The following is a 65,355-nucleotide window of genomic DNA, read 5'->3' as shown; positions in this document are numbered from 1 at the left end:
GTTCTTGTGACTTCCCCATGGGTGCTCTTTACTCAAGGCCTTATCTAGATTGAATGGGGAGGAGCCATGGGTTTTCTGGAGCACTTCAAGCGTCTACTTTTAACATGCAGACACGGGATTACGGGTACTTTCTATGTTCCCTTTTACATCAGAATTTTTAAAAATTAGTAAAGTCTCATATAATAAATAATAATTGGGAAAAAAAAAAAAAAAAAAAGCCTTGCCGGGTGCGGTGACTGACGCCTGTAATCCCAGCACTTTGGGAGTCCGAGGCGGGACGATCCTTTGAGCCCAGGAGTTCCACACCAGCCTGGCAAGATAGAACCCCATCTCTACTACTACTACTACTACTACTACTACTAATAACAACAATAAAGAATTAGCCTTACGTGGCGTGCGCCAGGTACTCCGGAAGCTGAGGCATGAGGATCCCTTCAGCCCAGGGTTTGAGGCTGCATTGAGTGGTGATCGCCCCACTGAACTCCAGCTTGAGTGACAGAGCGAGATGCTCAAAAGAAAAGCTTCTTTAGAAATCACATCCTCTTTCAGCTACCACCCTGTTTTTCCTCTACTCCCTTTCATAGCCAAATTTTCAGAAAATTTTAGCCTGGTTTTTAATTGCTGCTTGCATGTCACAAATCTAATCAGAGTTCTGTTGATTCTACCTCCTATCTTTGAAAACTAGTCACCTATCTATGTTCGTACCCTAGTGCAAGCCATGATCATCTCTCTCTTGACAATAACCTCCTATTCTTCTTACATTCTCTTTTGCCCTCCAGTCTCCATAGAGCAACAAAAATGATGTTCTAAAAACCCAAATCGGATCATTTAACTCCTTTCTTGAAAATCAACTTTATTGACTTAGGATAAAGTTCAATATCAGCATCATGGTTTATATATCGTTCTTATGGGGATCTGGCCCCTACATTGATTCTCTCACCTACCCTGGATTCCTTATGCTATGATCATACAAGTTTGTTTCCACTTCCATAAAGATTTTTATCACTTTACCAACTTAGCACATTCTGCCTGAGATATTTCTCTAGCATACCTTAATCCTACTAATCTCTTCTTTTGCATTTCAGCTTAAACTCACTCTCAGAGAAGCCTTTCCTGACCCTCACTGAATAGTTTAGGCCTTCTAGATAAATGCTTTCATTGTGCCCTGTAATTTTCTTTGTAGAATTTATCATAATTATAATTATTTACTTGATATTTATTTTCTTTGCTAGATGGAAACTCTAAGGTTTTTGTCTTTCTTATTCAATGATTGATTCCCAGCACCCAGCTCACTGCCTGGGATATAGCAAGCATTGATACACTTGTTGCCTAGTTGAATGAATGAAAGAGTGGCCATATTAAGAGTATAAAACATGATAAAAACAAACATTTTACAGTGAGAACAGACCTTTTTATTAATATATTGAGATAAACTACAGAGACTGAAAGACAAAAATTCATATTTCATTCAGAACATTCATTAAAAATCAAATGCATTTACTTTGCGTTCTCACAGAAAATTTTATTTAAGTCTGATATAACATTAAATATTTTACAAATCAGACATTTCATTTTAAAATCTAATTTATAATCCTGAATGCATTATAGACAAAGTAAGCTCTCCTTTACTAGTTTCATTTAACTTATACAAGGCTTCCATTATAATTCCATCAAACCTTAAAAATTACCTGCAGCTTTTAAAAATACATAAAGTAAATGGAAAGAAAGTCTTATGCAGCAATCCAAAAACCAAAACCAGAAATTGGCAAGAAGCATTTCTTAATACAGATAAACTGCAAAATATCATTTATGTGTGTTTCTTTCTTCTCACTGGTTTAATCATCCTATTCAAAATAATTCTTTTTGAAACTAATAATTACAATACTCCAATGTCACTGAAAATCTCTGATTTTAATTGTGTACTTAAATGGCAAAGTAGAATATCAGATTGAAATGTACAGTCTTGTGCTGAAGTGAATGAGGCTTGCCATGCCAGGTGTCATCTGCTATGCAGTTACAAGACATCTTGGCAACTAGTCATCCCAGTTTTTACTAACTTACTAAACAAGGACATTTCAAGAAATACTTCTTAACCCTATATATTTCCAGATGGCTGGATATAGAAAGATATAATTATGTTTGAAGCATGGACCTTATAATAGGAATCTCTGCATTAAAATATGAAAAAGAGCAACAGAAAGAAGTCACACCAATGAAATTGTGTTGACTGATTTTCAAAGTTAGAAATAAAAATATCCACTGCTAATGGAAGCCCTGCACTGTGCAAACATAGTGTGGTATATATTAAACAATCACACATTTGAGGTATTAGCTGGAAAAAAATATATATATACACCTGTACATAGACACATCCACAGAATATTCACAAATCTATTGGCCCCAACACCAGCAGATAGTCATATTAAATAAAAAAAATCACATACCAACAGGAAAAAGTTACACATAGGGAATTTACAAAAAATGTGGTACTATAATCCTTAATATAAGGAGTATGTTTTGAATTAATGTTTTGAGGAAAAGTGTTTCCATTTATATGAAAGTTATCTATTTAATAGTAATAAAACCAAAAAGGAAGCTGAATTCTAGGACTGTTTTGCCTGCCAAATTATTGAAGGGATGAACAAGAATTCCTTGAAAAGCCTCATTCTATCCTTTTTCTTTGTAACTAGAAATTAGAATTTAAAATGTTGGAAATTATTGCCAGATTACTTTCTTTTCATTGGTTTATAGGGTATTTTATGGATTTTAACTAGGCAATAGTCCAATGTGGTCAACAGACATGGTTTTTCAGCTGTTGAATGAAAATTAAAATAGGTATTGTTGATTTTCATTAGTTTTTCTGTTCAGATAAGAAAAAAGATTATGAATTCCCTTTCAGTTTGCTTCACTCAGTATGAAGATGGCTAGTAGTAATAGGATAGTACTGAACCCAAGCTTCACATGGGGAAGCTCAACAAATGTACAAATTCTCCTCTTTTAACCATTTGGTCCTTGGACATAAAACTTGCTTAACTGGCAAGATGGCTCACTTGGTCCTCAAGCCAACATCAAGAAATATTTAGCTGTCTTAACACAGGTGGGAGTTTTTTTTTTTAATGAAATACATAGGAATCCATTAAGTAACATCAGCATGTCGTATGTGTTAAATAGCTTCGTTTAAAAATATTACAGATCAACAGAAGGGAAATCAAAAACTTAATCATTTTTCTCAGTAACTACTTTACATACTAGTGTAATTAAAGATTTAACTGGAAGAAAAATTAAGCATAAAAGTATAATTAAAGTGAAAAGCTGGTATTCCACATTCCTGTTCCTATGAACACCTGAGCTGACACAAAAGCTGAGTAGTTTAATGCACTGGCATATATATGCCTTAAGGACTGTACTTTTCTCTACCAAATCTTTATAAATCATAAACAAGCATGTAATGATTATGAAACAAATATTTAGGCGTTCAAATGTAATGTTTACAAAATATATTATATTCACTTATTAGATGAATCCAACTTGACATTTTTCATTGTTGAGAATTCAGTTCACATTTAATCAAACTACATTCTGAAATTTACAAATGACTAAATGACTAGCACCAGTCTATTTGGGAACTAAGGAATCAAAAGAAGAGGAGAAGGGTACTATTGTCATTTCCCCCAAACCCTCACAAGGACAATAATGTTTGTGTGCATATGCATTGGTGTATTTGTGTGTGTTTATGTAAAAAGGGGTAAAAATGTAAAGCATTAATAAATATAACTGCTGCTAAACTGTTAGAATACCAGTTACAGGAGCTAATAAAGCACTATTCAAAGATTGAGGACTTTTAGGTGGCCATTAGAATGAGCCAATGAAATTGCAAAGTTCATGTAGTTAAAAATAAGATGGCAAAATGTTGGGATTTTTATTATAAAAAAGCAGCAAACATGAAAATATTTCATCTCAAGATATCTAAACTCTTCTTACTTTGTATGATTAACTCCAAATTATAAGACACTTGTTGAGCTTTTACACCATGATATAGATGACATTAAGGACTGAATCTTTACTTGCATATTTCATATGTGGCTTAAACTGTCAGGCACTCAGTCTGTCATTTCTCACTGCAGAAAATTTTATCAAACACATTTTCCCTAGCATTTTATGAAATTTAATGGAATGCAGCAATGCAACTGAAATATAATACTGTCCAAAAGCCAGGTATGACTTTATAATATACACTTTATGGTACCACTTAACTTTGTATAATAACTTCACCTATCTCCTTAAAGCTGGGATTAAGGGAAAAAGAATCAGTCAACAAGAAGGTAAGTTCACAGAATTATCAGCCATAATAGTGTAAATTTGCCATTAAAATTAGAAAAATAGATGAAATATTTTTCATTCAAGTTTTCATAAATTTTCTGATACATATGAACTTTCAAAGTTAATTAAAATGCTATGAACTTAGTTTTTTTAAAAAAACTTACTCTACAGGCTCAACAAAATATTTAAAATTGTATTTTCTCTTAAGCACTGTTTTTTTTTTTTTTAAGGTAACATTTCTAAGAGCAAGTTGGTTAAGCTGTCTAGTTTTCCTATGACAGTATGTTGTTTAGTTTAACCTACTAATTCGATCAGGCATTTCTATTGATTCACCTGGAAAAGGGGATACAACAGAACATTTTTAAGAGCTCATTTTAGCAGTTTTATTCAACAGATGCCATAAATTAACTACATTCAGAAAAAAAATTTAAACAAAGAACAAAGCCACCCTATCTAGCATTCTCTCACTCACAAAGAAGTACCAAAGATATGTTTATGTTCCACTAACCAAGTATGAAGCAAAATCATTAAAATATTACAACTGCTAACCACAGAAGACTAGAAATCAAATAGTTTCATATCCAGTATACAGGCACCAAAAACTTCAATTTCCAGCTGTTTTCTTTTTTCTAATTCATATTATGGATTTACTTACAAGGAGCTTATTCTTATAGGATTAATTCAATTACTCAATGGTGAATAGATTTTAGCTCAGAATTTTTAAAGGATGACTTGCTTTAAGTTACTGTTCTACCTGCTGCTCTATTTCTGCTCACACTTGCATATGGCCAAACAGATCATGCTCTGATCAGGTAAGTATACTGTAATCTACTTTTATGTTTAGGAGTTGGCATAGGGTTAAAAGGCACAAAGCTATATTTTAGTACTCATATTTCTTATTACTTATTTGTAGAAGAACTTCTTTGGATCCTGCTTAAATGATCACCAAGAAACTGCAAATTTCTATGGGGGAAAATGTGAGTCCTCTTCATAAATTTTAGCAGTCTTCAAGGACATATACATCAAAATTTGGTGGCCTTTTACGTATTAGAATTGTAAATGACATAACTGCACTTTACTGTTCAACACCCTTTTAGTTTAATATTTATAGCCATTTCCTCATATTTTCTTTAAAATCTATCAGTATAGCATTTCATTTCTATGCATGTATATGTATAGTAATTCATAAAACTAAATAGCAAACTGATATTCTACACCAGTTCATTTATCTCAATATATATTTTGGAATATAACGGCAATATTAAAAATATCAATTCCCTCTAAGCTGATAATACTATAAGATTTTACACAAAGTTAAAGTTTTTTTCTTTTTGGAAAAGTTTCATTGTTTAAAGTCCACACATTTGACACCTTGATAAGGAAAATGTAAATGTGTCATATAACATTTATTCCATCAATTTAAACTGAAGTGTCTCATGGAGCTAAACACTAAAGGAATTTAAATAAAAAAGCAGTAACCTGTATGTACACAAAATGATCATTCCATAAATATTTACATGACAAGGGAAAAAATGGAGAATCACTAAAACTGGAAGTTGCTACAGGTGTGATAATCCTTTCTCAAGACATTTTAGTTAGGAATCATGTAAGCTTTTAAAATGAAAATAATTGTAGAAGCGTAACTAAAATATTCCATTTTAGTTTTCAATTACTATTTAAAGGAGCCAGTAGGTCATAAACAGTCCAAGATTTCAGGAACCAACTATTCAGTTTAGTTTTCAGTATCAAATCTTTTTCTTCATCTCTCATGATGAAACTAAACTTACTTACAGAAAAAATAAAGAGTACGCTAAAAGGTATAAATAAAAATTCCAGTTCATCCTCCTTTATAAAGACTGGTAAGCCGCTCTAATTCTTTACAGTTGTCCATGCTCAAGGCATCTGCCTTCCTTCGGAGTCGATCATCACGGTACACTTTTGCTGCATACTGCATATCTGTTTCTGTTAAGAAAGAAAAATATTTTGCTAATTGAATAAAATTTTTGTCACCTAGTTGCTTAAGCTCAAGTGATGCTTTACAGGAGCCCTTCGATATATTTTGATTAACTGACTTAAAAAAATGCAAGTACAACTCCTAAAAGCTGTTTTAGTAGGAAAAAAAAAATTTTAATGAAAACTTTATCTGAAGTCTAGCAGGTAAAACAAACACAGAAAAGAAATAAGGATAGAATCCTGTCAATTCATGTTGGAATCCTTTCTCTCTACTCCTGTTCCCCAGTGGTTTAAAAACTATTCCTCTGAAGCATCATCCTGGCCTCTTTTCCTAAAAATATTATATGCTTTTAAATACTGCCAGTGGTTATTTTTGCTGTGGCCTTCTGTTAAGATTTCAGATTATTCCAAGACTTAAGTATTTAATACAAAAATTTTAAATCTTGTTCTGAGTTTACTTAAAAAATACATATAATAATGTTACTGAAGGAACATAGATTAAAAAAATGCTTGTTATACGATCATAATATTGCTATTCAGCAAATAAGTACTTCTGAGGCTTCCTTCAGTGTGTAGACAGCACAGCTACTAATGATATACAGACTACAAATCAAAATTCTTCAAGGAGTATTCCTTGTTTTTTCCTGTTACTCTCAGTCATTTCACTGTTTATTAATACCTGTAAAGACCAGGAGCACTTAAAGAAGATTTAACAAAAAAAGAAATCAGTTACTTTCTGGAACACAATGGTCAAAGTAGAAGACATCTGGTTTATATGGATTAGTCAAGATCACATTAAAAATATACTCACAGTTAAGAGAGCATTCCATTTGTAAAAATCTCCAGAAATAATCTTTACTAAATCAACTGGACTAGGATTAACAACTCAATCAATATTATACTATGCCTTTTATTTACACATAATGCACTTATATCTATTTACAGATGATTCTTCCCAAAGGAGAAATTTGAGACTTAGATAAACCAAAGTTCACACTGCTAACTAATGGCAGAGTCTAGATTCCAATCCAACTCTCCAATGCCTAGCCTAATATTCGTTCAATTATTTAAAGTACTGCTTGGGCTGGATAGTTTTTTTGTTGTGGGGGGCCTGTCCTGTGCATTGTAGGATGTTTAGCAGCATCCCTGACCTTAACCCACTAGATGCCAGTAGCAATCCCTTTCCATTCCCATCCCATGATGACACACAAAACTATCTCCAGACATTACCAAACATCTCTAGAGATGGGTAGGGTGGAGGGAGGGTAGCAACTCATTCCCAGCTGAAAATCTAAAAGTCACTAGTCTAATGTAACCTTCTCCACACTGAAGACAGACTGATTTCACAAACTCATTGAGTTAGAAGTCAAGGAGGTCACATCTCTAACTGCCACTATATAGAGGAAAAAACCAAGACCAGAGAGGTTAAGGACTCTCTTGGAAGTTACATTTTATCAACTCTTCCCTAGCAAGGGGGAGATGATGATAATCGCCGACATTTTCTGAGCATTTACTATGTGTGAAGTATTTTATTGCCTGATTTAATTTTCACAACAAACCCCATAAAGCTGGTTATTTCTGAGAAGACTTTGGAGCACAGGGCCTGGATTCGAGAGACAAATTGTCTGGTTTTGAATCACAAACAACCTCTATGACCTTGGGCAAGTTAGTAATCTCTCTTTGCTTCAGTTTCTTCATGTGTAAAATGAGTATAGTAACCTCACAGGGTTGTTGTGGAGATTAAATGAGTTAATACTTATAACATGCTTGGGACAGTGACTGAAACAGTAGGCATTATATAAGTGATAGCTATTATTTCCTCCGCCCACTCATCATCACCCATTTTACACATGAAATAAACTCATAGAGGTTACAATTCGTCAGCTAAAATCGTCAGCTAAAAATTTCAGAGCTAGGATTCAACTTTACTCTGTTTAATTCCAAAGTCAGTTCTCCTTACACTACACTATATGGTCTACATTATTATTCATAACAATGGTCACAAAAACAAGAACCACAACACTCAGTTCACGTGCAACATCTCAGCAGATTCTTATGGTCAATCTTTATAGATGGAACTGTTCCTTAAATTAACAAAACTGAGGCTGGAAAAGCCTAAGCAAATTAAGTGTTCCGAAGAGCCTCTCTGTGAACAAAGTAAAGAAAAATGAAATGTCAACAAAACTCATTGTACATTAAATTCTAAATACTAAAGCTAAATTAACAAAGAGTTTCAAACTTAACCCTGAAAACAGGATGCATCTTAAAATTGATGACACAGTTTATCTCCCAGGATTTTTTTTCTTTCTTGGTGGTACATAAAAGAATGATGTGTCTTACGATGGATATTATCAGTACAATAAAATTTGGTATTCCTTATTCAACCAAATATTTATCGATAACAACAATACACAAGTACCATCTTACTATGTGTGAATTCCTGTGTTAGGCCACATGTAAAATCTCATTTAAGTACTGTGCCCCAATTACGTGCCAGGGAATTCCAGAACATTCCTTGAATAGGGAAATCTACATTAATCAGTTCCAAAGACTGTGAATAAGTTTTAAAATGTTAAACCCATGACAAACTTACTTTGTTGTCTTTCTTTCCAGCAATTATTTCGAATATTAGTCACATAATCTTCTTCCACACTCTTTTCTACCTTTTGTAATAACATTCCTTTATATTCATTTTTAAAGTCCTTGTTGACATAATAAACAACACCCAAGTTTTCTGTCTGCATTTTAATAGTTTGCCCTGTTCCACTGTAAAAGAGATGCAGCAACATTATTTTAATTAAAATTGGACATTCCAATATGCTACTATAAACCAAGCGAACAAAAACAATTAACAATCATTGAAAAGTTAATATTGGTAATACAGGTTGAGCATCCCTAATCCGAAAATCTGAAATCCAAAATGCTCTAAAACTAAGACTTTCTGAGCATCGACAAGATGGCACAAGTGAAAAATTCCAAAGCTGACCTCATATGATGGGTCACCTTTTAATCAAAACACAGCATCATAGGTGGAAACTAAAAGCCTGTAGTTGTTTGTTGTTGCTATTGTTTAACAGCTAACACAGGTATTCCGGTGATGCTACTATGCTGGTTAGTTAACCCTGAACACATTATTTTTTCACTGTTAAATATTTATATGTGAATTAGAGTAAGAAAATGATTGCTTATCAGTAGCATATAAATTCAGAATCAGGAATGATGCCAAACAACCACAGGTTGTCCACATGGGTGGCTGAGATTGTGATACCTTTGCTTTCTGACAGTTTAATGTATACAAACTTTGTTTCATGTACAAAGTTACTAAAAATATTGTATAAAATTACCTTCAACCTATGTGTATAGGGTATATATAAAACATAAATTTCATTTTTAGACTTGGGTACCATTCTCAAGACATCTGATAAAATATACGCAAATATTACAAAATCTGAAAAAATCCAAAATCCAAAACACTTCTGGTCCCAAGCATTTTGGATAAGAAATACTCAACCTGTAATTTATTTACGTTCTGTCAAATTGCCCAAAAGAATGATTTCATGTCACAAAGTAACCACAGTTTTAAATACACTATGCTTTTATAAAGTTATCTCAATTTTTCATTAATAAAAATCTTATTTGGAATAAAGTAATTCTTATTTTTAGACCAATGTGATTGTAATACTGTAAAATCACTGCCAATATGATTTTTATTATTTTTTCTTTATCTGCTTTTTATTTGTTCATGCTGCTATTAACAGCCAATATGATGTTATAGTTTCCTTTATGTTCACTGTTTTAAAGTTGTCTAGAATGGATGCTGTATTAAATTTCCTTTATGTCCTGACCTCTTATATATAAAGTATATGGTGAAAAAAATACACCATAAAAAAGTAATATTTGCTTTTATTTAATCAATATTTTGCAAAATGAAGAGTAAAGTCATTTTCCCCTTAATGATATAAAACTATGTAAGATCAATCATTGCTCTTTTTGTCTTTAAAGTAGTTTTGTCCTTTAGAGTATTTTTTGCCTTTAATGGCAACACATTACCTACCACATTAAATTGTTATCAAGTTCAAATATAGCATTTCTGTCCTTATCCACAGTAGGAGAATAGAAATGTAAATTAACAACATAAGACAAATTTATTACTTAAAGTAACTAATTTAAAAATTAGATAGAAATTTAAAATCTGGTACACTTGCAGTAATAGATTTGGCACTTCAAAGTTTACACGAGCACAAGCTCTTTAAAGGAAGCTAGGTCAGAAATAGCAACAATTCATTTTTGTAAAACTTCACTTAGCTACTTACGATCTGGGATATAAGGAATAAGGAGGATTAGAGACCATCAACTGGCTTAATAATGACACGAGGATCAATACAATTATGGGCATCAGCTGGATAAACACAGAAAAACCTCCCTATAAAAAATCATCAAAGAATAACAAATTGTAATATAACTGTAGTTGTTAATAATCCGACAGTTGTCATACATTTTGAGGCAGAAAGAGCATTTGAGATCATGTAGTTCAGTGCTTTCAAATCTGCTAACAATACCAATGGGGTGATTCTTAAATATAACTGCCCAGGCACATCACCAGGAGATTCTGATTTTTAAAACACTGATAAAATGTGATTTCATTTTATAGATGAGGAAGTCCTCATTTCTTTCTCTCTCTCTTTCCCGACTCCCTCCCCCGACACACACAGAGACTCTATCAATATGCTGCAGGCTGTAAAACCATGTTTTACCTTGGATTTGAGGGTAGAAGATGGGAGCTGATGAGTGGCAAAGCTGGGGGCCAGGCCTTTTAATTTCTAGTCTAGTGCTCTTTCCATTTACCTTTCCACTTCATGTAATTAAACTGCTATAGGCAATTAGGTATAACTGCATTAGAACAAGGAAAGTTACCTCCAATTCAAGTTTTTCAGTATTCTAAATTCTTCAGGACCAACAATAACAAGTTGCCTTCACAACATGCACAATGCAGGTGTACCTTCATTAGAATCACAGAATAACAAATCTAAAGGGGTCATACTATCCAACCACCCAGGGCTGACCTCTCCTCCTATTCCTACAATATCCCTAAGGATTTTCTAGTCTCTACCAAACACCTCTAGTAAGAGAAAAACTCAATATTTCCTACAACAACTTGCCCTCTTTCCAGACAACTCTAATTGCTTTTCCTGAGCTGAAATTTGCCATTTTGTGATTTCTAGTCATAAACGTACATCTCCTCTTTCCTCTTCTCTTTCATGTCCACTATGTCGATGCTGATGTTGTTGGCTATAACCAGCTCTTCCATTTGAAAAAGAATGTACACTACCTAAAAGATTAAAAGCAGAGTTAAATTAGGGAGAGCAATTATGATCAGAAAAAGTATATTTTCTTTTACATTTTTCTTTAATTATTAAAAATTAGTAAAATAATGCATGTTTATTTTCAGTAGTAAATACTTATTGCCCTCTCCTCTTGTGAGTGAAGGGTGGATAGAAATAGGAATGATTCTTCCCAATCTGCTTCCTTTACAGGTAGAAGTTCCTTCTTTATGAAAACTTGACTAAGAGCTTCTCCACACACATAGAGGTTTTTATAAACCTCTTTTGTTTATGACTAGTTGTTTTTATAAATGTTGTATTATTACTTTGAAACTTTGCTTTTTGCATTTATCAATGAATCATAAACATCTCTAGAAATCAAAAGATAGTATTCAAATTCATTGTTTAAAAATAGCTCTATAATATATCTTGGTATAGATGGACCACAATTTATTCCAACATTCTCTTGCTGATCAACATTCAAGTTGTTTTCATATAAGATGAGCAATCAGAAATGGCTACCATTGACAAACTATGTTAAAACTAGCAAAATAACTGCAAATCAAATATCAGAAGAAAATTTACTATTGCCTGAAAGATTTCTGATTGTTTCTAGTATATTTCCAGTCTAAATTATTAGTTTTAATAATTTTTCTGTAATTATATATTCTAACATGTCAAAACACAGGTTATATTTTCAGTCATTAATTTGCATTTATATATCCTCTTTCCTTCAAGGATGCTTTGCAAAATGTCCTATCAATGACCACAACCTTGCCGGGCATGGTGGCTCCCCTCTGTAATCTCAGCACAGGATTTGGGAGGCTAAGGTGGGAGGATCACTTGAGGCCAGGAGTTCAAGACTAGCCTGGACAACACAGCAAGACCCTGTCTCTACAAAAGTTTTAAAAAACTTAGCCAGACATGGTGGTACATGCCTGTAGTACCAGCAACTTGGGAGGCTGAGGTGGGAGGATTGGTGGAACCTAGGATTTTGAGGCTGCACTGAGCTATGATCATCCCAGTGTATTCCAGCCTGGGCAACAGAGCAAGACCCTGTTTCTATTAAAAAATAAAAAGAAATGACCACAACCTTTCTCAATAATATTCAGAGAGGGCCACCAGGTCCAATTACATTGCTACATTCATGAAGATTCTCCTAATGTTGAATGGGATTTACTTCAGCGCCTGAAGTAAATTTTGTAAACAAGACTAAAGCTATAATTTTAAGTACCTTAGAGGAGCTACATTCAAGGAAAATAGATTTCCACACTAACAACTCACAGTACAGTAAGTCCTCACTTAATGTCATCCAGAGGTCCTTGGAAACTGCAGCTTCAAGTAAACATGATGTACTATATGCCTTAGCAATTTAACTCTCGTTTATATCAATTAGCCTGTGGTAAAATTAGTTGTTATACAGAACATTGTTTCACTTACAGTCACAGTTTCCAAAAACCTTATGTTAAGTGACCACTTACTGTAAATGTAAGTGGCGTTTAATACTATTTATGTTGGTAGTATAAAATCTATCTATTTAGTGGTATCACTACAATATTTCACTTTGATAGTCTAGTTAAAGTTAGCTATTTCTATTTTAATGTAACCTTAAAAATCCACTTACTTTGAGTATAACCTATGAATCAGACTTTCTACTGTTTAAATGGAAATAGAGATGAGTACCTCTACATAAATCCAAATTAGTCAACTATAATATTATTGATAAAAGACGTACAAAGATTTCTAGAGAAGCAATGTCAAATAGTCATCTGGGTTTAAGTAAAGAAAACCATTCATAATTGTAATAGTACTTACCTAAGACACAGACATTACATTTCATGCTTACATTCCCTTTCAGCTTTATATAAAATACAGAATATCTGTACTCTTCATTTTTTTTTTAATTAAAATATGTTCTAGGAAAAAGGCAGGCTATTATAAAAGTAATCACCCTAACATTTTTCTCCTGCTTTCATGAAAGACCATCACAGGATCATAACACTACAAGAAATGTAGGAGAAAAGATAGATACATCTCTAAATAATGTAACTGGAGGTAAGACTCTGTAGCTTCATAAAATATAGTATCTATAATTACATTAAAATACCTGAAGGAAATCCACCCCCAAAAAATATATTAAACAAGTCTTCTGGAGTTATATCAGCTTCACAACCTCTATGGAAATTAAATCTGCCATTGTTTTGGTGGTTACATGCTTGTTCTTCATTGCCCGTGAGGTCATACTGTTTTCGCTTTTCTGGATTACTTAAAACAGCATAAGCATTTCCAATCTCTGAAAAAGTAATGGGTAAAAGTTGGTAAGCAAAGTTTTTATATTATAAAAGTCTACCCCACATGAAAACTAATGTCGTGCTGAAAAAAAAAAAAAGACTACCTGAAACTAATTCAGAAAATTGTTAAAAATATGTTCTTTTAAAGCTATACATTGTGTACAATTACACATATTATCTCTCAATACAACTTTTTATACCAGACAAGTATCTCTACTGCCTTGAAAACAAAGGAATATCCATCTTCCTTTTTTAATATTGTGCTCCATCTCCTAAAATCCTGCCTCTTAAGCCATTTTTCAAGTGGTTTAAACAAATAACAATAGCAGTAGCTACCATTTATTGAGTACCTAAGAACTGCCAGGCTCTGCACCCAATACCTTATTACATTGTCCATTATTATCCCCACCTTACAAATGAGGGCCCTGAAATTCAAGAACTCAAATTCTTCTTAGCACAATAAGTACACTCTCTTTATGCAGCCTATACCAAAAATCGTTTTTTGCACCGTGGAGCCTGCATGAGCTATTCTTTCATTCTATCATCCCGCACAACTTATCCCCTAAAACAGTAAACTCTATTAAGACAGGGACTGTGTTTATGTTTTCATGGCCGTATCCTCAAGGTCCAGCATAAAGTCTGAATTAGTTTTTAAATAAATACAGACAGTCCTCGGTTTTTGTTTCACTTTGCTACCTTCATAACATTTATTTATAAAAAATAATTCTATTTCCCATCTCACAGTCCCAAATCCAAGAGGTAATGGTACACTGGTTACCAGAATTTACTTAAAACAGCATAAGCATTTCCAGTCCCTGAAAAAGAAATGAGTAAAAGTTGGCAAGCAAAGTTTTTATATTATAAAAGGCTGCCTCACACAAAAACTAATGTCATGCTGAAAAAAAAGACTACCTGAAACTAATCCAGAAAATTGTTAAAGTTTACAAATTTACCAATTTACAAGTTGTAATGCTTTGAATCTAAAACTAGGAACTACCCTATTCTTATTATTCTGACATTTCTAATAATCACTTCATAAATACATCTTGCTTCTTAAACTAGATTGTAAGCCTCTTGCAATACAATATTTTGCAATATTTTAAAAATAGTTTTGGATCCCATGTGGTGGCTGCCATAGATACTGTACAAGCAAACAGATGCTCATTAGGTAGTTGTTTTTGGATGATTACACATTATCCTGAAATTAATTGTATACAATATTATGGATATTTTCTTCTAATCGAGCTTCTTAAAACTGGGATTCAGAGATTGCTTTCAGGTGGTATGTGTACCCTGCTGTATGAAAAATTAGGTGGATGGTCCATCTATTTGAGGAGTACTTTCTTCAGATTCTCAAAGAATCTGTGACTCAGAAATGTAGCCATCATTTTATGAATTATTTCAAAGGGAAAGCACAGTCAAAGATAGAAACAATGTACTTACAAACAACACCAAGGTATTAACTCATACCTAAAAAAAGAAGCATTATCTATCAGTCTCCTAAAATTGTAGTTTTAGTAACAATATCAATTTTAGGATTTAACATCTATAAACTAAAAGGGCTATCCCATGTTATGTAACAATGCTACTTTAATAGTTTTAATACTTTAAAACTATTAATATATAGGCAACTCAATTCTATTTTAAGGCTTCCTTTTTTAGAAAAAGTAATTTCTAAACATTAAGATATTTAGATGGTATTTGAGAAATACTGTCATAATCTAAAATTGTACACATAAGACAATTTATATATTGTGGCCAGAGTAATTTTCTATTCATTTACTTTGTGATATTATACCCATATAATCAAGATTTTTTGCAGTTCCTTATTATCTAAATAATTATATCCAAAATTTATTTTGGTATTCAGAAGTTTTACAAAATGCATTTCTATCTCATTTTCACTTATCTGACCAAAAGGTACCTTCCACTTCATTTATTTTTCTTTAAACTTTTAATACACAGATCCGCTATGCCTTTTGCCTAATTTTTCCCAATAGTAATATTTTGCAAAATTATCTTACAATATCACAAACAGGATATTGATACTGATATAGTCAGGATAGAGAACATTTCTAATACCACCCTCATGCTGATCTTTCATAACCACATCCAACTCCTCCTCCTTCCCTTCCCAACCCCTGACAACCATTCATCTATTCTCCATTTTGACAGTTTTGTCATTTCAAGAATATTGTATTAATGAATTAACACAGTACATAAATGGGATTATATTATATGATATATAAATTGATTGAAACCTTTTGGGATTGGCTTTGTAAATCATAACACTCTGGAGATCCAGGTTGTCATATTTGCCAACAGTTCATTTCTTTTTATCAGTGAGTAGTAGTCCATGGTTAAGGATGTACCACTGTTTGTTTAACCATTTACCACTGAATAACATCTAGTTTTTCTCTAGTTTTTGGCTATTACAAATAAAACTGCTATATACATTCATGTACAGGATTATGTGTAAACATAAATCTTCATTTCTCTGGAATAAATCCCCAGGAGTGCATTGTTGGGTTGTATAGTAGCTGCATATATTTTTGAGAAACTGCCCAACTATTGTGCAGAATGGCTGTGTCATTACGTATCCCATCAACAATGAGTGATCCATTCTCTGCATCCATACCAGCATTTGGTATTGTCATTATTTTTCAGCTGATAAATGTGTAGTGATATCCCATTTTGGTTTTACTTTGCATTTCTCTAATGACTAATGAATGACAGTGAAAATCTTTCACTGTGCTTATCTGCCCTCTGTATATCATCTTCAATGGGATATCTCTTCATTTTCTTGACCATTCTAATGGGATTGTCTGTTATTTTACTTTTGAGTGTTGGGAGTTCTTTATGTTTAATATATTCAAGATACCTGTCCTTTGTCAAATATGTGCCTGGCAAATCTTTTTTCCCATCCTGGAGCTTCTTTTCATCCTTGTAATAGGGCAGAGCAAACTTTAAAAATCTTAAAGTACAACTTAACAACTTTTCCTTTTATGTACTGTGCTTTTGGGGTTAAGTCTTAAAAAATCATTGCCTCGCCCTAGATCCTAAAGATTTACTCCCATGATTGTTGATTAAGTGTTATGTTTTATATTTACATTCATGATCTATTTTGAGTTCATTTTGTGTATAAGGGATGATACTTTTTGTCGGGGTTAATTTTTTGGCCTATGGGTGTCCAGTTGCCTCAAAACCAACTGTTGAAAAGGCTGTCTTTCCTCCATCGAATTGCTTTTGCATCTTTGTCAAAAACCAGTTGGCTATATTAGTATCAGTCTGTTTCTGGGTTTCCTATCTTGTTCTACTGATCTATGTGTATATTTCTCTGCCAATACCACACAGTTTTGTTTACTATTGATATAGTAAATCCTGAAATCAGGAACACTGATTACTCCAACTACATTCTTTTAATAAAAATAAATGTTTTTAAATATTCAGGTTCTTTCTTCCCCTCATATGAATTTTAGAATAAAACTTGTTTCTATCTACAAAACAAATCCTGCTAGGATTTTGACAGGAATTGTGTTAAACCTGTATATCAATTTGTGATGACTTGACATCTTTTTTTTTTTTTTTTTTTTGAGACAGAGTTTTGCTTTTGTTGCCCAGGCTGGAGTACAATGGCACGATCTTGGCTCACTGCAACCTCCGCCTCCCAGGTTCAAGTGATTCTCCTACCTCAGCCTTCTGGACTTACAGGCATGTGCCACCACACCTGGCTAATTCTGTACTTTTAGTAGAGACAGGGTATCTCTGTGTTGGTCAGGCTGGTCTAGAACTCCCAATCTCAGGTGATCTGCCCACCTCGGCCTCCCAAAGTGCTGGGATTACAGGTGTGAGCCACCTCGCCCAGCTGACTTGACATCTTTACTATGTTGAATCTTCCCATCCATGAACGTGATATTTCAGTCCATTTATTTAGCTATTTTCTGATTTCTTTAATAAATATTGTATAGCTTTCAGTATATAAATTTGATACAAGTTTTATTAAATTTACATCTAGTATTTTTTTGTATGTATGGTTGTAAATGCTAATGTATTAATTTTAGTGTCTAAATGTTCATTGCCAGTAAATAGAAATGCAATTAATTTTTTATATATTTATATTGTGTCCTGCAATCTTACGGGATTCACTTTGTAGTTACAGTTTTTTTCTGTAGATTCCTTGGATTTCTACATAGATAATCATGTCATTTGCATATAAGTAGTTTTAGCTCTTCTTTTCCAACCTGTATGCCTTTTATTTCCTTTTTCTCTCTTTAACACAGTGGTTACTACTTCCTGCACTTTGTCGAATAAGAGTGGTAAAGAGACATTCTTGCTTTATTCTTGATCATAAGGGAAAAGCATTCAGTCTTTCACCATTTAATGTTAGCTTACAGGAGTTCTGTAGTTGCTCTTCATCAAGTTGAGGCAGTTCCCTTCTATTGCTATTTTTTCTGACAGTTTTTATCATGAATGGGTGGTGAAATGTATCAAATGCTTTTATTCCACTGATTAATATAATCGTGGGATTTTTTTTCCTTTAGTCTATTAATGTGGTGGATTACACTTATTGATCTTCAAATAGTGAATTGAGTTTGCTACCTTCAAATAAACTTCTATTGTTTGGGGTATATTATTCTTTTTATATACTGCAAAATTCTGGTATTTTGTTAAGGATGTTTGGGTTTATTCCACAAAGTATACTGGTCTGTAGTTTTTTTTTGTTTTGTTTTTGTTTTTTTGTAATGTCTTTGGTTTTGATATAAGCAAGGTAAAACATTTCTTAACATTAACTGGAAAATGTCTCTTCCTCTTCTATTTTCTGGAAGAGATTCTGTAGAATTAGTTTTAATTCTTCCTTAAAAAGTTTGATAGACTTCTTCAATAAGAGGATCTGAAGGCCGGGCACGGTGGCTCACGCTTGTAATCCCAGCACTCTGGGAGGCCGAGGCGGGTGGATCATGAGGTCAGGAGATCGAGACCATCCTGGCTAACATGGTGAAACCCCGTCTCTACTAAAAAATACAAAAAATTAGCGGGGTGTGGTGGTGGGCACCTGTAGTCCCAGCTTCTTGGGAGGCTGAGGCAGGAGAATGGTGTGAACCTGGGAACCAGAGCTTGCAGTGAGCCAAGATCGCGCCACAGCACTCCAGCCTGGGCAACAGAGCAAGACTCCGTCTCAAAAAAAAAAAAAGTGGGGGGGCGGGAATCTGAGTCTGGATATTTCTTTTTTGGGAATTTTGTAATTACAACTTTAATTCACTGAACAGTTCTTAGTCCATTTTGTGTTGCTATAGAAGAATACCTGAGACTAGCTTACGGTTCTATAGGCTGAGAAGTTTGTGGGCATGGCCTTGGCTTCTGGTGAGGGCTTTTGTGCTACATCACATGGTGGAGAAAATCAAAGTGGAAGCAGACAGGTGCAAAGAGGGGAAACCCTGAGGGGTGTCCTGGCTTTATAACAACCCACTCACTCAGGAAATAATCAATTCCTGCGAGAACTAATCTAGCCTCAAAAGAGCAAGAACTTACTACTGTGAGAACAGCACCAAGACATTCATGAGGGATCTGCCCCCATAACAAAAACACTTCCCACTAGGCTACACCTCCCAACACTGCCACACTGGGGATCAAATTTCAATATACCCAAACCACAGCAATTTCTATAAGGCTATTCACATTACCTATATCAGACTGAGTTGTGATCATTTGTATTTTTCAACTAATTGAACCATCTTATCTAATTTGTAAACTTACGTGTATGGAATTGTTCATAGTATTCTTATTATCCTTTTGATGTCTGCAGTGATATCCTTGTCTCTGACACCATTTCTGACAATGGTTATTTCTGTCTTCTCTCTTTTTTTGGTCAGTCTTTCAATTTTATTGATTTTTTTCAGAGAACCAGCTCTGTTTCATTGATATTCACTATTGCTACTCTTTTCAATTCTGATTTCTACTCTTATAATTTCCTTCTTTTGCTTGCTTTGAGTTTATTTTGCTATTCTTTTTCTAGATTTGTAAGGTAGAAGCACAGATAACTGATTTGAGACTGTTCCTCTTTTCTAACATATGCATTTCATGTTACAAGTTTCCTCTCAGCATTCCTTCAGCTGGTCTTCTCAAATTTTGATTGTTGTATTTTCATTTTTAGTTATATATATATATATATATATATACACATACACACACACACACACACATATATATATATACACACACATATATATATATATTTTTTGAGATGGAGTCTTGCTCTGTTGCCCAGGTTGGAGTGCAGTAGCGCAATCTCGGCTCACTGTGAGCTCTGCCTCCTGGGTTCATGCCATTCTCCTGCTTCAGCCTCCTGAGTAGCTGGGACCACAGGTGCCGGCCACCACACCCGGCTTTTTGTATTTTTGGTAGAGACAGGGCTTCACCGTGTTAGCCAGAATGGTCTCGATCTCCTGACCTTGTGATCCACCCGCCTCAGCCTCCCAAAGTGCTGGGATTACAGGCGTGAGCCACTGTGCCCGGCCAAGTTAGTTCAATATATTTTTTAAAATTTGTTTTGATATTTCCTGTTTGACCCGTGGATACTTTAGAAGTATGTGTTCAGTTTCCAAGGATTGGACGTTTTCCTATTACCTTTGTGTTACTGATTTCCACTTTGATTCCATTGTGGTTGGTGAACATACTTGTATGATTTCAATATTTTAAATTAGTGGAGGTTTATCTTATGACTCAGGATATGGTCTATCTTCCTGTGTGTTCTGTGGGCACTTGAAAAGAATTTGCAGTCCGCTGTTGTTGAGCGGCATGTATAAATGTTGATTAGATCTTGTTGGGTGATGGTGGTGTTTAGTTCTTCTATATTCTTGTTGATTTTCTGTTTAATTGTTCTATCAGTTATGAGAGAGAGGTATCAGAGTCTCCAACTATAACTGTGACTTTGTCTATTTCTTCCTCCAGTTCTATTAGTTTTTGCTTTACATATTTTGCAGCTGTCTTTCAGTGCATATACATTTATGTCTTAAAGGACTGACCCTTTTATCATGTACATGTTCATAATGTACTACTCTGGCAATGTTTTTACTCTAAAGTCTACTTGCTCTAATATTAATATAGCAACTCCTGTTTTCTTTTGACTAATATTTGCATGATATAGTTTTTCAATCTTATTTTTATTCTGGACATAGTGTTATCAAATAATTTTCTTGTAGACAACATACAGCAAAATCATGTTTTGTTTTTAAAACAAGGTCTCGCTCTGTTACCCCAGCTGGAGTGCAGTGGCACAATCACAGGTCACTGCAGCCCCAACCCCCCAGGCTCAAGTGATTCTCCTGCCTCAGCCTCCTAAGTAGCTGGGATAACAGACACGTGCTACCACATCCAGCTGATTTTTTAATTTTTTGTAGAGATGGGGGTCTCACTGTTGGCTAGGTTGATCTTGAACTCATGGGCTCAACTGATCCTCCCACCTTCGCCTCCCAAAGTGCTAGGAATATATAGGCGTGAGCCACTTCACCTAGTGAAATCATGCTTTTAAAACGCATTATACCAAAAGACTTTTAATTGGCATAGACAGGTCACTTACATGTAATGTAATTACTGATAAGTTAGGGTTTAAGCCTGCTATTTTATTTTTTATTTTCTGTCCTTTCATTCCTGTTTTCTTTTTCCTGACATCCTGTGAGTTAGTTACTTGAACATTTTTTAGAATTCCATTTTGACTTATCTATAGTCTGTTCGGAGTATATATCTTTGTGTAACTTTTTAGTGGTTGCTCTAGGCATTATATATACATTATATACACATAATTTATATGTATTATATATACATAATATATACATAATTTATAATCCTCTGGTGTCATCATTTTGTTAGTTTGAATTAAGTACAGAATCCTTACCTCCCTTTACTTCCCTTTATCTTTCCCTATTTAAAACATAATTGCCAGCCAGGCGCGGTGGCTCATGCCTGTAATCCCAGTACTTTGGGAGGCTGAGACGGGTGGATCACGTGATTGAGAGATCGAGACCATCCTGGTCAACATGGTGAAACCCCGTCTCTACTAAAAATATAAAAAAAAAATTAGCTGGGTGTGGTGGCGCAAGCCTGTAATCCCAGCTACTCAGGAGGCTGAGGCAGGAAAATCGCTTGAACCCGGGAGACGGAGGTTGTAGTGAGCAGAGATTGTGCCACTGCACTCCAGCCTGGGTGACAGAGAGAGATTACATCTCAAAAAAACAAACAAAAAAATAATTGCCTTATATATTTTCTTTACATACATCTAAAACCTTATCAATGTTGTAATTTTTGCTTCAAATATCAAACTCAAGAGAAGCAAAAGTATACTGTATTTAACCATATTTTTGCTTACCATGTGTCTTAGTCCATTCAGATTGCTATAACAAAATATCATAAATTGGATAGTTTATAACCAAATCTATTTCTCACAGCTACAGAGGCTGAGGCTTAGATCAAGACACTGGCAGCCTCAGTGTCTTGGTGAGGGCCTGCTTTCTGGTTCATAAATGGTTCCTTCTAACTGTGTCTTCACAAGGTAGAATCCCACCTCCCAAAGGCCTCACCTCCTAATACCATCACATTTGTGACTAGGTTTCAACATACAAACTTTGGGGCACCACAAATAATACCAGAGTACCGTGTTCTTTCTTTCCTCTTGATATTTCAAGATTCTTTCTTTTATTGTGTCCTTTTGTTTAAAGAACTTCCTTTAGCTATTCTCTTAGGTTGTATTTGCTCATGACAAATTTTCCCATTTTTCCTTCATCTGACAAATGTCTGGATTTCCCCTTCATTCCTGAAAGATATTTTTGCTGAGTATAGGATTCTAGGTTGACAGTTCCTTTTCCTTCAGCACTTGAAATATGTGCCACTTCTTTCTGGCCTCTGTGGTTTCTGATGTGAAATCTGCTGTCACTTAAATTGCTTTCCCCCCTATAGGTAAAGCATCATTTCTCTTTTGCTGTTTTCAAGCCTTTGTCTTTAGTTTTCAAAAGTTTGACAATTATGTGTCTTGGTATGGCTTTCTTTGGGTTTATCAGTTTGGGGTTCATTCAGCTGGAATCTATAGGCTTCTATCTTTTGCCAAATTTGGGAAGTTTTCAACCTTTAATTTTCTGAGTACCTTTTCAGCTCTGCCTTCTTTCTCCCTTTCTTCTAGGACACTAATCACCTAAATATTAGATCTTGTGCTATAGTCCCACCAGTCTCTGAGGCTATGTCCTTTTTCATTTGAGCTTATTTTCTATGTTCAAATTGGATAACATCTATTTTTCTATTTTCTAGCTCGCCAATTATTTCCTCTATCTGTCCATTCTGCTGTTTATTCCACTTACTGATAGTTTTTATTTTTGAGTTGTAAAATTTCTATTTTGTTCTTTATACTTTAATAGCTTTGCTCAGACTTTCTATTGCTTTGCAAAGATTATTTTGTTTTAAGCTTATTTGTAGTTGCTCATTGAAACATATGATGACCCATTGAAACATTTATATGATCATAAACATTCTATAGTTTTGAGATATTCCTGGTTCTTAGACTGACAAGTAATTTTCAACTGAAACTTCATAATATGGGGTATTATCTTATGAGAGTCTGGATCTTATTTATATATTTTGTTTTTATTGTATTCCTCTGACTCCACTTCAGCAGAAAAGGGGGAATACCATCTCATTGTTCCTAAGCGGGAGTGGAAGTCCAGGTTTTTTCCCTTGGCCTTTGAAGACACTCAAGGGGAAGGGACCCATTGGATAGATACAGAAGTTCCCTTATGGGAATATCAGACCTCCACTTATATCTCGCTGGCTAGGAGGAGAAGAGATGCTTCATTACTGTTCTCCATTTAACTTCACTGACACCATAAGGAAATGACTTTGTTACCTCTGGGTGGTGATTAAAGTCCTGACTGTACATTAGGCTACCTCTGATACTACCCCAGCAGGGAGAATGAGCACCCTTTCACTGCTAGGTGGAGGTGAAAGTTCACATGATCCCCACTGACACTGTGAGGGAAGCCTTTCTTACTACCCAGCATAAATGAAAGTTTAAGCTATCTAGTTAACCTTCTCTGTTACCATCCCAGGAGGGAGCTTAGAGCATCTCATTACAGCATAGAGGGGGTGGTAGTCTAGGCTCTCTACTCAGCCTTTGCTAGTGTGGGTCAGAGTGGGGCAACAGTTTTTCCTGTGGTGTTTGCAGTAGAGTGGCTACTGTTTTTCTGTCTTTCTAGGCTATCCCTTTCCTGATCATTTGGCTAGATAAGGCAGGCTTTTCTTGGGGCTTTTCTGTCTATACTTATTGGTGTTTTTGTGTTACCTACTCCTCCAGCATCTAATCTGGGATATATATGGGGTAAAAAAAGAATACGTAGGCCACGCACGGTGGCTCATGCTGGTAATCCCAGCACTTTGGGAGGCTGAGGTGGGTGCATCACAAGGTCAGGAGTTCAAGACCAGCCTGGCCAAGATAGTGAAAACCCCATCTCTAGTAAAAATAAAAAAAAAATTAGCCAGGTGTAGTGGCAGGCGCCTGTAATCCCAGCTACTCAGAAAGCTGAGGCAGAGACTTACTTGAAGCCAAGAGGCAGAGGTTGCAGTGAGCCAAGACTGTGTCACTGCATTCCAGCCTGGGCGACACAGAAAGACTCCGTCAAAAACAAACAAACAAACAAACAAAAAAACCTAAGCAACTAACTGCTGTGTTGTTCTTTGAATCCTGAGGTCCCTACCTAGTTGGTCTACCTTTTTTCTCTCCACCTTTCAGAGTCTTCCTTTGTTTGTTTTCTTTATTTTATATATTAATGTTTGGGGTTTTCAGTTGTACTCATTGGGAGAAATAGGGAAAAGTATATCTGTCCTATCTTCCTGAAAGTGGAAGTCCTCATGGAATTTTAGATCACCCACCTCATTCTCGCTGCCAAGCTTTTGCTATCCCCTCTCTTCTCTAACCATAGACATCATGCTAACTCTTAAGAAAATTCTTAATTTTAACCTTAATTCTAACTATTATGAAGGCTTCTCCAACTACTCTGCTCACAATGAGACTTCATCTTTCTAACCTTTCTTTGGACATCTGTAGTCTGTTTTAGTATTTAAATATAGTTGGTCTTCTGTGAGATCCTGGGTAAATCTGAGTCTCAATTTTCTTATTCTTGAAATGAGGATGACACTGGTCTCTTAACTACTTCATGAGATTTTTTAATAAGCATTAAATTTAAAAATGGGAATGAAAAACTGTAAGATGTTTCTTAAATGTGAGGCATTACTATACCACAAAAGTTCTGTGTAAGGTTTATCTCCCCTTTATGAATTATAAATTCTTTGGGGAAGAAGATATCTCAGATTCTCTCATTGTACTTCTCTACAAGAACTAACCCAAATGGCAGAATTAAACTCTTTGTACTTAGAGATATACTCTAGATGTTCATATTGAACTACCAGAACTAATACAAGCAACAACTCCCATTCCACTATTACTTGTCAAGAAAACACATAAACAACTAATATATGCTCTATTACTACATTCATGTGTATGTCAATAGACACAGGTATTATTCAAATAGTCTCTGAAATACTTGGGAATCTTTGAAGATAATGTAGAATGGGTATGTTTTGAAGACGTCTACATCAGAAAAAAGGAAAGGGACTCATTTCATTAAAATGTGTTTTAAAATATGTTTACATGTATTTTGCAAGTCACTTTACATGTAAATAAAATACTCCCCACTTGGGAAACTTATAATCCTAACTGGAAAGGCAAAATAGCTACATGAACGTATGAGTTCATTCTCCTTGAGAACAATCTTTTTTATTTTTAAAGCTTTACAAAACACACAAATGAAACATCTCTTCATTTAATTACTAATTACCTCTTCATTTTCTATTCTTGAAGGAAATAAAAGCAAGTAGTTTCCATTTTCTGAAAAAAGTGTTTTAGTAATTACAGAGCAATCAATCCATACTTTAGCTTTTATAAAAAAGACAACAGTATTGTCTTTGCTCAGAGATACATGGCTTAGTATTCCAAAAACAGACTGGTTGGTTAAAAATAAAATAAGATGATACAGAAGACAATGAGAAGATCCTGTATGCTAAATGAATGAAACCTGCCATTTCTGTGTGATGATGCTATCTGTAATATTTTCTAATTAACTACTGTTACTAGCCAAGCATTTGTGGATTACAACTTGAGTTTTCTATGTAGTTTCCACTCAGTGAAAAATAGGCTCATCAGCCAATTCCCTATTCTGATCCTCTTTGGGACTAATAAACTGGCATTCTGATTTACAGGTAATCTCTTTGTGTACTGAACAATGTGATCCTCTCCTCTTGATATAAATCATCTCCTGGCATGTTGGTAAGTATTAAGTCTCTAGTTTTGCAAAGCAGAGCACTAAACTCTGAAATGTACCACACAAAAGTATAACCAGCTTTGTAAAACCCCACTGAGTGTCTAGCTGGCTTCCTTAGGTGACATCTATGCTGCTAACCTATTCAAAACACTACAGAGGCTGTAGAAATATGTTACATACATTTAGTGTTATTCCAAGATGCTAATATGACTTCAATACAGAAGTTGAAGAAATAGTTTAATGTTCTTAGCATTAATGAAGAATTAACACTGAAATCACTTAGCAGATCACAATCATATGAATAATCCACTGCCAAAATATTTTAAACGTTTTTAAAACTCAAAAAACTTTAAATTAAATTTGTGGAACTCATAAATCTAAACTCACTTTTAGCTTTTGGGGGAATATATGATAATAAATTAGCTATTTAAAGATTTCAGTTACATTTTCTGGTAACTCTGTGACTGCATACATTAGGCTCAAGCTATAACACAAATTAAACAAATATTTATTCTACTTGACAATTCCATCAGAAATTTCCCAACTTTCTGTACTATTGAATTATAAATTAACCTAAGTGCTATTATCTGTGTTATTTTTAAAAATGAAAGCTTTACTTTTGTTTAATAAAGGTGTGTATTTGGAGGAAAGAAAATAATGGCACTATTTTCTGGACACATTCTTCAGGTAATGAACTGATGGAAATGTAATTTGCAAGTTAGTGTTTTCGAGTAAAGCTTTTCCTGTACTTTCAACATGCCACTTTTACTTTAAGGAAACAAACTGAGACGTCTCTCCCTGTCACAGTGGTAATTTACTGTCACCAGCACCCCTTTGGCAGTGGCTTTTACTAGAATATATTATTAATTCCCAAATGTATTTTCCTTGGCAACTTCCTTCAAGAAACAAAACTGTTTTGGAAACAATCTTATCAGTATTTTCATGAAGGACCAATTGATTCTTCTATCTTTTTGGAAGATGTTTAAAATGAGTATCTACTTCCAGTGATTCTAAGACCCCACCATTGTACTGTAAACATTATACACTGGCTTTATGAATGCCAAATTCACAAGAATGAACAATCACAAATTTAGCCATTTAACTATGAATTAGAAATAAATTATTACAAATAAATTGTATTTAACAAAATATAAAATGACAAAATCACTTCCCTGAAATTTATTAAATTGGCAAAAAATTTAAAGACTATTGGGATGGAAAACAAAAAATAAATAGTAGGCAAGAGGAATGATATTTTTAAAAAGAAAAAATGACATTAGCTAAAACTACATATATAAAATGAAAAAACTGGGCAAAGTTTAATAGAAATAAAAGAACTCTGAGGAGATTTTTCTTAAATATCCAAGTTCCAGTCTATTGTACCTTAAAAACTCACAAAAACTATATTTTGCTTTTAGTTCATTTAGAACCAGATGGCAATACGCTAGAAGCTCATGCATAATCATCACCCTACTTGTTCCTGGTAAACAAGAAAGCATGCATACGTGCCTAGAAAAGTTACTTAAGACTGTATCAGAACTGGAATATTGCTTTTGTGAAGCCAAACTGCATTCGTTTGATTTCGGGTATGACCAGTTAATACTGAAGTTTTAAAGGATTTTCCAGACCCTTGCTTGTGCTGGTCTCTAAATGCACCAGTCCAAAAGCAGAATTTAATATTCTGAAACACTATAAAGTGAATTTTAAAGAAAGCTTAGTAAAATTGCTTTAAAAGGTTTACTTTACTTTTAAAAGCATCTGTTGCTCCAGGTGCATGGTTTTTGTCTGGATGAAACTTCAAAGCAAGCTTTCTATAAGCTTTTTTCAAATCTTCATCACCAGCATCTTTTGTAACTCCAAGTACTTCATAGTAATTTTTACATTTGTTTATGCTGTGAACAAGAAAGTGTGTTATAATGTAAATTTCAAGGAAGACGGTCATGTAATATCTCTAATTTTTTAATTTATTAGAATGGTATAAAGAACTATCTGTGGACTCTTTCTCAAAATCTAATGATGGCTTATCTCTTTAAGGATTAGTTTACTTCATTCTCTTTTTCGACCACAGACCATTCCTCCAACCTCTTCCCTAGTCTAAGAAGAGTAAACCATGAAAATGTCCTTAGTGTAAGGTATCACAAGTACAGAGAAGTAAAGCAAAGCCCATAATAATAATGGATGAAAGTCAGAACATATATTGTAACTAAAATGAGACAATATGAACAATTTTTTACTACTCATAGTGGATAAAGTAATTCCAAAACTCTTCAAAAGCGTGTCACAGCTAAGAATGAACATGCATTACATTCCAAAAATTTTGTTCTTGCATAATGTAGATCTAACCAACTATCAAATCAATAGTTTAGTATATGCAAAACAATTGCAGTATTCTATGATTTAAATGTCAAATTAAGTTAGCCTATTTATTTATTTATTTATTTTTGGTATAGATGGGGTCTTGCTATGTTGGGGCTGAGGCTAGTCTCGAACTTCTGGCCTCAAATGATCCTCCCATCTCAGGCTTCCAAAGTGCTGGGATTACAGGCATAAACCACTGCACCCAGCCAGCCCTGTTATGCCAAAGATAATTTATCTGTGTCACTCTCTGAAAAAGATAACATCTCATGATAAAATATAACATGGTACTCAAAAAATGTTATCCCTGATTTTCATTGTGATAAGCACATTTCTAAAGATTATATACATACAGTTTGTACCTTAAATATTTAACAGATTTAAGCCTGGAGTATTTAAAGTACATTAGGATTAGAAAAGAAATACTCTGAATGGAACAGAGAACATTAAGTACAAGTGGATGCCAACCTTCTTCCACAATCTAGTAATTTACTTTCACAAAACCACAGTACCTTTTCAAAATTTTTGGAGAGTACTTTGCAACTTTAGATGTGTTCCATGTGTGGGTGGCTTGATAACAGAGGTAGACAGAGGTAGTGACTGGCGAAATGATCTAGGGTATAAGTGGACACTGGCAGCAAAAGAACTGCAAAGACTGATTCAAAGTTTTCAAAGAAAAGAGACAAGATTGATTTTTTTTTTTTTAACTATTAAACCTATTAGATATCACAGTGCTGGGCACACAATAGGGTCTCAGTAAATATTTTCGAAGTAAATGAGCCTTAGCTTTCTTTACATAATGAAGGCATCTATCATTTGTTATATGAAATTGGAGGTTAAAAGGGCAAGCAATATAAAATTATACAAATTTACAGAAATTAAAATTGGATTTTTCTACTTTAGAGACTTAAAAAACATTAACATGTGTCAATTTTATTTCAAAAACATGACATTTCCTTTATTTAGTCAATAATATTTATTGAATACCTACTATGCCCAGTGTTCTAGGTATTTGACATGTATCTGTAAACAAAAAAAGAGAATGATCCCCACCTGTGTGGAGACTCATTCTCCTAGAAATGTTTAGAAACTATGTGATAGAAATAAAGGAAATGGGGGGCATTTATAAAACACCTACTGTGTGTTAGGTACAGGTCCACGATCCCATATCAATGTTCTAATATCCATAAAGCTCTGAAAAATCAAAGTCATTCTATAACTAATTTTACTGCATAAAAAACTGAACTGGACTTAGATTTTGCCTCTAGGCAAAAATCTGACCTGAAAAGATGTGAAGCTACTACAGAATCTTCATTTATCCCATTTAAGTGTGAATACCGGTATGTTTTGCTGCAATATATTACTATTTGTTATGGACTGCTGCCCTAGAGTCTAAGATGTATAATATATAATACACTGTCATTCCTTGGTATCCACAGGGGATTAGTTCCAGGATCCTCCCTCCTTGAATACCAAAATCTATGGATGCTCAAATCCCTGATATAAAATGGTGTAGTATTTACATATAACCTTTATGCATCTTCCCATGTACTTTAAATCATCTCTAGGTTATAAATAATACCTAAGACAATGTAAATGCTATGTAAACAGCTGTTACACTTTATTGGTTGTTTAATTTGTATTATTTTTTATTGTTGTATTGTTATTTTTCACCAAATACTTTCAATTCACAGTTAGTTGAATCCACAGATGCAGAACCCATAGATGGAGAGCCGACTATATTAGTACCTCTCTAAAATACGAAGAATTCTGAATTCCAAATTGCATTTGGTCACAAAGATTTCACATAAAGAATTATAGAATTTAATTATACTGATTATTTTACACAAATTATCTCATTTACTCCTCATTTGGTAGACATTATTGCTATTTAACCAATGAGAAAACCAGTCTTTGAGTGGTTAAGTAAATTGCCTAAATTCACATAATCAAGTAACAGATGAGAATGAGGACTTATTTCTTCAACAAATATTTACTAACAACAAATATTTACTTTCTGTTAGGCACAATTTCAGATGCTACAGTGTTGAATAAAACAATCACAAATTTACAATTTGGAGAAGAACAAGCAATAAACAAATATATAAGTAAAATATAATGTACATCATATGGTGATAAATATCTGGAGAAAAATAAAGTAGCTAATAGAAACAGAAAGGAAGGGCAGGCCTCCTATTTCAAATAAGTAATAAAGGAAGGCCTCACAAGTAAGAATTCAAATCTGTTCATCCGACTTGAAAATGTGCTGTCTCAGAACTGGAATACAGAAAAAAAGGATACCCTTCAGATTTCAAAGCGACCTATCATCTTCCTGTTTCTTTCTTACAATCAGTATTGAAGCCGACTCTCTTACCTCCTAGATCTTTGCAGCTGTTTTTGGTGCTAAGCACACCTTCTCTGCTTCTCCTCTTGGTTAGCTAGTTTCTACAACTCTCCTCCTTTTCCTAAGAATCCAGATTCCTCAGAAGTAGGTTTGCTGCCCCTCTTACATCCTCCCCACATCCTCTGAACTTAGCCTTATCCCAACAATTACCACAGTGTACTACATTTGCCTCTTTACTTGTCTGACAACTCTTCTAGATTACAGATTCTTTGAAGGCAGGGATTATGTTTTGTTCACCATATATATTGGATGGATGGACAGATGACTTTCAATTTGAGAGCAGAAATGATGGGGACCTAAAAAGTCACATTCAGATCAAATGTGATGAATGCTGTCATGAAAATGTAGTTGGTAATAAAAGTCATTTGGAATAGAAGAGAAGCAGTTAACAGAAGTGAAACAGACTGTGAGACAAGGTATACAGCTATGAATATGGCAGACACTACCTGAATGCAAAAAATAAAAGGTAAGTTAAACACTGAACAATCCTAAAGCCATTACTGCTTGGTTTGAGTGTGTAGGAGGTTGAATTATGTTCCAGATTAAGTCTCTAAATTGTCTTGTTTATAATTACTGAGCACAAAAGCCTGGTCAACTTAAAAAGCCAGCACAGGAGAAGGTTGCTGGATAGTGTAGACAAAGTAGGTGAAAAACTACAGTGCTCTAGATAGGGTCATAAAGTTAAGAATTGCCACAGACGAGGGAAAAAAAAAAAGGCTAGACAGGAAAAACAGTTATTTCATTAAGTCTTAGCTGTATCCAGCTCTACCATATCTTCTCTGCACTAAATTTTTCATTATATATTAGAGCAGAAATTCTTGAGAAGCCAGCGGTTATAAAGTCATCATCACCAATGGACAGCCTGAAGGCTATGTATTTGAAGTAATGCTCCAAATATACCCATTCACCTAATTTTTCACACCTGAATGAGAAATTAGCATTCAGGTATCTATTTTCATTCACATTGTTGTTCATCATGCTCCTTTTCATCAGCTACATCTGTTTGTTACACTTTTTACAATCTGCTGCTTTCTAAAAGAGTAAAACCTTCTCCTGCCTCACTGAAGAATTAAAATAAGTTTAAAAAGAGTAACCCATTACCTATCTTGGAAGGAAATAATGTACAAAAAGGCCAAAAGGATCTGTGTGGAGCTCAACAATGGGAAAACTCTGCCTGGTCCAGACTTTATGTCTTCTCTTATGTACATGGAAGCATAGTTGGTGGGAGAGGAAGGTCATTTTTCGATTCTCTTTTTTTCATGTGTGCTATATAGCTAATTATTTAAATATACTCCAAACTTAACTAGTGTTTAAGGAAACATTTATTTATTCCTGAGACAAGGAATTACTTATTTTATAAGTTTAGCAAAATGATTTCTTTTCTTCTCAAAGAACTGAAGCTTAAATCAAATCTTAAATTCAAATCCCCATAATTAAATTGACTTAACAGCTGTACAGTGTTTCTAATTGATAAATACAATGATACTCCCATTAATAATTTCACACTGATCTTGTAAAGTTTTTAAATGATACATTAAAGTTTCTCAATGGTATATTAAAAATTTCAAATAAGATCCATGACAACTTTGTCTCCATTATTTTTCAATATGCTTCAACTAAAAAAAAAAAAATCGCCAAGTTTAACAGAATATTAGTTTACAGAGTTACACACTTTTTCCTCAGTCTTACTGTAAGCTAGCTCTTACTTATGCAATGGATGCAGTATTATTGCAAGACTTCTCCCCATTGAGCCAAATTGTTACTGAGCAACTTGTTTGCATAATCATGCTAACCAACAAGATAACATGGCTTTCTTCAGAAAAATCCCCTGTGTATAGGTGAAAGAAAAAACAAAAACATACATCATGTAAGTGTTTGCTGGTGATCTGTACCCTCACTAAAGCAACACTTATGAAGGCTAATATAAGCGAAAAGGTATATTCAGCTAAGAAACTCACATAAAGTACAGACTGAAGTATTTTGAAAATGTAGGGATTCTCTTAGAGACTGTTCCAATCATATTTAGTCCCCCCAAAAAATTGTATTTAATTAAAAAGGTATAATAAGATTACTGACCAGGGGACCAATCTTTAATACAGGTATACTACTAAGCTATTTCTTCCACTCCTAAAGAATTCATGGTCTCAAATGTGGCTGGGCCTCAAAGCTAAATCAGTCACACTCCATTCCCTTTGCTTTTATCCTCTGCAAATATTCCATACTTTTACCACTCTCTTAAGCTTTCAACCTCATCTCTTTTCTTCTTACTCTCAGAAGACCTCATCTCCAATTTGACAGAGAAAACAGAAAAATTCCCTCCACCTTTTATGTTTCCACCTGTCCAACTCTGGCCACACACAGAGCGTATCTACACTCACCATCATCTTTCATTCTTCCATTCTCAAGGTGTTTCTTTGCCTAGAGCCAGTTCCTCTGGGCTTTGGAGAACCACACACACAACCACCCACATACACACAAAACCAACCCCATCCCACATATATATATAATCAATACCAGAACAAAGAGGCATCAATGCTCTTCCTTCCTTATTTCTACCACACCTTGGACTACTCTTCTTTTTCTTTCAAGGCTAGGGTAGAGGAAATGAAGAAACAGACTTTTTAAAAACACCAGATTTAGGAGATTCTTCTTTTCCAAAACTTTCAACCATAGTTTTTTGGTAGACTTTCAAATATATAGGTGATTCTATATTCTTAAAAAAAAAAAAAAAATCATATATAATACATTTAACTTTCTTTGAACCCTTGAGAATATGTTCTCCCAACATAAAGTAAATCCTATAAGCAAGTACAATTTGTTTTAGGATATGTTTTCCAGGAACATGTTTCAAGCATACTGCTTACTAACAAAAGTTTTTTACGAAATAATTTCAAAAGTAAGTTTCTCACTTATTCATTTCTTTAACTTATTCAGCTACCTCTGATACAGTACTATAGGTATAAAAGTGGTTAGTAGCATTACTTATATTCTCAAAGTGCTTCATTCATACTCATCAAATACTCTATAATGGCTTTACCATGATTAAGGAATACTTTTTTGTGCATTTGTTTGTTTGTTTCAGAAGGTGGCTTGCTCTGTCGCCCAGGCTGGAGTGCAGTGGTGCGATCTTGGCTCACTGCAACCTCTGCCTCTTGGGTTCAAGTGATTCTTCAGTCTCAGCCTCCCGAGTAGCGGGATTACAGGTGCCTATCACCATGCCCGGCTACTTTTTCTATTTTTGGTAGAAATGAGGTTTTGCCATGTTGGCCAGGCTGGTCTTAAACTCCTGATCTCAGGTGATCTGCCCGCCTTGGCCTCCCAAAGTGCTAAGGTTACAGGCGTGAGCCACCACACCCAGAGAATCCTTTTTTCTCATTGTAATCACTCTCAAATAAAATGTTAAAACCAAGTTTTGCATTTAAATATAAATGCAAAGTATAAATATATGGGTATTTGATTTTAAAATTAAGATATGGTAAACCACTTTCCTTAATAAATAAAACCTATATCTCAAAATACACTTCAGTTACAAATTATGGTAAATAAAAAGTTGAGAATGGGGTAAAAAGGTGAAAAAAGAAATAAAATTGAAAGAGAGACAAGAAAGAACAACTGAGAAAGAGATTTAACCTAACTAATTTTAACTACTCTTCACTTGAGTCAGTTCACTATATTATTATTCACTCTCCATGAGAATTCTTGAATTAATCTCTGTTCAAAATTCTTAATCTTTAGTTTCCCTAGCAAAGTAATATCAGTACAACATCAATACAGCTTCCTTAAGCTTTAGCAGGAAACAAAACAGACTTTTTTCTAGTGTTTCCAAAAGTTTCATCTCATTTGCAGAAAACCTTTTACTTATAAAATTTTTAAAAGCCAGATACCCAAAACCCAGTTTATAGCTTTTCAACTCTAACATTTCTGCTTGAAGTAAAAGTATATCATGAGGTAAAACTAAAAACAGAGACAGAATAATCAGAGTTAAAAATATACAAAAAGAAAAGACATTATAGTGTCTGCATATATATAGCCTTAAAAATGTATAAATAGAAAAAAATCCTTCACTAATATAAGTAGGAAATTGAAAATGTTGCTATTACACTCAATATTCCTCTCATGAAATTCTCCCATTTTCATCTATGTAAAATAAAACAATTCTTCATCCTCTTTTAATATTGCTATGCAAACAACATATTGTGTCAAAAAGCTGCAATAATTTTTCTTAAAAAAATTATTTGGAAAAAGCTTTGTAACTTGAGGTTACTTTAAAAAACAGAATATTCTATAGAGTTGGTACTTTACAGAGTGGTTTTTTTTTTTTTTTTTTTTTTTTTTTTTTTTTTTTTTTGAGACGGAGTCTCGCTCTGTCGCCCAGGCTGGAGTGCAGTGGCCGGATCTCAGCTCACCGCAAGCTCCGCCTCCCGGGTTCACGCCATTCTCCTGCCTCAGCCTCCCGAGTAGCTGGGACTACAGGCGCCCGCCACCTCGCCCGGCTAGTTTTTTGGTTTTTTTTTTTTTGTATTTTTTAGTAGAGACGGGGTTTCACCGTGTTAGCCAAGATGGTCTCGATCTCCTGACCTCGTGATCCACCCGTCTCGGCCTCCCAAAGTGCTGGGATTACAGGCTTGAGCCACCGCGCCCGGCCCCTACAGACTGGTTTTATAAAGAATATGAAGCATAAGACAAACCCAGAGTTCAATTCTTTGATGTCTATTCTTCTAATATTATATTTCACTTTTTTCAGGTGTTATAACATCAAAAAGTACAATACTAATTATGATTGAGATGTAAACCATATTTATTCCTACCTGAGAACTCCATCTACTTGGTCTTTGGTATAGCCTTTTCCACCTTCACCACTACCAGATGTGCTGTCCTTTGTGCCATTAGGCTTGTTTTGATCACCACTACCTGATGGTTTTCGGCAATGAGGGCTATTTCCAGCCGTGCTTCCATTTTTCATAATTATTTCCAATAGTGCTGTAGAAAGATAAAGTATACTGTGCCTGTTTACATCAAGGTACATACACAAGATCCTGAGAAGAAAGTTTTAAAGCAGACAAATTATGAACTGTGTTCTCCAAAAAGATTCACCATAGGATCTTTTTAATTAGCATGCATTCCCTTATGTACTTAACTTTTTACAGAACACTAATCACCACCTACAAGTAGAATGTTAAGTTAAAGCTAGTAACTGGAGATTATAATCATTCAATTATTTATGACATAATATTATTCATCATATCATGTGACACTGCAGATTACCAAAGAAAAAGAGGTAAGGTCTTAAAGCAGCCAATGAGATCATCCACACAATAACAGAAATTTAGCCTTCCTCTTTAATTCTCAACAGCAACAACGGGAGCCAAGACACTGGAATATTATCATTCAAGTGCTCAGAAAAAATAAACTGCTAACTTGAGTTATGCACTAATTTTCCAGAAAGTGCACAAGATAAAAACATTTTCCAACAAATAGAAAATTTATCACTAAAAGATTTTCACTAGAGGATACTGTAATATATACATTTGAGGCAAAAGGAAAACATTTACAGATAGGCTGAGATGCAAAAAGGAATGGTACGCAAATAGTGTGGTAAATACGAGAGTAAATGTGAACAATGTGTGTAAAAAAATAATAGTCTTATCAAGGATTTGCTTTTTAATAATCTGGGGAGGAGAAGCATAAAAGTAGGGGTAGAAGGAATGTGTATGAAATAAGGTTGGCCATATATATTCATAATGGTTCAAGACAGGTGAGTGATAGGGATTGATTATACTATTTTTTTCTCCTTTTGTGTGTGCTTGAAACTTTCCATAATAAAAGTTAAAACTAAATGTAAAAAATTTTATCAAAACTAATGGAAAAGGGAAATCCATCATCATTGTGGATTTTAACACATTTCAATCAGTATCTGACATAAGGTAAATTTTAAGAAATCACTAAGGATACAGGTAAGTTAGACATCAAATTTATAAGCTTTTTCTAAGAGATATAACATTATACCCAACTGGTGAATATTCCTTTCTCACAGGCCCACATTATTGATAGACCATAGAGTGGTACTCTTCAAATCTCAAAGAATTAGTACCATATACATATACCACAATATATGAGCACAATACAGTTATGTGATAAATCAATTACAAAAAATGTAACTAAAAAAAAAAATCACAAATGGGTTGGGTGCGGTGGCTCACACCTGTAATCCCAGCACTTTGGGAGGCTGAGGCAGGTGGATCACGAGGTCAGGAGATCGAGACCATCCTGGCTAACATGGTGAAACCCCGTCGCCACTAAAAATACAAAAAATTAGCCAGGCATGGTGGCGGGCACCTGTAGTCTCAGCTACTTGGGAGGCTGAGGCAGAAGAATGGCGTGAACCCGGGAGGCGGAGCTTGCAGTGAGCTGAGATCGCACCACTGCACTCCAGTCTGGGAGACAGTGAGACTCTGTCTCAAAGAAAAAAAAAAAAATCACAAATGGGTTGAAAAAACAAAATGACAAAAATCTAGACAGCTTGTGTATCAATGAAATAATTATAATAGAAATTACAAAATACTTAGAACTGAATAGAAATGAAAATACTACATATCAGAACTTGTGGGTCAACAACTACCTATCCACATGCAAAAGAATAAATTTGGACTCCATCACACTGGACACAAAAATTAACTCAGAATGGATCATGAACCTAAATGTAAGAGCTAAAGCTTCAAAACTCTTAGAAGAAAATACAGAAGTAAATCTTCATGATGTTGATTTAGGCAAAATATTCTTAACTATAGAAACAAAAGTAAAAGTGATAAAAGGAAAATAGAGAAAATGGGCTTTATCAAAATATAAAACTTTTGTACTTCAAAGGCTATCATCAACAGAATGAAAAAAAATGTTTACAAATAACATAACTGATTTTCAAAAAAAAAATGTATCCAGAATATATAAAGAATTCTTACATTTCAATAATAAAAAGATCAAAAACACAAGTTAAAAAAACGGGTGAAGGATCTGAATAGACATTTCTCCAAAACAAAAAAACAAATGGTCAATAAGCACACAAAAAAGTTGCTCAACATCATTAGCTATTAGGGAAATAAAAATCAAAACCACAAAGACATGTATCACTTCACACCCACAAGGATGGCTATAATCCAAAAGATGAACAATGGCAAATGTTGAGAAGGATGGGGAGAAATTGAAACCCTAATAAGTTTCTGGTGAGAATGTAAAATGGTACTGCTGCTTTGAAAAATCATCTAGTAGTTCTTTAAAAAATTAAACACAGTTACCATTTGACTCAACAATCCCATTCCTAAGTACATATCCAAGAGAAATGAAAACATACAAAAACTGACTCACAAATGTTCATTGCAACATTATTCATAATGGCAAAAAGATAGAAACAACCAAATGTCTATCAACTGATGAATGGATAATGATACATCCAAACAATGAAATATTTTCAAAAATAAAAAGAAACAGAGTACTGATATGTGCTACAACATGAATGGACCTTGAAAACATTATGCTAAGTGAAAGACTTCAGTCACAAAAGATAGTATACTATATGGTTCCATTTATCTGAAATGTACAGAACAGGCAAACCTACAGGGACAGAAAGTAAATGAATCGTTGACAAAGCTGGGGGTTCAGGGGAGGGTGGAACTGGGAATAAGTGAGGAATGACTGCTAAAGAGTAATGAGGTGTCTTTTTGAAGTGAGGAAATATTCTAAAATTGATTTCCATAATTGTTGTGCAACTCTGCTAAAATACTAAAAAACCACTGAATGGTATAATTGAAATGAACGAATTGTATGGTATGTGAATTATGTCTCAATAAAGCTATTTTTATATATAGTTATATATAAATAAATATTTATAAAACATAAATAAATGTATATATATTTATACATAATGTTATGTTACATATATGTGTGTATATATATACACACACACTCAACTAGGTACCAATCTACAGTTATTAATGAGAAATATAACATAGTCTTTTTTTTTTTTCTTTAAAGACTGAGGCAGGCTGGAGTGCAGTGGTGTAACATCGGCTCACTGCAACCTCCATCTCCGGGATTCAAGTGATTCTCCTGTCTCAGCCTCCTGAGTAACTGGGACTACATGTACCCACTACCACACCCGGTTAATTTTTGTAATTTTTTTTTTAGTAGAGATGGGGTTTCACCATATTGGCTACGCTGGTCTCAAACTCCTAACTTCAAGTGATCCACCCGCCTTAGCCTCCCAAAGTGCTGGGATTACAGGCGTGAGCCACACGTCTGGCCAATTTTTAAACTACAGTCTGTATTTAGTCTGCAATCACAATGGAAACCAGCATGGTCTAAGGGAAGTAGTGGTTCACAACATTTAAACATAAAAACTTTCGTGGGAATTCTGGAAAAAAGGCTGACAGCAGCTTAAATTTTAAATCTCTCCAAATTCCCTCATAAAATCAGAGAAAATCTCATGCACAAAATCCCAAAATATAAGAAGGTGGGGACAAACCACCAACTGCTACAAGATCTGTGTAGGTAGTGGAGTATAATAAAGGGGAATTTGCCAGCCCACAGAACATAAAAAAAATAAAAATAAAAATAACCAACAGATACTCTCTATATAGCACAGCAGGCAAAACTGGGGAAAGTGTGTAAAAAGGAATGAGTTTTGCCTACTACAATATACAATAGTACACAAGTGCAAGGGTCCACAATAAAACTTTAAGGGCATGGAAGACTCTAGTCACTACACGCCTTTAAAAATAATCAACCAAAGCTCTCTTCCAGAACAAAGTCATACCAAGAAGAAACTGCTGGGAACAGGACCCAAACTGAAGAGGAGAGGGAAAACAGAAAAAAAACAAAAAGAGAAACTCCAGATAAAAGTAGGGAAGGATAAAGGAATGAGAAGATCTCATTTAGCAAGGTGACATTTTTAAACATTACACAAAAACAGAAGGATCGCTACGTATTTAGAAAGTCTAACAGCACATAAAAATGAGTAAAAGAAAATGACAGAAGCCAAATCTGGTACAAAATTATAAGAAAAAAAGGATGAATACAAATTAAACCTCTGAAGACAATGAATATATACCACAAACACTTGCTAACAAAACAGATGAACACTTCACTACTTCAAAACAAGCTGAAAAAACTAAAAAATAATGCATTATATAAAAGAACAATATATATCAAAATTACAACATCAGAAATTATTGGCCAGATGCAGTAGATCATACCTGTAATCCCAGCACTTTGGGAGGCTTAGGCGGGTAGATCACCTGAGGTCAGGAGTTCAAGACTAGCCTGCCTGGTCAACATGGTGAAATCCTGTCTCTATAAAAATACAAAAATTAGCTGGGCATGATGGCCAGTGCCTGTAATCCCAGCTACTCAGGAGGCTGAGGTGGAAGAATTCCTTGAACCCAGAGGTGGAGGTTGCAGTGAGCTGAGATTGTGCCACTGCACTCCAGCCTGGGCAACACAGCAAGACTCTGTCTCAAAAAAAAAAAAAAAAAAAAAAAAAGAAGAAGAAATTATCTATCAAAAACTTACATGATAAAACTCAATAAAAAATAAGACATTTAAAAAATCAATTAAAAAAAGACTAATCTAGAAGAAACAAAGACTCATAAATACAACAGATAATGATTTAAGAGAAAGAAAATATACCAGAGGGAAATTTTAAAAAAATTTTTTAAAGTGAAAAAGACAAAAAAGTTTCAAGAGAAAACAGCAAATATTAACAATAAAGATCCAACATACGTACAATGAGTACTGAAGAAAAACAAAAGAATAGAATAAACTTTTCTGATACAAAAACAAAAAATCTGAAACTATTAAATGAAAGGGCAAATCACAGACCTAATATTGTACAAGAATAACCAACACCAAGACATATTCTAATAAAATTAACTAAACATCTAGGCAAAAAGAGAAAATGACTTATAAAGGACAGGAAATTAGATTGTCATCAGACTTTGTTCATCAGTAGTACTTACATAAAACAATGGAGTTAACACAGATACACATGGAAAGAAAATGTAAGGCAAAGACTTTGTATCCACCAAACCAACTTCAAGCAGTAAGGTCACAAATGAACTGTTTTCAACATTGTAGAATTAATGGAACTTAGTTCCCACAAGCCCTTCTGGGAAGCCACTATAAAACAGGTGTTAGGAATCCAAAATAATTACATATATGCTGACATAAGGACTGGTAGTAGTAAGCATTAAATGTATAGTTATTTATACAGCTAAGACTAAATGATGGTTAAGAGAGAGCATACAGCATGTAACAGCAGTATCTTCTAACACTGTAGACACGGTTTGAATATTTTCTAAATGGTGGGCTTCCCCTGTCTTTCCCTCCTCTAACAGAAAAATTAGGCTTCTTCCTTTCCCTTCTCTTCCTTTTGCCATCTGGGGCTGGCAACACCTGTGAACCCTGAACCAAGGAAGCTTACTGGGACTCAAGAGACACTCATGGCCAGGTGCGGTGGCTCGCGCCTGTAATCCCAGAACTTTGGGAGGCAGAGGCAGAGGGATCACTTGAGGTCAGGAGTTTGCGACAAGCCTGGCCAACATGGTGAAACTCTGTCTCTACTAAAAATACAAAAAGTAGCAGGTGTGGTGGCACGCGCCTGTAGTCTCAGCTACTCGGGAGGCTGAGACAGGAGAATTGCTTGAACTCAAGAGGCAGAGGTTGCAGTAAGCCAAGATTGTGCCACTGCACTCCAACCTGGGTGACGAAGACTATATCAAAAAATAAAATAAATTAAAAAATAGAAACAGTCACAACCAAAATCATGGCTGAGCTCAAGAGGGCCTGGACCAATGGGCTTTTATATGCTAAAATACATGCAAAATTTTACATAAAAGGGAAAATGAGCAAATAAGTGGTAGCCACATTTCTCATTCTGTAACAGAGAACAGAATCACAAATATGGAAATGGAGATGGCTAGAATGAACCCTGTGTATTTTACTAAAAATGGAAGTATGTGAATACAATATATATGTGTGCATGCATCACAGATACTAAAATTAACATTGACCAAATTACTATAGATATGTGTAGACCACAAACACATATAACACACATATATACATAAATATACATACATGCATTCACACATACATTTATTTCCTGACTCTGTCCACTGATAAGGCTGGAAGCAATGACACCTCTGTAAGCTATGAGTTCATTTAGTATCTACATCTAGTTTCTAAATACCATTGTTTAGTAAAAGGAATCAGGACTTCTTGGAGAACTAGCTGATTCCTAGGGCAGAGAAAGTAAAATGTGAACCTGAAATTGTTTTGTGTTAGGAAATTGAAAAATTCAAAGAACAATGAGGAGATGTCCAAAAGAAACAGGAGCCAGCCTGAAGGGGCTCCCACTAACTAAATCTGAACACCAAAATAAATGATGACAATGACAGATTAAATAGGAAACCATGAATCCATAACAGATAATTGAGGCTGAATGCTAACTAATAAATGTAGAAGGAATTATGGAATTAGAAAACCACATTTGGCAACCATCAGAAATTTATTCAGGAAAGAATAATCAATGGATGCTACAAAGAGATAGTGAAAGTTCGTTGAGTAACAGGACTCGTACAGTTTCAAAGTATTTCCCTACAAAACATGTACTAAATACAAGTAAGAAAAGAATAACACCGCCGGGCGCAGTGGCTCACGCCTGGAATCCCAGAACTTTGGGAGGCCAAGGCGGGTGGATCACGGGGTCAGGAGATCGAGACCATCCTGGCTAATACGGTGAAACCCCGTCTCAACTAAAAAATACAAAATATTAGTCAGGCGTGGTGGCGGACACCTGTAGTCCCAGCTACTCGGGAGGCTGAGGCAGGAGAATGGCATGAACCCAGGAGGCAGAGCTTGCAGTGAGTAGAGATTGTGCCATGCACTCCAGCCTGGGTGAGAGAGGGAGACTCCATCTCAAAGAATAATATCATAGTGGGGAAAAACAGCAATCACTAACTTAACAAAGTGATCAAAGTAACCTCACCAGTAAGGACCAAATCAACATTATGTGTCTCCTGATATGTTACACTAAGAATACACATCAGCTGGGCACGGTAGCTCACAGCTGTAATCCCAGCACTTTGGGAGGCCAAGGTGGGCTGATCACTTGAGCTCAGGAGTTCCAGATCTGCCTGGGCAACATGGCAAAACCTTGCCTCTACAAAAAATACAAAAATTAGCCAGGCATGGTGGCATATGCCTGTAGTACCAGCTACTTGGGAGGCTAAGGTAGAAGAATCACTTGAGCCCAGGAGACAGGTTGCAGTGAGCCATGATCATGCCACTACACACTCCAGTCTGGGTGACAAAGTGAGACTCGTTTCAAAAAATAATAATAAAGGAACATATATCAGTTCCATGGTATTACACAAAAAACAAATATAATGAACTATCAGTCAAACCCAAATTAAGGGCTAGGCATGGTGGTTCATGTCTGTAATCCCAACACTTTGAGAGGCCAAGGTGGGAGGATCACTTGAGCCCAGGAGTTCGAAACCAGTCTGGAGAACACAGTGAAACCCTGTCTCTATTTATTTAAAAAAAAAAAAAAAAAAAGTTGAAGGAAATTCTATAAACTCACTGGCCTAGGCCAGGCACAGTGGCTCACGCCTGTAATCCCAGTACTTTACTTTAGGAGGCTGAGGCAGGTGGATCACTTCAGGTCAGGAGTTTGAGACCAGCCTGGCTAACATGGCAAAACCCCGTCTCTACTTAAAAAGTACCAAAAAAAAAAAAAAAAAAATAGCCGGGCGCTGTGGTGCCTGCCTGTAATCCCAGCTACTTGGGAGGCTAAGGCAGGAGAATTGCTTGAACCCGAGAGGTGGAGGTTGCAGTGAGCAGAGATTAAAAAAAAAAAAAAAGGCCTATACTCATCAAGAATACCAAGGTCAAGAAAAAAAATGATGGCATCTAGAGAATAAAACATCATGGCCACATAAATGTGACATGTGCTTTTTTGCCATAAGGGGCATAATTAAGAAAACTGGCAGAATTTGAATAAGGTGTAAGCACTGATTTCATAAACTTGATGGTTACTCTGTGGTTGTCTAAGAGAGTGTCCTTGTCTTAGAAAATGTATACTTAATTATTTAGGGTAATGGGAGATCATGTCTACAACTACTGTTAATTGGTTCCAGAAAAAATAGACTGTGGTGTGTGTGTGTGTAGAAAGAGAAAGAGAAAGAGAGAAGGGTAGCAGGGAGGGAGAGAGGAAGGGCATGATAAAGCAAATGTAAAAACTTTAACAAATACAAAGCAAATGAAATGTATATGGAAATTAGTATTCTTTGTATTGTTTGTATTATTTTGTATTTGTATAAGTTTATATTATTCTTGCAACTTTTCTGTAAGTTTGAAATTATTTCAAAATTTTCCAAAACTAAATGTACTAATATAAAGGGGCTCCCACTGACCAAAAACCTAAAAAATAATAACTTGCTATTTTTTGGAGAATGAAAAGGAACAGCCTCCTTTTCTTGAAAACTGATAAAAGCAATCAAGCATTTATCATGATTTTCCTATATAAACTATACCACTGCATAACCATAAGACAGGTGGAGGAGGAAGTGTCTCTTTATATAACCATTTCGGCTAATAAATGAAAAAAAAAATACTTTTTAAAAATTGTAGAGCCAGATATGAAAGTGGTTATATAGGTTTAATATTTAAAAATGGCCACCAGCCGGGCACAGTGGCTCATGCCTGTAATTCCAGCATTTTGGGAGGTTGAGGCGGGTAGATCACCTAAGGTCAGGAGTTTGAGACCAGCCTGGCCAACATGGGGAAACCCCGTCTCCACTAAAACTACAAAAATTACCTGGATATGGTGGTGCATGCCTGTAGTCCCAGCTACTTGGGAGGCTGAGGCAGGAGAATTGCTTGAACCTGGGAGACAGAGGTTGCAGTGAGCCAAGATTGCACCATTGCACTCCAGTCTGGGCAACAGAGCAAGACTCCATCTCAAAAAATTTTTAAAAATGAAATAAAATAAAACAAAATAAATAAAGGTGGCCATGATGACCCAATGCATGCTAATTAGAAGTTATCTGTGTGTTCCCTCTTTCATTTTCAGCACAAACATGTTCTTCCATGGTTCCTCTGGACATTTTCCATGTTAACACCTAAATTTTGGATACTGCTAGAGCAGAATCATATAGTTGTTACAGATTTTTGGCAGTTACTATGATAATGAAATTTTTCTGGAATTTCATGCATAGGGCTTCTGCCTAACAGTAGCTGTGTGCATACATGAGATGCATACACAGCCTTTGGCTCCATCAAGTGAAAATGTGGACAAGTTATATTACTTCTGGGCCTCAAAATCTAGTTTAATCATCTTAAAAATGGAATCAGCAAGGTTGTCAGTACCAATAATCACTGGAACCGATGCCTAAGAAGATGACTCAGTTCAACTACCGTGAGAATTTAGAACACATTGGATCTTTCTGATTTATTAAATGTCTTAGTTATCACATGGGATCTCTTTTACAATAATGTGCAGTATTACGAACATTAATTGGGATAGTACCTATAAACCAGAGAACATTCACTTTTATGAAAGATTTTATCTAATCTCATTTTATGCATTTACCTTCCAGACATACTGCTCTACTAGGAGTTTTAACATAATCTGCATGTAATTTAGTATATTCCATATTAAAGACCAATGAAAAAGTTAATATATAATTTAAAATATTTATGTTGATAATCCAAAAAGGAAGAACTGAGATCTATTTTTATTCCTGTTTCTGTTGGACTCCTATATAATGTATATCATTAGCTGAATTGAATATCAGAACACGATTTGAAAAATAAATAATGTTTTATCTTTCTCACAAAATACAAATAGCTTTTATTTGTGTGATTATACAAACATGTATGTTCAGCTCATTAAAAAACATAACAACCAGGTGTGGTGGCTCACACTTGTAATCCCAGCACTTTGGCAGGCTGAGGCATGAGGCAGGTGGATCACTTGAGGTCAGGAGTCAGGAATTTGAGATCAGCCTGGCCAACATGGTGAAACTCCATCTCTACTAAAAATACAAACATTAGCCGGTGTCGTGACACACGCCTGTAGTCCCAGCTATTCGGAGGCTGAGGCAGGAGAATCGCTTGAACCCAGGAGGCAGAGGTTGCAGTGAGCTGAGATTGTGCCACTGCACTCCAGCCTGGGTGACAGAGTGAGACTCTGTCTCAAAAAAATAAATAAATAAAATAACAAAGTAAAAATCACTTATAAATCCCCTTCCAACCCTCCCCTCCCCCTGCAAAAAATTGCTATACCCTTTTGGTTACTCTAGTTAGCTAGCTGTCTAGCTTTTTAGACATCATTAAACTAAAAATGTAAGAATCTACCTGTTTTTAGCTTAATTTTATTGAATTGTTTACACATTAGATATATCACCTTATAGAAATAAACATAGGTCCATGTCATCATTTTTAATAGGTGCATAGTTTATGAATGCAATGAATTTAATCAGTTTCCACTAATGGACATTTATACGCTTTCCAAATTTTTGCTATAGAGACAATCCATATATATATATTTTTTTTTTTTTGAACACTTAGGCTGATTGTAGAAAAGCTTCATTTGTGAACGTATTAATATAGAAAGCCTTACAGCTATATTTTCATTTAGTTATTTATTTAACAAATTATCTTTATTGAAGAGAGTAAAATTAAATAAACAGTTATCATTCCAGAAAATCCAGGCCCATAGATGTCACAAATATATGCAAAATACTGTTAGGCATCATGGGAGTAAAAAAGATAATTAAGATTAAAATGGTTCCTGACTGCTAAGGTATTTTAGATGTAGGAGACAGACAGCAGCTATATACACAAGCAAGGTAAGAGATGAAGTCAGCAAGGCAAAAGAAATAAATGTTAACTAAGCATGGAATGAGTAGTTGAATCCAGATTAAGATTACTCCTAATATAAAGCAATTATCTTACCCTCAAATAATTACTTTAACAAATGACAAAAGAGACAAACATACTATCAACCCCAAGGCACTATGCAAGTTTTTTTTCCTATAGAAATAATACATGACATGCTTACAGCACTTAAGATAATAAAATATCCTCACAATAAGCCTGTGAAGATTATAAACAAGAAAGCTGAGGCTCAGGAAAGGAAGAGGCAATGACAGAAATGGAATTATTGTGTCATATACCAGACAGATATACTTCATATTTCCTCTAGAATGTAAGCTCCATGAGGACAAGGACTTTGTCTTACTATCCACTGAATCCCCAGTTCTTAGAATATTGTCTGGGACAGAAAAATGTATATTCAGTAAAAATTTGTTGAATAAATCAAACCCCATTTTATAGATGAGGAAATTGAGGTTCAGAAAGATTAAGCTATATATCCAAGGTCACATCATTATTAAATCAAGATTCAAACCCCAAATCAGTATTCTTTCTTCAACTGTAATATCTGAAATAATTTGGCTACTAGCTGAAATTTGGAAATCATTTCTGTAACACTTCAGTTGGTGCTGCAGAAATAATTGTTTTGAATGTATAATTTGTACTTGTCACTAAATTTTAATTAAGTCAGAAACACAAAAGAATGAAATTATCTTAAAAAGAATATGTTGGATAATACTCCAGATGTATAATGACAAATTTAAAAGCTACTTTTTAAACCATTTTAAGATAGACAAAAAGAGACAGAACTTTGAATTTTTTATTAGATATAAATTTTAAAATAATGTAGCAAAAATTAGAAAGAAAAAGGACTATTTAAATTGCTATTGTGCAGATGGATGCTGCGAGTTATATACTATTCAATATATAATTTGGATTATCATACTTATCCATTCATTACAGTAGATGAAGAATGGTCTTTTTTGAAGCTGTAAGCCACCAATTGATTCAAATTACTACAGTGTTCCTGAAAACAATAAAAATGCTTTTCTCTAAAAAAAAAAAAAATCTACATTTCAAACTATCTCCCAATTATTATGAAACATTAAAGTATTAAAATTGCAATGTAAAGCATTAAAACAGATTGCATCCCTCTCTGAAAATCCAGAACGTATCAATAACTCAATAAATGTACAGTTTATTCAGAAACTACAGTTACTGAGTTCTGTTTACTGACATTTTTTTGAATATTTATATTTTCTATGTGGTAGCTATTCATATATATCAATACTTTCAAACCTAAACTCATAAAATATTTGAAAGTTGTACAACTGAATTCACTTAGAAGTCCACTGCAATAAGTAAACTGTAAAATAATATTCTCAACTAAAAACATGGAAAGAAACAATATCCTAGATCCATTTGGGGATCAAGTTTTTTGTCAAGAAAAACTCTTGCCAATTTCTGAAAGTGTCTTATGTATCAGACTTCTTACCTGGCATAAATAAAATTTTAAGAGGACAAAAATCCTGGAATCTAGCAGGAATTTAGTCTCATGTTTTTCCACTTATCATGGAAGAATAATGGAAATCAAAATGTGATCTTTTATTTTGCCTCTCTTAGTTTAAGCACATCCAGACGAACATTCAGTCAACTTTCTGAGTTATAAGAATTTGGTGGTGGACTCGTATAAGTGAAGTTCAGGGCTAAAATTGTAAAATCTCATTGTAACCAATAGCTTCAACTTCTATATGAAATATTTTATCAGGATCTCACACAAATGTCCTAGATCTTTCTCTCTCCTGAATTCTTAAATTGTGCCAATAAACATCTTCTAGAATGTTCTATATAAAATACACTTTTCTGAATACTGGCACATAACTTTATTTCAGCTCACATAAATCCTGTGATGACATCTTCACTTTACATGTAACTAAAGAAGGCTCACAGAAGTTAAGTAATTTGTCAGTGGTTAAAAAGGAGTCAGAGACAACATCTGCATCTGAACTAAGGTTTTTGGACTACATAGTTATCCCCTATCACTTTAACTGGTAATCACATACTGCCTTACATTTGTACTACCAACTTTCACCCTCATATTTAATTTTTCCTACATTCATGTCTTTAAGGGCAACAAATTGTGTTGTGCTTTGGTATCTTATAATGTCTTTTAGGAGATTCATTCAAATTGTTTGCATGACAGAAGCATGATAGATTGTGTAAGTTTGGGTGGGTTTTAAGAATTCTCAGAGCTTCACACTTGTAAAATGGGGATGACACCAAAATTCATTGAGTGCTTACTGTTAAATGCTTTACCTGTATTAACCCATGTAATCCTCACAACAGCACTATGAGATTAGTACATTGTCTCCGTTTTAAAGATGAAAAAGCTAAAGGCTAAAGAGGTTCTCCACCCTGCTCAAGAACAAGGTTACAAGCTAGTAGGTGGAGTCAGACTTCAAAAGCCAAGTTATTCTGTCTAGACTGCCTACTCACTTAATGTTAAAACTGTCCCTCTAGGACTAGATAATGACTACATGAAATCATATTCAACAGTAGGGGAGGATTCAAAAATAATTAACTACTGGCAATGATTTCTTGAATATGACAGCAAAAGCATAAAAAAAAAAAAAAGCAAAAATAGACAAACGGCACTACAACAAACTTAAAAACTGTGTATCAAATAACACCATCAACAAAGTGATGAAAAGGCAACATATAAATAGGAGAAAATATCTGCTAATCACGTATCTGATAAGGGGTTAATATCCAGAATAAACAAAGAACTCCTACAACTCAACAGCAAAAAAGCAAGTAATGTGATTTAAAAATGGGCAAAGGACTTGAATGGACATTTCTCCAAAAATAGGATGTTATAAAAATAGCCAATAAGCATATAAAAAGATGCTCAACATCACTAATCATCAGAGAAACGCAAATCCAAAGCCACAATGAGATATCACCTCCCACCCAAGGATGGGTAGTATCAAAACAAACGAAACCAGAAAATAGTTGTTGGCAAAGATGGTGAGAAACTGAAACCCTACGTACTATTTGTGGGAAAGTAAAATGGTGCAGTCACTAAAGAAACTGTATTGTGGTTCCTCAAAAACTAAAAATAGAATTACCATATGATCCAACAATCCCACTTCTGGGTATCCAAAATAATGGAAAGCAGGATCTTTGCATATCCTTGTTCATAGCAACATCATTCATAATAGCCAAGAGGTGAAAGGAACCCAAATGTCCATAGACAGATGAATGGATTAACAAAATGTGGTATATATATACAATGGAATATTATTCAGTGTTTTTTTTTTTTTTTTTCTGAGACAGAGTCTTGCTGTGTCGCCCAGGCTGGAGTGCAGTGTTGCGATCTTGACTGACTGCAACCTCCGTCTCCTGGGTTCAAGCGATTCTCCTGTCTCAGCATACCCAGTAGCTGGGATTACAGGCATGCACCACCATGCCTGGCTAACTTTTTTGTATTTTTAGTAGAGATGGGGTTTTATCATGTTGGCCAGGCTGGTCTCAAACTCCTGACCTCAAATGATGTGCCCGCCTCGGCCTCCCAAAGCGCTGGGATAACAGGCGTGAACCACCGCGCCCAGCCTATTCAGTATTCTTTTAAAAAGGAATCCTTCACATGTTACAACATAAATGAAATGTGAGAACATTATGCTAAGTGAAGTAAGACAGTCACAAAAAGATACTGCATGATTCTACCTATCTGAGGTAACTAAAGTAGTTACATTCACAGAAACACAAAGTAGAATAGTAGTTGCCAGGGTATTGGGAGACGGGGCAATAGGGAGCTGTTTAATTAGTACACAGTTGTGTTGTAAGATGAAAAAGTTCTTAAGAGTCTGCACAACAATGTCAATATACTTCACTAATGGACTGTACACTTAAAAATAGTTAAGACCGTAAATTTGGTGGGTTTTTAAACCACAATTTTAAAAATTATTAACTCTTTTCTTTAACTTTATTTTCCTGTCCTCACGGGTATAGTGTTAGAAGGCAATGTAATAGAAAGGATAGAGAGAAAAGCAAAGAGCACAGGGCTTCAACGACGTAGGGAAAAAAAATTTAAGAGACAACAAAACAAGTATTTTCATTAACAATTTTCCACAATTAATTGAATCTATCGATAACTTTCTTCTATCGATAACTTTCTTCTCAATCTGGAAAAACTAACGGCAAGGCAACAGTGTAGTGGTTAAAGGCTTTTTGAAGTCTGAAAGTTCGGCTACTATTCTGACTTTGCCACTAATTGTTGTGTGACCTTGGGTAAGATATTTTCATTCATTTGCTAATTCATTCATTCATTCATCAAAAAGTCTGTTTCCATGTGGGTAAACCTGGTCAAATGAATCCCACACCTCTACACAGAATTGTTCTGAGGAATAAATGAAATAATCCATGCAAAATGTTAGGCATAACTATTGGCACTTTGTAAGTGCTCAATAAATGTTGGCTATTATTACTCTGAAGCCAATTGAGTAGGACAATAAATAAGCTGAATTCAACTAAAGGAAACCCAGTACCATATTCCTCAGAGATTTGGTTCGTCGATAATTCTGGTGTTATCAAATCAGATACTATTCAGCAATCATTACTGACTCTTGACCATTCTTGCCGAATGTGTGCTCTTCTCTTTTAAAGGAACTCTCTCCCAGGGAAAAGCAATGTCATCTCAGGTATTCGATGTTTGCTTTGGGAACAGTTTTCTACAGATCTCAGAAATGATGGCACCTGAGATTAGCCACTAGAGTACCCCGTTCCTCTCACTTCGATAGGGGCCTAGGCCTTATGTGGGACTGAGAATGGGGAGGAAGGGGGCCACATAAACAACACAGATACAAATAAAGCCTCACTGTGGTAAGACGGGACCAGACAAGTCTCCTCCAGGGAGAATGAAACCTGGACATTCAGGACAGCGGAACGCGGAGCCGGCGGGCAGGCTGGAGCACAGAAGCCTCGGCAGCTCTCCCCGAGCCCCGGCCCGAAGCCGGGGCCGGGGCCAGGGCGGGGGTGTGTCGAGATGCTCCCCACCGGCCTGGGGCTGGGGATGGCTCAGGCAGGCCGGGGCTCCGCAGGCTTCCAGGAGGGGCCGAGGTGGGGGCAGGGGAGGGCTACGCGGTGCTCTGGGGATTGGGCAGGGAGAGAAGGGACGCTGAGGTCTCACCGCGGGCCGAGGGCAATGGGTAGAGCTTCTCGGCTTTCTGCAGGAAGCGCTGGGCCTTCTCGCGGTTGCCGGCGTTCAGGGCCTCCCGGGCGATCTCGACACATTTCTCAGCCTCATCCCTGTTCCCCTCCATAGCTTGCTCCTTCTTCCGTTTCCTCTCGCAGCGCAGCTAAGAGGGGCGGAAGCCGCCGCCGCGGAGGAGGCGAGGCGGACCGGCTGGGGGCGTGCGGCGGCCGGCTGGGAGGAGCGCAGGGGACCGCGGCAGCGGCGGCGACGGCCCGGGCTGACGGGCGGGCCTCGCAGCTCCGCCTCCTCACGGCGGCCTCCCCGCCCCCCGCGAGCCCCTAGGGTGCTAGCCGCATCCGTCCCGGCCCAGGACCAAGCTGCTGGGCCCGGACATCCGAGCTGACTTGGTGGTCCGCGCACGGCGCCGGTAGGCTAGAAGCTTACCTGCCCGCGAGGCGGGCAATGGCAGCCGGGCTGCCCATCGCGGAATGGGGGGTTCCGCCCCGGACCCGATTGCCGGCATTGGAAGCGCCCTGCCCTGTGACCTCCGGGCACGGCCCTCGCAGATGGGGGCAGGAGGACGGGATGGCGGAAGGGGACACTCGTTTTCAGTTAATTTCCCAGGCTTGGAGGCCCCGCTTCTGAGCCCCTCAAGCGAGGGAGGATGCGGTCAGGTGAGGAACAAGGTGTCAGTCAGTCCAGTCTCAGCACTTCCGGGACACGTTAGAGCGTCGTTTGAACCTAATCTTAGGGCTTGTACGACAGCCTTATTTCAGCTGCACATTTTTTTCTGACCCAGATGTCAGGCTATCCAAAGAAGTACAAAGCAGTTTAATTTGTAGCTTGCAACGAGTGGTGCAGAGCGGCCCTAATCCTGTGTATTCAAAACAAGGGAGGAATCAGCTCCTCAAGTGTTGCCCTAACGAAAGCAAACTTTTGATTTCATCTTTTCCTTCCCATTTGGGTAACATTACCACTTGGAAGTACGGTGTCATGTTAGTCTTCACGGTGAGGGTGGGGGTGAATGTTATGTGCAGTTTTAATATTTTTAAAAAACATGACAAACTGTGGAAACGATCTGCTCAACCCAACAAGGTAACGATTTTTACAAAATGCTGTGAGCCAAGCTGTTAATTCCAACTACCACCAGAACTCGGTACTTTCAAATAAGAAAGCCTGCTTCTCTTCAATAAAATGGAGATAGTATATCCCCAATGATGTTACTGAGCACTTAACAATTTCAATTTCAGACTTCAAAGCAGGGCCTAGCACGTAGCACTATTAGCTTCAGAGTTTAAATTCGGAGTTCATTATGTGGATATACAGGACATTCCTACCTATTCTCTCCCTCCCCAAGTCCACCACACTAACAGCATACTAGTGCAGTGCTGTCACACAGCAAGCAAAGTCAATGCACAAACTGAAATGCTCCCACTCCAGCTCCTGCCAACTTTTTAAATTAAAACTTTAGTAGCTTATTATATAACATTAAAAATATATACTTGGTCTATCTCACTTTGTTGATCTAGATTTGACAGGTCAGTCACAAAGAAATGTGCTTAGTTATTGCTGCTAGATATTCAAAACAAATTCATATTACAATCAAGCCAATTTAATACACAACTAGTTTGGGATATGACCTTTATTGAGCTTATCCACCAGAGTGGAAATAATGTCTGTACAAAACCAAATGTTTGTTACTATAACTTCTGCATCACAATTAAAATCCAAACAGTTTTTTAAAAACAGTCAACTCAATCAAAACCCACTACTTCAGAATCAATAGCTTCTTTGAAGCCACAGTAACACTTAAATATGGTTAAGACTCGAATGCAGAAATTTGGTTGGTTGGAAAGCTAATTAAACTTCCAACTTGCTCAAATAGAATTACAAAAAGGCAAAATTGTGTTTTTCACAGAGATACAGTCCACTGGAATCACCAACACTGGACAGCTGTTAGAGTATTTAGAGTCCTGAGATAACAAGGAATCCAGGCATCCTTTAGACAGTCTTCTGTTGTCCTTTCTTCCCAATCAGAGATTTGTGGATGTGTGGAATGACACCTAGGAGAGTGACAGGAATTAATTCTACTTAAGATTTTTTTTTTTAAATCACAGTATTTGAAACCAAGAAAAGTATACTGTTCAAGTATCTTTAAAAACGTGCAGCTCAAGTATGAAGTAAAAATTCAGTTATACATATGAATCAAATTTCATGATAAAACCATACTTGCATCAATGAAAATATACTTAAATTTTCTCTTCTAGAAAAACTAATGAAATTAAAGCAGCAAAGAATTCCTTCCTCTGAAGAAATTTTTAAAAATTTTAGAACATACCACCACCAGCAATTGTAGCCTTGATGAGCGAATCCAATTCTTCATCTCCACGAATAGCAAGTTGCAAGTGACGAGGGGTAATACGCTTTACCTTTAAGTCTTTTGATGCATTTCCTGCCAGTTCAAGTACCTAGAAGGCAGAATCTAATCAGTTCCCTTCCAACTTTCCTTTGGCCAAGATTCAGAGAACAGAATAAAACCCTCACAAACGCTTATCTACCAACTGGAGTCGTTCCCCACTATCTGACTGGCAAGATATACAGGGGGCACGCAATTTTAATTCCAAGAGCAGAGAACTCAAGCTCAGTAGGATCCTTGTTGAACAGCAGCTCCCTCTAGCGTTCTCTTAGGCCTCTCGCCGCGTTCAGGGCCTGTGAGTTTTCTTGCATCACTTTCCTCCTTCCCTCTTGCCGTCTCCCCGCCCCCCAAACCTTCTCCGGATTATAGGCGTTCACCCATTTACCTCTGCGGTGAGGTACTCCAGGATGGCTGCGCTGTACACAGCGGCAGTCGCGCCCACACGTCCATGACTGGTCGTCCTAGATTTCAGGTGTCGATGAATACGGCCCACTGGGAACTTAAATTTTAAGCATACACAAACATAAATGCACAAAAATAGGAGAACTAGAGATGGGGAAATTATATGCGCGCCAAAGCAAGTGGCACGGGCGCAGCAACGCGTCCCGACATCGAAACACGTGATTCCTCCCCCCCATATTTATCGTATGGGCAGCCCAAGTCGCGACACCGCATCACCCACGCATAGACGAAACGCCCATGGAGAGCGGTGAATAACAAAAAAGGAGATGCAAAGAAAAACATCACGACTCCCAGACCGCACGAACAACTACTGACCTGCAAGCCGGCTCTCTGCGAGCGGGAAACCGCCTTTGTCTTGGCCTTTCCGGAGTCCTTTCCAGCCTTACCGCCAGCCTGCGGCGCGCACACGCCCGCGAGCGGAGGAGGAACGGAGAATATAGAATTACCAAGGCGGCGCGCCCATCCCCCACCGCGGCGCGTCCCGCCGCGAGCGCGTCCCCGCACCCCGCCGGGGTCTCTGGCCCGCGGCGCGCCGCAGGGGCGACCCCGCCCGTCCGCCCCCCGCCGCGCGCTCGCCGCGGCCGCGCGCCTCCGCCCGCCCGCCGGCCCCCAGCGGCGCTGCGCGCGCCACCCAACCGTCGCCGCCCGCCGCGAGATCCGAGGCTGCTCCGCTAGCAGCCGACAAAACACCTCCCCCCGCTCTTCTTAATCCTGTCTCCGCGCGTTCCCAACCGTCGCCACTTCACCCCCATCCCCCGTGTAACGGGTTTTTCTTCCGCCGGCAAAAACCCGCGAAGTCATCGAGCGTCTCTGCGAAGTTTACCATTTCGAATTCTGCTGAAGCTCAAGCAAGCAAGGCAGAGAAAAGGCTAATCGGACCCACGGTGAGATCCCACCACCTACTCCTTCGTCGCACCGCGATTCAAACTGCGCTGTCTCCCGCCTTCCCTGCTCCCTTTATACTGCAGAATGTTCCCTCATCCGGGAACTCGGATTGCTCATCCCACCAATGGCTGCCACCCGCCCTCGGGACGCGTCCTTGAGACTTCAGCCAATGAGCAAGCAAAGAAAAGGGTGGAGGGGCGGGCGCTTCTAAGCTCAAGCCGCGATTGGGACGTGAGGAGCGAAGCGGGGGAGGGCGGAGGGATGGGAACGGGGGAGAAGAAGGGCACCGCGGCGGGAGGGAAGAAACAGAGCAAGCTACTCTGCGGGAGCGCAGTTACCAGCCAGCTGCGGTCACGTGCCGGGGAGGAGGAGCTGAGACCTCAGGGGAGGGGCGCGCGGTAGCGCCCCGGGTCCCCTAGCAGGGCTTTGGAGACCACGTGAAGTCTCGTCCGTATCTAGCACGCAGCCCCCACCGCTCCCAACCCCACCCCCAGCGCCTCTCGGGCGGAGACCTGCGACCTGCAGCCGCCTTCCGGGGCCCCGGGCACCCTCTCCCGACCCTCTCAATCCCTGGCGGCTCCTCCAGTCTGACAGGTGGCGCGAACGCGTCCAGTGAGGGGAGGCTGAGGTTTGCCCTGACGCCTTCCTCAGCCTTAGTAGAGATTCCGTGTTTCTTCCCTCTAGGCGAATCCCCAGTCACCAACAACAGATCAGGACCGATTGCTCCCACTTTATTTTCAGCCGGGTCTTCCACCTCTCCCTCACTACTTATGAAATCCCCCACGGAATAGTTCTGTGACAGCAAACGGTGAAGCCAAGTCACCTCACTGGTCACGAAACCCTTTTTGTTTACACTTAAGGAGCTTCTGGCGAGGCAGTATTCTTAAATCATAAACCATATTTTTTGGAGACTACACATCAATGAGTTGTACCTGTAGCCTGATGTGTAAAGCTCATTTAGTGAAACCTCAGAGCTATTATGTGTCAACTTTTCTACAATAAATATTTTGCCACATGACAAATGTTCGGCAAATGTCGACGGAGTAACTCTGACATGATTCACAGGCAGTTACAGAGGGTCGGTGCAATGCAATCAACTGCAAATGATGAGGTTAAAATAATGATACTGTACACCCAGTACTATCCTTCCAACTAGTAGATTATTAACACCTACGTATATCGCCAGCTGCTTGGGGACAGTAGTGTCTCAATCTCATTTGTAGTGTTTTAGTGCATTATACTTTTTAACATAACTGAATAGTTTCAGTGTGATGAACGTTTTGAAACATATGCTCTAGGCCAGGTGTGGTGGCTCACACCTCTAATCCCAGCACTTTGGGAGGCTGAGGCGGGCAGATTACGAGGTCAGGAGTTCACGACCAGCCTGGCCAACATGGTGAAACCCCATCTCTACTAAAAATACAACAATTAGCCAGGCGTGGTGGCACCCACCTGCAATCCCAGCTACTCAGGAGGCTGAGGCGGGAGAATCGCTTGATCCCGGGAGGCAGAGGTTGTGGTAAGCCAAGATCACGCCACTGCAGCCTGGGCAACAGAGCAAGACTCCTTCTCAAAAACAACAACAACAACAAACATATACTCTGAAGTACTTTAGATTGGGTTTCAATTGGAAAGATTTTATTGAATCAGAGGACCTCCCAATTTCTGTGAGATAAATTCTAGAGAAGAACTTCCCAAGGATTTTGACATTGAGGTTTATTATTTCTTGGAACCAAGGAACTGTTACGATGTCGATAGCAAGAGTTCATGAACCGTTTTCCTACTGATGATGTAATGATGATATATTAAGCTACAAAACCTGATATAATAGTTAACGATGGCTCCAGGAAAGCTTTGTGATATATAACAAACCAACATTAATGCCATGTCTAGTTTAGATAATACTCTGCCAGCTCTTTGCTGTGAAGCCCAACAAAAGGAATTTACTGTTGCCTCGCTGAATAGTGGTTAGAGGATGAACTCAGAAGCAAGTAGAGATGGATTCTGTTCTGCCTCCTCCTCACTGTGTCATCTTAGTTACTAATCTTTCGGAGCTTGGAGTTCCTCTTCTGTGAAAAGATAGTATCTATTTTCACATGGTTGAAAGATTAAGGGAAAAGGTATGCAGTGTACATGGTAGCATGTGTTTGGCACATAGTTAGCCCTCAGTAAATAACTGCTATTATTTTCTACATTGGATGGTGGAGAGGGATGATATAAAGTATCTTTTATTTCTATTCAAAAATCTTTTTTGCTATTTGGTGTATTTTCTTTCTTCGATGTGGAAGCAGCAAGCTTGAAACCTGCCCAAAGTATACACAACCAAGTCATCCAACATCCAAACTAAAATCCGAAATTGGTTTAATAACTCAATAGCTTTCCTTCAGAGAACAGGACAGTATTACTTTCTGCACTTTTCTCAGAGTGGTGCGATGGTTTCCTACTCTCTTTCCTACCCCCTGGAAAAGGTACGATGCAAATATGTTAATATTCTTGGTTTATCTTTCCAGTTCTTGTGTTAATGGTAATACGTGTATATAATATACCTAGCCAGAGCTATGTAATTATTTTTGTTTAATGCCATACCCAATTAGTTCTCTTGCCATAAAAAATATGGGATGTCAGGGCAAGAGGATCACTTCAGCCCAGGTGTTCATGACCAGTCTGGGCAACATAGTGAGACCCATCTCTACTAAAAATACAAAAATTAGCCATGCATGGTGGCCCCTGCCTGTGGTCCCATGTACTCGGGAGGCTGAGATGGGAGGACCACTTGAGCCCAGGAGGTTGAGGTTGCAGTGAGCCATGATTGTGCCACTGAAATCCAGTCTGTGTGATAAACTGAGACCCTGTTTCAAAAAAACAAAACAAAATCCTAATAGGAGGTAGGCGAACCCACTATTATTGAATCTTTCCTTAATAGCCTTTTCCTAACTAATCTAGATTTTCCACGACTAGTTACTATCTCCTCTGAAACACTAGCATGTATATTAACTACTGTTGTTCTTGTCTTTTTATGTAGAGAATTTGAGACTCTTACACTTGGGAATTACAAATTTCTCAACTACATCTTGCTTTAAAAACCTATTTTTAAGAAAATATGAATAAGTTCCCCAGTTATTTCCAAGGATATTAGCTTAGATCAAAAATGGCAAAATTCTTCTCATGAGGAAATCCACATTAGAATCTTAGTTCTCTCTACCTAGGGCATCTAGGAAAAATATGTGCCTTCAAGGATTCACACAGCTGTGAATAACTGAGTTCCAGTGTGGTATTATGCAAAATATTGACCTAGAGTAAAAGAATTAGGGTTGAGTTTGGGTAACCACTTACTTGCTATATGGCCTGAAGTGTGTTAAACACTGAAGCACTGTTTCTTCATTTATTAAATAGGGATTCATAGCATCAGATAAACCAACTTGATAGAATTGTGACAGAGTTTCATTAAGTGTGAAGAATATGTAAAGTGATGTAATAATATTTTTGGCCCCAAAGCCATAGTCCTTCCTGAATTCTGTTTAGATTGAGAAGCCTGTGTGTTTAATTCAGTGTTGATAAAACCAAAGCCATCGATTTAAATTCCAAATTGCCCAGCTTTGCACTTCTCATGATCACAGATTGCACACAGGTAATGATTCACAAATGCAGGGAATATATTACAAAGATCAACAGAATCTGCTCAACCCAGATCCACTGCCATTTCAGGAAGAACAAAGATCATGGGACCCAATACCCATTTTAATATAGCACTAACTTACTTTTTCCATACATTAATCCTCAGAACTTTTGGAAATTTATTGTTTTAAAATTTTAAAAATCAAGATTCTTATCATATTATCCTTTTATTATCTATTATCGATATCAATATTTATCTTTAGGATTTTCGGGGCAGGGGAAGGGAGTCCATGTGTTGAAATTGTTTTCCTAAATAATAGTGCATTTGTCTATGCAGTGGGTCCTCCTTCTCTGTATCCCTGTGTTCTACATCTGTGGATTCAACCAATTGAGGATCAAAAATATTCACAACATAAGCTGGGTGTGGCCAGGCTTGATGGCTCACACCTGTAATCCCATCACTTTGGGAGGCCAAGGCAGGTGGATCACTTGAGGCCAGGAGTTTGAGACCAGCCTGATCAACATGATGAAACCCTTTCTCTAATGAAAATACAAAAATTAGCCATGTGTGGTGGCGTACATCTGTAATCCCATTTACTCTGGAGGCTGAGGCATGAGAATTGCTTGAACTTGGGAGGCAGAGGCTGCAGTGAGCAGAGATCGTGCCACTGCACTCCAGCCTGGGTGACAGAGTGAGACTCGGTCTCGAGAAAAAATAATAATAATAATAAGTTGCGTTTGGGGTGTGGCGGTTCATACCTGTAATCCCAACAATTTGGGAGGCTGAGGTGAAAGGATCGCATGAAACCAGGAGTTCAAGACCAGCCTGGGCAACATAGCAATTCCCTGTCTCTAAATTTTTTTTTTTTTCAATTAGCCAGGCATAGTGGTACACACCTGTGCTCCCAGTTCCTAGGGAGCCTGAGGCAGGAGGATCCCTTGAGCCTAGAAGTTCAAGGCTGCGGTAAACCATGATTGTACCACTGCACTACAGCCTGGGTAACAAAGCAAGACCCTGACTTTCTCTCTCTCTATTTTAAAATTTTAAAAAGTATGGTTGCATCTGTACTAAACATATACAGACATTTTTTTCCTGTAATTTCCTAAACCATATAGTGTACCAACTATTTACATAGCGTAGGCATTGTAATGGATATTCTAAGTAATCTAGAGATGATCGAAAGCATATAGTGTGCATATGTTATATGCAAATACTACTATGCCATTTTATGGAAGGGATTGAGCACTCATGGATTTGGGAATCCAAGCAGCGGGGGGTGGGGACAGATCCTAGAACCAATACCCCACAGATACAGATACAGAGGGATGATTGTATTAGTATTTTGATACTTATCTCCACAGCTAAATTATAAATACACCCACTAATGCCCCTATTGCATATTTCTTACATAGTGACCAAGGAAATTGTTGTAGAGATTTAACACATTTTTATTACTGTATTGTCTTCTTTTGTCTGTATATATGCAACTGAGATGGAAGGCAATACCATACATTATACCGCATGATACATAACCATTCCCTAATAATAGAATATATGATAGCACTAGATTTGTGCTGTCAGCCTGTTAGGTAAAATAGAGCATATCCATCAAGTCACTCTACTTTCCAGGCAATACGCCAAGCAATAGCAGTTGGGAGATGGGATATATAGTGCTTAGGAGCCTCCCTTAATCTAGCTAAAAGGATTAAATGGGAGGAATATTCAAACAATGTCTTAATCATTAAAACCACATTAAGAAGGCTGTTACAGGCTGGGTGTGGTGGTTTATACCTGTAATCCCAGAACTTTGGGAGGCCAAGGTGGGTGGATTGCTTAAGGCCAGAGGTTCGAGACCAGCCTGGCCAACATGGCGAAACCCTGTCTCTTTTAAAAATGCAAAAATTAACGGAGCATGGCGGTGCATGCCTGTAATCCCAGCTACTCGGGAGACTGAGGCATGAGAATTGCTGGAAGCCAGGAGGCCAAGGTTGCAGTGAACAGAGATCATGCAACTGCACTCCAGCCTGAGTGACAGAGTGAGACTGCCTCTAAATAAATAAATAAATAAATAAGAAGGTTGTTACAAAATAAGTCCCTGATTGGCTGCCAAATCAACAGTACCTCTAGTTTAAAGGACAGAGACAACTGCAGGCTGGAGCATTTTGGAGAGTTTATGTTTAAATGGACTAAGGAGAGCTTTTGACTGGAATGGTGAATTGGTGTAAGAAGTAGCAGTTAGAAGGTAGATATGGCAGAGATTTCTTTTTATAATCATATGTCCATTTTTCTATCAACCTCAGTCATAAAACTTCCAATTTTTAGCTGGACACATAGTGTTTTAGTCTGTTTTGTGCTACTGTGATGATATACCTGAGACTGCATAGTTTATAAAGAACAGAAATTTATTTCTCACAGTTCTAGGGTCTAGGAAGTCCAAGATCAAAGCACTGGCAGGTTTGGCTGTCTGGTTGAGGGCTGCTCTCTCCTTCGAAGATGGAGCCTTGATGCTGTATCTTCTGGAGTGGAACATTGTGTCCTTACATTGTGGAAGACAAAGAAAGGTGAAAAGGGATGAACCCTCTCCTTGAAGACCTTTTATGAGGGCACCTAATCTCATTCATGAGGGTGATCCCATGACTCAGTCTCCTCCCTATGGCCACACCTGCCAACACTTTTGCATTGTGAAATAAGTTATAACATAATTTTTGAAGGGGACAAAAACATTCCAACCATAGCTAATGTTCATCAGAATAAAGCTAAATTTGGACTTGAAAATAAGTTTTGACCAAAAGGTGTAAACTGCAGTGGTGGGTGCAACATCCACGAAGTTTCCTTAAATAAGGCAAACCGATTTCTTATTTTTGTTGACTGAATTGAAAACAGAATTGGACAGTCATCTTGAACCATGAAATGAACTTAGGAATATAGGCCACACATGAGGGAATAACAAGATAAATGGAGCAAGGGTCTTTGATACTATGGAGTGTCAAACCTACCCTGGATCTCTCTGAACATGGGCATCTATTTTGTTTGAGCCCCTTTTATTTTGGGTCATCTGTCACTTGCAGCTGAACCCAATCCTAACTATTATAATGAGTCAATACCCTAAATACTTGTAGAAGGATAGCAGACTTTACCCTGAGAGACTGAGGAACCAATTAATATTTCTGAGAAAGAAAGAATACAGGGTTCCTCACTTTTAGGATACTAATCTAATATGGGTTACAGGGCAAATCAGAAAAGAGAAAAATTTTGTTAGAAGGCTGATAAAGTTGATATCACTTAGGTGTAAAGCCTATGATATGGTTTCGCTGTGTCCCCACCTAAATCTCATCTTGAATGTGCCATGTGTTGTGGGAGGTACCAGGTGGGAAGTAATTGAATCATGGAGGCAAGTCTTTCACGTGCTGTTCTCATGATAGTGAATACGACTCACGAGATCTGATGGTTTCATTGTTTTGTTATGTTTTGCTTTTTCTGAGACAGAATCTCCCTCTGTCACCCACCGTGGAATGCAGTGGCACGATCTCAGCTTGCTGCAACCTCTGCCTCCCAAGTTCAAGCGATTCTCCTCCCTCAGCCTCCCAGAATAGCTGGGACTACAGGCATGCACCACCACACCCAGCCTTTTTCTTCTTCTTCTTTTTTTTTTTTTTTTTGGTATTTTTAGTAGAGATGGGGTTTCGTCATGTTGGCCAGGCTGGTCTCAAACTCCTGACCTCAGGTGATCCTCCTGCCTCAGCCTCCCAAAGTGCTGGGATTACAGGTGTGAGCCACCACACCTGGTCGAGATCTGATGGTTTTAAAAACAGGAGTTTTCCTGCACAAACTCATTCTCTCTTTGCCTGCTGCCATCCATGAAAGACGGGACTTGTTCCTCCTTGCCCTCCGCCAGGATTGTGAGGCTTCCCCAGCCACGTGGAACCGTAAGTCCAATTAAACCTCTTTCTTTTGTAAATTGCCGGGTCTCAGGTATGTATTTATTAGTAGCATGAAAATTTACCAATACAGCCTAAAACTTATATAACACTGAAACCAAGTGAAGGTTGTAAAACATCTTGAAAGAAAAAGCACTAAGATTTTGTGACTAAGTATGCTATTTAGGAAGATGTAGGGGGGATGGTGGATACTAAGCGATAAGAGAAAAGAGCTAGGTTTTTGAGGGTGGTGGTCTGGGATATAAAGTAACAAGATCATCTGTAGGAATAGGGAAGGTAAAAGGATAGATGCAAATTAAGAGGGGTAGAGAAAGAGGTAAGTCAGGAAAGTTGTGAAATAGTGACTGTAAGTTGACATTAGGGAAGTCCAAGTGGAATTTCCTACCAAGTATGTTGGCAATAAGAGAAAGCAATCATTAAAAAGTCAGGAAAAAACAGGTGCTGGAGAGGATATGGAGAAATAGGAGCACTTTTACACTGTTAGTGGGAGTGTAAACTAGTTCAACCATTGTGGAAGACAGTGTGGCGATTCCTTAAGGATCTAGAACTAGAAATACCTTTTGACCCAGTGATCCCATTACTGGGTATATACCCAAAGGATTATAAATCATGCTACTATAAGGACACATGCACATGTATGTTTATTGCGGCACTATTCACAATAGCAAACACTTGGAACCAACCCAAATGATAGACTAAATGAAGAAAATGTGGCACATATACACCATGGAATACTATGCAGCCATAAAAAAGAATGAGTTCATGTCCTTTGCAGGGACATGGATGAAGCTGGAAACCATCATAGTTCTGAGCAAACTATCACAAGGACAGAAAACCAAACACTACATGTTCTCACTCATTGGTGGGAATTAAACAATGAGAACACTTGGACACAGGAAGGGGAACATCACACACTAGGGCCTGTCGTGAGGTGGGGTGCGGGGAGGGATAGCATTAAGAGAAATACCTAATGTAAATGATGAGTTACTGGGTGCAGCACACCAACATGACACATGTATATATATGTAATAAACCTGCACATTGTGCACATGTACTCTAGAACTTAAAGTATAATAATAAATAAATGAATAAAAAATTTGAATTTTTTTTTTAAAAAAGAAAGTAAGTTAAAAGACAGCTGAAGCAACAGACCCAGAAAATTAAAGTGATTTGACAGTGGGCACAACGACTTTATACTAAACTTAGAAAACTCTCTTTAGTGGTAATATCTAACAAGATGGTGTTCACAACATTTCTGCATGTGCACTGCTAGCTTTGCATAATGAACATCAAATCTGTTTTTGATCTGTAATACTTGACTGTTTATCAAAGATGAGATGTTGCCATGGGTTCTGTGACTAAATTGGGTATTACCAAAACTCTTGCTTGTTACGTACATTTCTTATGCCCAATGTTACGAAAGAATCATAACTGAGAAAAACTCATTGGCTGAATTCTTTACATTTGAAATTCCATACAACTTTCTTAGTATTAAAAGGAGTCTAAATGCCACCTTTGTCCTAAAAGGGAGGCACCACAAAATAGAATATAAAGTTATACAATATATACTTCACACCCCTCCACAGATTGAGCCTCAGGGAAGAAACCATATAAAAGGTGTGACCATCCTATTGAAAGGACTGGGGAGTCAAATACACTAGGATGGTCATGCTCAGAGAAGAGTCCAAAGGCTTTTCTTTCAATAAATGATCCTGGGATAACTGGCAAGCCACATGTAGAAAAATGAAACTGGGTCCTCATCTCTCACCTTATTAAAAAATCAACTTATGGTGGATCAAATACTTAAATCTAAGACCTGAAACCATAAAATTTCTAGAAGACAACGTTAGAATACTCTTCTAGACATTGTCTTAGGTGAAAAATTCACGACTAAGTACTCAAAAGCAAATGCAA

At 36.9% G+C, this 65,355-nt stretch overlaps 2 protein-coding genes across 3 annotated transcripts; both read right to left on the bottom strand.

Moving 5' to 3' along the window:
* Nucleotides 1-4,689: 4,689 nt before the first annotated feature.
* LOC105486361 (DnaJ heat shock protein family (Hsp40) member B14) lies at nt 4,690-52,356 on the bottom strand. Of its 2 annotated transcripts, XM_011749215.2 has the most exons (8): nt 52,119-52,356; nt 35,809-35,980; nt 27,988-28,133; nt 13,702-13,887; nt 11,508-11,602; nt 10,587-10,696; nt 8,867-9,039; nt 4,690-6,282 (listed from the first exon to the last, which is right to left on the bottom strand). In XM_011749215.2, the coding sequence occupies exons 1-8, from the start codon at nt 52,249-52,251 to the stop codon at nt 6,158-6,160; spliced, it is 1,140 nt and encodes a 379-aa protein (XP_011747517.1). In that variant the 5' UTR covers nt 52,252-52,356; the 3' UTR covers nt 4,690-6,157. The 2 variants fall into 2 exon arrangements, with proteins under 2 accessions (XP_011747517.1, XP_011747518.1); XM_011749216.2 differs by lacking the exon at nt 35,809-35,980.
* A 1,392-nt stretch (nt 52,357-53,748) lies between these two features.
* On the bottom strand, nt 53,749-55,989 carry LOC105486359 (H2A.Z variant histone 1). Its single transcript, XM_011749213.2, has 5 exons — nt 55,826-55,989; nt 55,318-55,395; nt 54,926-55,039; nt 54,463-54,592; nt 53,749-54,187 (listed from the first exon to the last, which is right to left on the bottom strand). Exons 1-5 carry the CDS (start codon nt 55,826-55,828, stop codon nt 54,126-54,128), a joined length of 387 nt encoding a protein of 128 aa, XP_011747515.1. The 5' UTR covers nt 55,829-55,989; the 3' UTR covers nt 53,749-54,125.
* Between the last annotated feature and the right edge of the window lie 9,366 nt (nt 55,990-65,355).

Source organism: Macaca nemestrina, chromosome 3 (assembly GCF_043159975.1).
Source record: "Macaca nemestrina isolate mMacNem1 chromosome 3, mMacNem.hap1, whole genome shotgun sequence".
Taxonomy (NCBI): domain Eukaryota; kingdom Metazoa; phylum Chordata; class Mammalia; order Primates; family Cercopithecidae; genus Macaca; species Macaca nemestrina.
This window is presented reverse-complemented; position numbering and strand designations above follow the sequence as displayed.

Coding starts and splice junctions, on each gene's coding strand:
- LOC105486361 (XM_011749215.2), bottom strand. CDS start 52,251: ATGGAGGGGAACAGGGATGAGGCTGAGAAATGTGTCGAGATCGCCCGG. Junction 11,603..13,701: donor TGGGGGTGGATTTCCTTCAG/GTATTTTAATGT, acceptor TTAATCTTTTAG/GTAGTGTACATTCTTTTTCA. Junction 9,040..10,586: donor TATTCCTTATATCCCAGATC/GTAAGTAGCTAA, acceptor TCTCTTTTACAG/TGGAACAGGGCAAACTATTA.
- LOC105486359 (XM_011749213.2), bottom strand. Junction 55,040..55,317: donor CGCAGAGAGCCGGCTTGCAG/GTCAGTAGTTGT, acceptor TTAAAATTTAAG/TTCCCAGTGGGCCGTATTCA. Junction 54,593..54,925: donor TGGAGTACCTCACCGCAGAG/GTAAATGGGTGA, acceptor TCTGCCTTCTAG/GTACTTGAACTGGCAGGAAA.